Source organism: Vigna unguiculata, chromosome 8 (genome assembly GCF_037176805.1).
Source record: "Vigna unguiculata cultivar grain cowpea cultivar isolate G323 ecotype 2 chromosome 8, ASM3717680v1, whole genome shotgun sequence".
Taxonomy (NCBI): Eukaryota; Viridiplantae; Streptophyta; class Magnoliopsida; order Fabales; family Fabaceae; genus Vigna; species Vigna unguiculata.
Genome location: NC_140799.1, coordinates 8,771,936 through 8,824,828, shown reverse-complemented (window position 1 = coordinate 8,824,828; position 52,893 = coordinate 8,771,936). Strand labels below are relative to the sequence as shown.

General features: G+C 31.4%; 2 protein-coding genes and 1 pseudogene across 3 annotated transcripts; 1 reads left to right on the top strand and 2 right to left on the bottom strand.

Moving 5' to 3' along the window:
- The first annotated feature begins 31,681 nt into the window (after nucleotides 1-31,681).
- LOC114194702 (uncharacterized) lies at nucleotides 31,682-36,956 on the top strand. Of its 2 annotated transcripts, XM_028085072.2 has the most exons (7): nucleotides 31,683-31,881; nucleotides 33,976-34,907; nucleotides 35,007-35,113; nucleotides 35,201-35,251; nucleotides 35,325-35,411; nucleotides 35,758-35,922; nucleotides 36,625-36,956. In XM_028085072.2, the coding sequence occupies exons 2-7, from the start codon at nucleotides 33,998-34,000 to the stop codon at nucleotides 36,775-36,777; spliced, it is 1,473 nt and encodes a 490-aa protein (XP_027940873.2). In that variant the 5' UTR covers nucleotides 31,683-31,881; nucleotides 33,976-33,997; the 3' UTR covers nucleotides 36,778-36,956. The 2 variants fall into 2 exon arrangements, with proteins under 2 accessions (XP_027940872.2, XP_027940873.2); XM_028085071.2 differs by having other exon boundaries at nucleotides 31,682-31,881; nucleotides 33,976-35,113.
- A 3,180-nt stretch (nucleotides 36,957-40,136) lies between these two features.
- On the bottom strand, nucleotides 40,137-42,797 carry LOC114195511 (uncharacterized). The gene is made up of 2 exons (XM_028086009.2): nucleotides 42,622-42,797; nucleotides 40,137-42,433 (listed from the first exon to the last, which is right to left on the bottom strand). The coding sequence occupies exon 2, from the start codon at nucleotides 41,913-41,915 to the stop codon at nucleotides 40,659-40,661; it is 1,257 nt and encodes a 418-aa protein (XP_027941810.2). The 5' UTR covers nucleotides 41,916-42,433; nucleotides 42,622-42,797; the 3' UTR covers nucleotides 40,137-40,658.
- Nucleotides 42,798-51,261: 8,464 nt separating this feature from the next.
- On the bottom strand, nucleotides 51,262-51,975 carry LOC146884107 (uncharacterized; annotated as a pseudogene).
- Nucleotides 51,976-52,893: the final 918 nt, after the last annotated feature.

Sequence of the window (52,893 nt, the reverse complement as noted above, 5' to 3'; positions counted from 1 at the left end):
TTGACATTGTGCAGACTCATTCATTTATTGTTGTACTTCAGATTGTTATGTGATTTTATTATAATTATATATATATATATATATATATATATATATATATATATATATATATACTAATTAAACTTTTCTTACTTTCTTGTTTCCCAAACAAAACAAAGATAATATTGGAAACAATTATAGAAATTTTCTGATAAACTCTGGACCTATAATGATGTATATGTTGGAAAATTGGCAAACCAAAACCAAAATAGCACTTCCTGAGGCATGTATATTCACTGCCTTTAAGGACTTATCCGTAGTGTTTGTGCAAGTCCCCTAGGATACAAGAGGAACTTCTCGGAATGTCCCGAGGATCTCAGAACTAGCAAGAAAATACTCCTCTATTGTTGTAAAATTTGTTTATTGCAAAATATACAATTGCATTTTAGCCATTATAGCTAGAGTAGTTTCGATTTGGTATTTATAACAATATGATTGTTGTTGAGCTGTTACAAGATTTTCATCATGAGCCATGAGATTTTAACCCATCACCATCCCTCATTCACACCTATAAATAGGTGGTCCTGTGCTCTCCAAAAACACACCTTCTCAATTCTCTTGGCTATCTTCTCTCTCCTTTATCTTCTTATGTTGTCTTGGTTTACTTCCTCTATAAAGAGGGGTATTTTCTTGCTAGTTCTGAGATCCTCAGGACATTCTGGGAAGTTCCTATTGTATACTGGGAAACTTGCGCAACACACTGCAGATAAGTCTTAAGGGTAGTGAATATGCATGCCTCAAGAAATGTTATTTTGGTTTTGGTTCGTCAGTTTTCCAATAGTATAAATCATGTTTTATAAAAAAGATTTATGGCCACTAAATATTGAATAATATAACTCAAATATTTACCACAAAATTTTGCTTTAGACTCGGACTTTTCTTTTCTTCTCTTCTATTATTATAATAAAATTGATTATACATTATTTCCCATTAACATATATCTACATATAAATTCTAAGTGTTTAATATATTTTCATATAAAATATTCAACTATTTGTATATCTTGAAAATTTATAATCTTTATATTCATATGTTCATAATTTATTAGATTAGATACAACATACATGAAAAGTAATGTATTATTAAATTTTAGGTGTTAAAATATTAAAAACATTGTGGTATAAATTTTGAGATGTTACATTTTCTCCCCAAGATACATAAATTTCGTCCTCAAATTTTATTTTTTATTTACTAAAACAAATAAGGGTAAATGTCTCTTATTTTCTCTTCCAATTCCCATGTAATATCTCCATTAGTTTCATTCCAAATGACTTTTACTAAAGAGATATGTTTGTCTCTCAGGGATATGTTTGTCTCTTAGTTCTTTGACCTTCTTGTTTATAATCTGTATTGGTGTTGTATTATTCTTTAATTGTATTGTATTAGGTTTTATCACATGAGTTGGATCAGAAATATATTTTCTTAATTGAGACACATGAAAGACATTATGAAGGTTGGAAAGGAAAGGGGGTAAACAAATTTGATAAGCAACAAGACTTATTTTTCTAAGAATTTGGTAAGGACGAATGAACCGAGGAGTGAGTTTCTTTGATTTCATCACTCTACCAATTCCAGTTGTTGGTGTTATTTTTGAAGAATACATTATCAACTTCTCGAGTCAATATTTTATATTCAATTTGATCTTTATACTTGTTATTTTTGTCCAATTTTGTCCAAATTTTGTTTAAAATTGAAGAATTTTGTTCTTCCCAAAATTGATACCAAATTTAATTTTTATATAAAACTTATAATGATATTTTTATTAAAATTCACATATTTATTAAATATTTTTGGTTGAAAGTTACTATTATTTTAAAATTAGAATAAAAAATTTAAGGATGACAACTAACACTATATATTTAAAATTTTAAAATTAGTCATCATCTTTGAAATTTCTGTTCTAATTTAAAACTAGTTGTAACCCTAAACCAAAATAATTAATAAAAATGTGAATTTTATTAAAAACGTCATTATAACATTTATATAAAAATTAAATTTGGTCTCAATTTGAAAAGGATCAAAATTGTTTCCATTTTAAAAAAATTGGGACTAAATTAAATAAAAATAACTAATATAAAAACCAAATTAAATATAAAACATTAACTCTGACACGTGACACACGGTTGATTGACATGTGGGTAATTTTTAAAAAAATTAAAAAAATAAAAATAAAAATTAAATAAAAAAATTCAATAATTCAAAAAATATAATGAAATGTGACCATCATTGTTCATTACCGTTATTTGTTTAAATGACATTAAAAAAAAAAGACTAAATTGAAAAAAATTGACAAAAATTGAAAACTATTTGAAAAAAAATAATATTACAACTAAATGACATAACTGGACGAAAATATGGAGCAAATTAGTATTTTAAACTACAAATTAATGTTAAAAAATGGCATGTACATGGTACTTCATAATAATGAGGTAGATAATGTACCTTTATAGTGTTTGCATTCTAATAAAAGTTTCTTTTGAATTAGACCATGAATGTAAATTTTGACATTAATCACCATACATGCAGTTACCATATCCAATATTTACATGTAATTGATGATTTCAAACAAGTTTGAGTGAAGTCTCCCGCTCAGAATTCTTTGAGAAACTTTGTTGCATCCTCCATTTAACCCATACATAGCAGTTGATATGATACCAAAAAATGAAGAGAAAGACATTTCAATGTTGAAAAAGAATTTTAAAACTTATTAGCAAATGAACCATAAATAAGTTTGAATTTTTAGTAAGCACAAAAAACTTTAAAAGAAAAAAAAAAACATATTCGAGATTGAGTCCTAAAATGTAAGTTGTTGAAATGAATTTGAAACTTAAATATTAAATCCATAACAGACACTTGAATTAGAAAATATCTTATTTAATCATGTCTTATCTTTATCAAATTCAATTTAAGTAGATATAATTATAATTATCAACTATCTTGTTAAATTATCTACACGATCACCTATTCTCTTTAGAGAGTCATTATTTTTTTGCTTCTAGTGTTTGGCATTGTGTACGTTTACTCATGCTACGAGTGTTTATTCTTTACGTTTACTTATATCAACAGTTCTTGTATTAACTATCTAATCATTATAGTAGTTGTGTTAGTAGATATTAATGTGAACTTACCTAACTTTTGCTTTTTTTATTCAATAATGACTTGTACCCTTATAAAGGAGCATGCTCTTTTATCATGACCAAGCATCAGGTTTTATGCTTGTTGCACATTAGGGAAATATACTGGAGATACATTTTTGTTTGTTATGATCAAAATTTGGTTGTTTGGTTGTCAGAGGGTAACACCTAAAGGATTAAGACCTTCACCTTATAATACGTTAACATGTCTTTACCTTAACACTAGCAATCTCTTAAGGTGATTTCTTATAAATCTCATCGAATGTCGGTGACTTTTTATCCCTAATTACATGTTGGAAACCTCCATCAACTCTCACCACACAATACTTTCATTTATATTACTTAATGTATTTGTAGAACCTTGGGTAGCTCAAGAGTTTGAGAGACTTAAAAAACCCTTAAAAGATGAAGTCTTTTATTCAAAATTTATTTTTTAAATTTTTTAATGGAAAATTATTTATTAAATTGTCATAATTAATTTCATTTAACTTCATTCGGCTCAATTATTCTCTTATTTTGAATTTCTGGATAGTCTGATTTAAATTTTGTAGTTGACATATCTCTTATCTACCTATAAAACACTACCATAAAACATGGTTCTTGTTGTCAAGAAAGTAAACTCTTGAGTAGGCTTGTAGTATCTTCAAGTCTCAAATTTGTTTCTCCTTCTCATGTCTTAACTTTTTCACAAACCTTTAGAGTTTATTTAAGATTAATCATTAATAAAAATAATTTAAACAATATTGTTCTTCTCACCTTGATGGTAAGTTTTTTTTCCTAAACTTGAATTATCTTTTTACAAAAAATCAAACTTTGAATTATGCTCCAATTAATCTATCATCTACCAAAAGACTACACTCTAATCTAATTAATAGTTTTGTAGAAAAACTCTAGTTCCTCATCAAGATATATTGAAAAAAACTCTCGAAACCCGTAAATCTAAAAGTACCAAAAAATAAAATTGGGCAAAACAAACACATTTCTAATACTAATACAAATCCAACAAACATAATAAAAACAACAACACAAATAGAATGAAGAAACATACTAACCAGAAATGAGGATAAAAAGATTGGTACACACAGGAAACATGAGAATCAAGGAATGTAATATGTCAAAACTCTAAAAAAAGACTCTAAAATTGAAGAAAGTAAGGAAAGACAAGATAAATCACATAGAGATAAAAGAAGAAAATATAATTCAGCTTGATTATAAGAGAATAAACGTAAATAAAATTATAATTTACTAACAAAAGGTTGTAGCTCATTAAATATTATTTTTAATGCCAATAAAAATAACAAACATTAATAATAATTAAATTAAATTTTATTCTTAAACATAAACTTATAATTAATTTAATAGAGCTATATTAGTAATAAAATATTTTTTAGACCTTTTTTTCTTAAACATAATTTTATAATTAATTTAAGAGATATATTAATACTAAAATTCTTTTGGAGACCTTTTTCCTTAGATATAATTTTATAATTAATTTAATAAAAAAATATTAGTAGTAAAAAAACATTTTGAGACCTTTTTTCTAGAGGCCTAAAATGAGTGTTTTACTTGTTTTACCCTTGAGCCAACCCTGGTAGAGCCTTGAATATTATTGAATCCCCTGGGCGAAATCTTTGTCCCTAAGGGTGTGTTCCTCTAAAGAGATGGATTTGGAGAAAAGTGTGAGGATGAATTTGGGTGAATTTGAGTGGATGAATATGTGTGTTTCTTTGAGTGAATTTGGAGGAAAGATGAGTGGATTTGAAGATGAATTTTATGAAAGTTAGTGAGTGAGTTGAGTGATGTAATAAATTAAAGATAGAATATGAAATAAATTACCCTTGATAGTATATGAAGATAGAATATGAAGATTATTAAATTACCCTTGATAGTAAAAATAATATGAAATAATATTTAGATGAGTTAAAAATATTAAAGTTTTAAAATTGTTATTTAATAAATTTAATAAAAACATAAATTACATTATGTACCACACCAAGCTAACTTAACAACATAATGATAAAATGATCACCACATACCAAGGTAGTCGAGTAGCCGGCCAAAACCGGTAACCTAGACGTCTACAGGGACTGCCTGCCTAAGACGGCACACGAGCAACACAAATCGTCAAGGGAAGTAGTCGGTTGAGGCCGATAACTTCAATATACTTAATAAAATGGAAGTCCCCGTGTTCAAATACGTCTTGAGGGCCTGGGTTAGGGCCCAGGCCCACTTACAGCCCAAGCTAGAGCCCAAGCCAAGGCCCGGCCCATGGGATAATAAGACATAATTAATGCTCTATAAATACGCGTGGACCCCAGTAATTAAAGGTACGCATTCATTAATCACTGATTTGACCTTTTGAGAGTTTTGACTCACTTGAGCTTCGGAGTCCCTTCTGCAGATAACCCCTCTTGGGTCCAAACCGACATGTACCAACTGGGAAGAAGCCAACTGAGGAGATAGCGGACTACATGGGTAAGGTAAGGTGACGCTTGTGCCTAACTTATCTTGTTTGTTCTCTACAGGAACACATTAAATTATTATTATTATTATTACTATTATTATTACTATTATTTTTAATTATTAGGAATAATTAATAATAATAATATTATTATTATATATTGTTATTTATTGTATATAGTATTTATTATTATTAATTATTACATATAAATATATTATTATTATTTATTATTATTATTATTAAAAAAAATATGTTTTTAGCCCCTAAAATTTGAATTTAATTTGGAAATGACCCATGGTCAAAACATGGTCACTGTTTGATCTCTGCACATTCAAAATCATTATTAATATATAATAATATTAATATTAATAATAATTATAATATTATTATTTATTTTAATATTATTAATAATATATAATAATAAAAATTATTATTATTAATATATAATAATAATATTATTATTATTAGTAATATTATTATTATTATATATTAACAATGATTTTGAAAGTGCAGGGACCAAATAGTGATCAAGTTTCGATCAGGATCATTTCCAAAATAAGATTAAACTTCAAGGACTAAAAACATATTTTTTTCCAATTTTCGTAGTTTTTTATTTTATAGAAAAATTAAATAACGCATGGCACATCGCTTGTTATTTTTAACACTGTTCAGAAATAGGGATAAAAAATATTGATTTTGAAAGTGCAGAACCAAATAGTGACCAAGTTTCAAACATAGACTATTTTTAAATTAATTTCAAAGATAAAAATATATTTTCCCAATTATTATTATCACCTTAATGGTAGTGTCTATTCGGAGAAGTTATAAAAAATAACTTCAAAAGAACTTAGAGTTGAAAAAAAAAAGTAGAAACATTCTAATTCCATATATATTGGTTTTAGGTTACCTTTATTAGAAATCTTAAACGAGTTATATTTGTTTTTAAATTCATATGTGCGCTCAATATATAAAATAACTAATGGCAGCATTTGATATTAAGAAGAAAAAAAAGTATTTATCATAATAGAACATTGTTTATTATTTTGAAAAAAAAAATCATCTGTGTTTAATATTAATCATTACTTTATGTGTTAAATAATTATGGGAATTAAAATGATGGTTAAGAAAATATAAAAGTTTTATATAGAGGCCCAAAAACATGTCAATTCATCACCAACCACAACAAGACAAGTGAAGCAATTATTTTGGTCTGTAAAGGGAGTTTTAAGGTAGTAGCTAATTTAGTTAAGTGTATATTTATTTACTTTTTGAAAACGTATTTTTTTAACAGTTCAAAAGAATTTCTTTAAAGAAATAGGAAATTATTTTAAATAAGCTTCGACCAAAATCTATGTTGTGGAGAACACTATGCATAGTGGGAATTGACACTTTGTCCATTAATTATTATGTTCTTTAAGAATTTGTGTTGGAAGCACTTAGTTGCTCCACTAACCATAAAAACGCTCAACTTAAAAAGCCAAGGACAGATTAAGCAAGAAGATGAAGCTCAAGTTTTTAAACAAATATCATTTTTTAATGGTTGATCATTGACTCTAGAAAAATAATTATTCAAATTTAAAAAAAAAAAATACACGCATATTGCACGCACATTAAGATATTTATATAAAAGAAAGCCACCCCTGGTGGGTCTACAAAACATGTTTAAAGTAATTGAGGAATGATAATTAAGAAAAGTATAAATATTTAAGAATTATGGAGTGGGCCCAATTTGCATTATATATTTGATTTGATAGCTTAAACTTTTCCATTTGGTAATAATATGAAGAAGATTGCCATTAATGTAACCAAATTATTTCCAATTTGATCACAAATGGAAAGATTAGCTTTACGTCGTCGTCTGAATGAGGTCTTTCAAGTGCTTTAGTCACTTTTATATTAATTATGTTGTCTACCATCTCATCAAGTATAGATTTTTTTAATTGCATTAATTAAGATATTGGTATTTTTGAAATACAATTAACTATTAAATAATATATAAATTATGTTGATGGAAGTTAATTAACACTCTTAAATTAACTTGAATGACATTTGTAAGGTCCACTTTATTTTCTGCCTTTTTATTTTAAAGGTTATCCCAAACTATTGGACCTAAGGGCTGGCCTAAAGGGAAAACAGATCTAAGTCTGCCCTAATCCTTCCATTCCTCTCACTTTACAGAAAACACAGCCGTCAAACTCTCCCCTTCTCGCAACGGGAAGCTCTGTTAGGGTTTAGTCCCAACTCTTGGTCAAGCAAGCTCAAGCACGTTTCACTCCGCATAAGTTGTTCCTATCCATACACTTCGTTTGCCAGTTGAACTTGTGTTTTTCCACTAGGGATAACCGTAGTAATCTGTCCTTGCTCCACTGTCTTCATCTTTAGCTCACTGAACTGCCTTAGGAAATGTGGTGCGCCTCTGTTCGTGTCCAAAATCTCCCTTAGTAGCTCTTTCCAGGTAAGGGAAGCTAGGGTTTCACGTCATTTCTATTTTATGCGATTAATGTTTTATGAAATATGAGAAAAGATTAGGGAAAACGTTAGTTTTTGGTATATTTCTGAGTTAGGGATTCAAATATCCATGAAATTGTGATACTTAACATTATTTCTTGTATTTTGGGTGCGTTGCGCAGTCGCTGGGCGAGTGACTTGGGTCGCTAGGCGACGATGTATTTTTCTAATATGCGCAGTTTTAGTAAAATTGACTTTCCCGACTCATTAACCGTTGGATTGAGCTCAAATTTGGACATTTGGTTCATAACATGCTATTTTGTGGTTTGATCGGTTGGATCGTCAATTAGATGTCTGTAGCTTGAGAAATGTGTCATGCATTACTATAGTGATTTTGGTTTTGTGATAATAAATTTTCTTAGGAATTTTGGTGTAAGAATTATGGTTGTGTGTTGTGCTTGATTGTATGGAATTGCAAGTACTTAAATGTTGGAACTCATTTATTTGGGATGAATACTATTTTGTGATATATGTATGTCTTGGTATGCATTTATAAAGTATGAGATGAATGAATTTGCATGAGTGATATGATTCATGGATTGTGAATGATGAACTTGGATAAATCTTGGCATGCGATTTCAATGAAATGGTTTGTTATATATGTGGTCATGAATTCGATATGAGCAATAATGTTACATTGATGGCATGGTATTGGTATGAGGTGAAGTTCTATATCCCCGAATTGGGAAGAATGAGATGGTATGAAATCAACATGGAATATGAATGAGGATGGGTTACAAAGGATGGCGTGAGGTGTTAAATGCATAATCAATATTATTTGTTTGTTTGGAATGTGATTGGTATGTTGTTAGTACGTAAATCCACGAGTCTCTAGGTGAGACTTCCTGGTGGTGCTTCAGTGGTCGGGACGTAATTCCATGGCCCCTGTTAGTGGGAGTCTGTAAGACCCGCGAAATTTAATTAATTAAATAAATAAATAATTAATAAATGCGGGAGAGTAGTGTATTTATGACATTAATTTCTGTTATGTATGACGTAGAAAAGTGCTAGCTCATGTGGTTGAGAGTACTTTGATTATGTGAGAGGACTTGGGTTCGAGTCTTATGTATGCCAATTGTATGCATTTTTGTTATTATTGTTTTAGTAGTCTGTTGGACCACATTTGTGTATGAGATAATGCTTGAATTGGGTGTGTTAGCAAGAAATATAAGTTGGCTTGGTGGTTTAGCTTTGACTTGGTGTTGGGGAGGTCATGGGTTCAAATCTTGAGGGCACACCTTTAGTTCTCTTTTTGTAAAAATTGGTATGACGGGAATATGAAAAAGGGAAGAGAATCCTAGCAGAATGGGGCTTCTAGGAAGAAGGGTTTAGAGAAGCTGGTGAGCTTACTGGTGTTCCATGGGTTGTGGCCCGAACGAGGTTCCCTGATATACTTCACTATACATGGTGGTGGCCATGTGGTGGGAAGGTAACGAGTCTTCCATGAGGGGCAAGTGTTGCGGGAAATGCAAGGATATTATATATGATCGTGTACGCGCTTCACTATACATGGTGGTGGCCAGTGGGAAGGTAACGAGTCTTCCATGAGGGGCAAGTGTTGCGGGAAATGCAAGGATATTATATATGATCGTGTACGCGGTACACGTGAGTAGGTGGAGCTGGTGAGGCTTAGCTGCGGAGAGGGGATGATGATGGGATTTTTATTTATATGTTTTCTTGATTTTGGATTTTAAATAATATGTAAACGGTTGATGAGATTCTGGAACATTATTTCACTTTGTACGCTATGATACAATGTTTATTATATGATGTTAAAAGTTTTAAATTTTCCTGGATTTTGGGAAATGAGGTATAATTAATTATGGTGTAATTAATTCTTTATTTTATTTTATTAAATTCGTAATATCCTGACGGGATGTTACAGAGTCCATGGTGGTGCCTCATCTATATAATTTGGTAAGGGTTCAAGGTAAGGTTGCATCCTGACACTCTAAGGAGTCAGTTAGTCTCACTTAGAGCGGACTAACTCTTGTGGTGAGAGTAGCAGGAGGCCTGAAACTCATTAAGGGCTAACCTTGTGTGTGGGGGATTGAAACATTGTTACACTTGTAACACTTAGCTCGGGGGTGAGCAGCTCGGGGATGAATAGGGTAATCCACCACAAGTGCAAGCATCCGCTGAATCCGACCAGATTATATTTATCCGGATGAGTCGTGTCTGTAACATCCCAGGTTGATATTACTAGATAAAACTCATTTCCACAAAATATACTTTAAGAAATTCAGACATTATAATAAGTTCCCAAGCACGGGAAATTTAAAACTTGTCTCGCTATAATCCATTCATACTGTCTCATCTTTATTACAAGTTCATAATGGATAAAACATCATAATGTCTATTACAAAATGTAGGAAAGCATAGCATAATGAAAATCCCCCATCGGTAGCCCCGCTCTGTCGCTGAGCATCAGCATGATCACCTGAATTCACGTATGCTCCCACGTAACAAGTCACGTGATCATCGCCAAACACAAACACACAAACAAGAAAGGGTGAGCTGAAAAAAACACAGTATAATCATAAGATAAAATAAATCGTTCTTTACCCAATCTAACTTAATTCATTTTAGTGGGTACACTTGTTACCACAATATACTTCCAATCTCATAACCTATATGAGAGAAAATTCAACCACAACCTTGGTCCTTAGGGATTATCATGCTCCCACAAACCTACCCGCTCGTGGTCCAACTCTACAGACCTTCCCGCCCGTAGTCCAACTCTACGAACCTGCCCGCTCGTAATCCAACATGCGTGAACACCTACTATGAACCTCCCCGCTCATAGTAGCCTCAGGTGTGAGCTCGAAACATACGAACCTACCCGCCCGTATCCCCACACAAGAGTACAACCGATATGGACCTCCCCGCCCGCATCAATCACGCATCTCACAACTCCGTTACGAACCTCCCCGCTCGTAACCAATCCAGCATATCCCTGACCAAGCTACCAAGAAAGAGGAAAGGAAACGTCCATGCAAAACCATCTGCAAAGGACCCTTGCCACTGCACTCCCGCCTGACGCCTATCTAGGAACCGCTAAGCGAACACGCTCCAGGCCGCCTAGCGGTGTCTTTCTACCGTCGGGCGCCTGTCCTCACAATCCTCTTTGTTACGTGGCTTACCGCCTAGTAGAGCTTCTCCTACCGCCAGGCGCCACACCAGTAAAAACAGCCTTCTACTGGTTTAGGCACTTCCAAGGATTTTCCAAACACATCCAATCACTTAATCTTACATCCAGATCACCAATTACAAGCATTTACAACACTATAGACATCCAATCATCAAATTAACAAGCATCAACCAAAGTAAGTACTCATTCATGTACATTTGGAGGTTAAGCATACAAGGGTCAATCCCCTGCTTACACATACGATATTACAATCAGGATTCCAATAAGACCATTACCTCACCTCTTTTCAAGAACACTACTTACATACCATAAAATCCCCCATACAGTTTCTAAAGGGTACTCCACATCCATCCACATATATTCTACTTAAATTCTAATATGTCACTTTACGCAGTTAAGTAACGACACCACAATTAGGCACAATTCTCATACCAGAAATTTATACATACAACAAAAAGAACAATACAATTCTATTCAACTGAGATACTCATTCTCAAGCTTCCTCATAACCCCGCAGATATGGTTCAAGGATCAACGCAATCCATTTTATAATAATGCTTACTTCATGCAATCACCTTCATTTTTATACTACCCGTTATTCACAACACCCATAAAATTAGAGTTATTTCCCACTGAATACGCCAACCCACTGAGCACGCCAATCACCACTGGCCACTCAATACCGCCTGGCGGCACATTGGTTACCGCCGGGCGGCACATCAGAAACTTGGAAATTTCCAGATTTCCCGCATCTGTAGAGAACCCTATTACCCCTAAATTTTCAGTTCAATTTCTCATTGCAGATTTAACCACATGCATTATTTTAAGTAGCACACACAGACCATTTTATGCACATTGAGACTTCCGATAACACATTGCTACTTCCTCTACATTCCAATTAGCAATCAAACATACCCCATAGTATTCGTACATCCAATAAACACTGATCAGATTTCCACACACCCGTTAAGTCAAAATTCAATCACATCAATGAAAGCATCATCAGTATTACATAAATACAGCAGTTCAACCATATCACAGAACATCAAAAATAGGTCAAAATAGGCGGTTCCAATGCGCGCCGCCTGGCGGGTCCACCAGAAAATCATCAACGCTGGAGGTGTCGCCTGGCAGAGCATTCTCAGCCGCCAGGCGGTTTCTGGACAGATGCCCAGATTTTACGAACAGGCACGTGAAATGAAGGGAAAAACTCAACTATCATGACTTAGAATCATTCCAGACAAATAAACAATCATTAAACAAGCATGAACAGCTCCCCTTACCTCTGATCCTCTTTCTTAGGGAATTCCTATAGTTTTTCAGATTTTCCATCACCTGGCAAAAACAAAAATATAGATAGAGTCCATTTCCTTTAACCCAAGGTTCGAACCCATGGCCTCCCCATTACCAAGTTCATGCACAACCACCAAACTAATTCATGTTTCTTGTCAATTTACCCATTCGTATGAACTTAAATCATGCTTTCACATTCACAATATAGTAGCAAAATAAAACAAAATTAAATAAATCTACTAATGAAATGCTCGAGACTTGAACCCAAGTCCCTTGGACCTAATTAAGTGCTCTAAACCACTTAAGTTCACATTGTTTCTTGTCTAGAATTTATTAAAGAACTCTCCTAAGGTAGTCTCAACCCTTCATCTCTTATATTCTTTTAATTATTAATTTTTATGAATTTCCTGGATCTCACAGTGTCGAGTCGTAGTGTATTGTTTGGAAGGTCATAACATGCTGGCGTGATGTATGTATAATTGACTGTGAAAGAGTATATGATTGCATGATAATACTATTTTTTTTGCTCTAGCTTACCCTTGCTTGTTTGATTGCTTTGTATGTTGTTCTTCTACTTTTGCAATGATCATCAATTTATTGATGGGAGTAGATGTGAGAGGTATTCGAGGTCAACAAGGAATGGATGATTCCACTGCATAGTCTACCTGGGCTGGACTTCATGTTTTATTTGGGCTTTTCTTTAGGGTTATGGCCCATGTACGCTTTGCTCTTTAGTATTCTATTAACTTTCGTCAAGTCCTTGGATTCTTGGTTGTATCTAGCATCATGGTGTGCTTTAGTTTCTCCTAGCATTTTTGCACATTGTAAGGAGTAACGTTTATACTTTAGGACTTGTCTCTAAATTTCTATCTATGTGGCATTTCATTTAAATTAAAGTTATTATTTAAATGGGGTGTTACAACGTTGATGGAGCAGATCTTTTACTAATATCTTGGGGGTACCAAAATTTTAGTTGAGTTACTCTTTTGGTCCATTTTTTCGTAAAAAATGTCAAGTTAGTTTTCTAATTTTTTTAGTCTCGATTTGGTCAGATTTTTTTTAAAATTGATGCAATTTGGTCATTTTTGTTAAATTTTTTGAAGTGGAGCAAGAATTTTTCACCAAGATTGACATTAGGATTATGTCAGTTACATCAACAAAGCAAATCATTTTTATTCACAACTTCAATTTTGATTAAAAAATCTAGATCTGTTTCAGAAAATTTAACAAAAAAAAACTAAATTGCATCAGTTTTTCAAAACCTAGATCAATTTAGGACTAAAAAAAATTGAAGGACTAACTTCATATTTTTTGACGAAAATAGAAACTAAAAGACTAATTTCAAAATTTTTATATAAACTAATAAAAATATTGTATTTACTTTTTTATGTTAATAAAAAATAATAAAATTAGAATTATTGTTATCATTATAATTATAAAATAAATACAAATATTTTTTTTATAATATTACTATAATTAATTTTCATTTATAATGGTTAAGTTTCAAATAAAAAAAATGATTAAATTAAACAAGTGATCACTCAAAAGATAATGTTAATAAAATTATTATTTTTATTTTTAGAAATATTTAAAAGGTAAATTTGAAAATGTGAAAAACAAAAAAAAAAGAACTTTTTCTTTTTATATAAATATAAATGTATAAAAAAATTTAAAATATCAAATATATAAAATATATTAAAAATATTAATTTTTAAATATATATTTAAAATTATATATTAAATAAATTATATAAATATAAAAATTTTGGGGGCCATGACGCTCCTATGTCCCTTGAATGTTCCGCCAATGGAATTAATTAACTTCCATTTCCTAAGGTAGCTTATAATACTTGTAAAACCTACTCTGATACCAAACTATCCAACACTTTGGCAAAACTTCCAAGACCACGACCTACACTATCAACATTCCTACTTCCATGTTCCAAATGTCAAAGAAAATAGGAAAAAAGGAATTGAACCAATTTAGAGAATTAAAATCTTACCACAATCAAGATTCCAATTGGCTTTTATTGATCAACTCCTAGTTGTCTATTTAACACTGTGTTTATTTGTGAAGATTTCTTCAAAGGAATTAGTAAGGCATGATTTGAAAGTGACAAATGTGTTTACTTGTTGGTATTTGAAAATGAGAGAAATGAAGGAATTAAGGAATTCTTTGATTTTCTCATCTCTCCTTATATGGACTTATTTGAGGGTGATTAATGGTAAAATATCATTATACCCTCAACTTATTTTTACTTTTTATTCATGTGCATGTGCGTTTCTCATTTATTTTAAGATTTGGCTTACAACAATAATTAATACCTCAAATTTCTAAATTGTTTACCAAAATAAAATCAATATGTAAATATACTGGATTTTAATTATTTATTTTATTAAAATATTTTTTTTTTAATTTATTCATTTAAATATTTTTTATAAAATAAATATAACTTATCTAAATATAATTTTAGATTACTTTCAACATTAAAGGCAATTTGATAATCTTGTTTTTATTTCAATTAAACTTCATTTTTAATACATCACATCAATCAAATTACTCACAAACTTTTATAAACCTTACCTCTGAATCCACTTAGTTACACCCTCAAATCCCTTAAATAATAACACAAACTTCACTCTCTAATCCACTCAAATCCATCATCTCCCCCTCCCCAAATCAATCCTCACAAGTGAACACACCCTAAATGATGATAAAGATTAAACATGATTTGGAAGCTAATGAAATGGTTAAATATGTTTTTGGTTCTATAACTTTCAGTGAAAATTGAAAATAGTCCATCTTCGAAACTTTGGACTAATCTAGCCCCCAACTTTAGAATTTTTTGTATTTAGCTCTTTTAACGAACTTTTGTTAAGTTTATTTGACGCTTCAAATGTGTTTCATGATAGTATTTAACTTGTTTACACAGTTTAACACATTTTTGCTTCAATGTTAGTTGAAAAACACTTTTGAAACATCGAATAAACTTAACAAAATTTGGTTAAAAGGACTACTAAATTCATGCAATTTCTAAATTGTCAAAAGTTTTGAAGAGGGACTAATTTAAATTTTCACTCAAAGTTAAGGGATTAAAAACATATTTAACCATATCAAGAAGCACTTAACAAATAGCAATCATGAATCTCATTTTCACTTATTATTGTGCATTTTTATGTCATAAGAACTTTGAATCAAGGATTCTATTTAAAGTAGTAATTCAAGAAGAACACAAAAATTAATCATGATAACTAATAAATAAAGGATAACAACAAAATAGAGTGGCAAAAATAGAATAAGAACTAGTAAAAAAATGCAAATAAATAAAAAAGGAGGAAAAGACTTAAAAGATGGAATAAGCTTTGGTGTCTCACTTAAGGTTGAATAAGGTTCTTAATATGTAATAAGATAAACTCCATGCAAAATTATCACTTGACTAGTAAGAATTCAAGATAAGACTTGAAGCAGATGATCAATCTCATAAGTATCATATAAGCTCAATATTTCATATATTCGAAAGTTGAAAGAGATGACTATTTATAATTGTTGTTAAAAATTATTAACTCATATTACATTATCATCCGTGCATGTATTACCTTTCCCTTCTTTAAAAGAATTTGACTTTAAATTTTAGAAAGACCTATAAAAGAAGAACAATCTAAGTATTATGTCGTGATCAAAGTTGAATATCTTTCTTTACGGCGTATGATGAAGTAAAGAGATTAAGAATAAGAAACTTGAAAAAAAAATATGTGACTCTAAATCAAAGTAGTAACAAATAATATATCTCATCATAATCAATAAACAATATCACTTAAGACATTTCAAAATGTTATTTAAATGAAAAAAATCATTCATTGGTCTAGATTAACCAATAGTTTATTATCAAAGAACACAATTTAATTAGAAAAAGATTGTTTGAAATTGTATATTTTTTTCTTTAATTATAAAATCTTTGTCTGATAAATGGAAATAGATGAAGTTTAAAGTTATTTCTCTTGAAATATGTGTTGACAAAGTTCATCAAGTGCAACTTCAACTAGACAAACACACAGTTGAAAATTAAAGCAAGTTTTTGCAAAACTCATCTTCTTTGATTGCAAACAAATAACATGCAATATAAAAGATAAAGAATTATAAAGTTTTATGCATTATTTTTGTACTAGTTTATTTGACAAACTCATACTACATTACTAATTAACTAGATGAAGTTTCCATTAATATAAAATAATGTTGCAAGTTACAAGTATATTTGGACTCAACCATTTTCAACTATAGTACACCACCACTTCTGATTAAGCTACAAGTATATTTTGGACACAGATTCTTTTGGCTAAGCACAAGTATTCTTTAGATCATACCATTCTTGGCTAAAATACTTTGATTACAAAGATTTTGATCTCAAAGATCACAAGTTTCGTTCACTTACAGAGATAAACATCCTGAAATGGATAAGAGATTATAAGCACTTTTTTAGATAGCTATGAACACAAACATTGTTCTTCCTTACATGCAAAAGGCTTACAATTGTTTGAAAGCATTAAGACAAAATTTCATAAGCATTGTTAGCCTTTCTTCTTCAAAGAAAACTTCTTAAAATAGAGTTAAGAACAAAGGAGTCGTTGCAAATCCCTTTAGAGTCGTTATGTGGTTTACAAGCATTTCATCTTTGTTGCCTATTGTATGACCATGTTGAAACATGTAGCACATTAAATGCTTTCCTTATAGCATTAAATGCTTTGACTTCTTCACACAACTTGTCAAGCCTATAATAAGTAACTTCCTTCTTCTTTAGCATAAAGTTCAAAGTCTGACACAACTAGCTAACTCTGCAACATTGATATCCCACATTTTTAGAACTTTTTTTGTTAAATCAGCTTTAAGCACACTTTTCCAAGAGATCTTGATGTAAACCTTAGAATAGCATTTATAATTTGATGATGTTTCTTATACATTCTCAAGGTTTATGGTCTGTCAAACGACGTATATTTATCATCTATCAGACAACGTATATTCATTACATTGTCTATCCAATCAAAAAGCTTATAAGATGAAGTATACACATTTGTTTTTGTTCAAACTTATCAAATGAAGTATATATCCTTGAGTTTGTTTAACTACTCTACTTATATTTATGAGGCTAAATGAGACACTTGTGTTTGATGAGAACTTACGCTTATACAAAAAATATGTTTTACGCTTTATTGTCTAAACATAAAATGAAAATCTAACAAAAAGTTATGTTGAGTTATCTGCCAAAACTATTAATAGAATTATAAGCGAAAATCTAAGAGAGGAAATGAAATAGCTAAGGAACAAGCAACAAAATTCATGTTGAATAGTAGATTTTCTATAGTCATACAATCAATTCAACTCAACAATTCATACATTTTCATGGAGTAAATCATGCTTTGGTAACCAAATAGAATGGTAAACATGTATTGGATAAACTTATAGTATCAATAAGCATTTAAGAATAAATAATAAGAAGAATGAATCCCATCTTCAATTCTTAATGCACATTTTGGTATTATAAAACCTTAAAAACAATGATTATATTCAAAATAGGAATTCAAGACAAAAAGAATATAAGAACATAACAAATGAAATATGACAACTAATAAAGTAAGGACATCCAAATAGAATGGAATAGAATAATAGAAATAAAATAAAAACCAGTAAACAAGATAACAATTAGAAAAAGGAAAAAAAAAAACACTTATGAAATAGAAAAAACTTTGGTGATTGAATTAAACTTAAATTTTATTTCTTAAAAAACATTTTTTTATTTATTGAAATTAACACAATAGTTTTTATTCATGTCTTCATCAGAAAAATATAGCATGTTAGTTGAACAAGTGGCTATCAGCTTAAATACAAGAAAGAACATAAACAAATTCTAAAAAATAAAAATTTCTAAAAGATCTATTTAAAATCTTCCTTCTTTATCCATTTAAAATTATATTTCTAAAAATCCATATCATGCGTAATCATATTATTGATTGATACATTTTCAAACTTGAAAATACATATTAATTAGACTAAAACTCATAGTGGGGTACACAAACGTCATTGAATTTTAGAGAGTTCAATAAAACCCTAACTTAACACAATTGCTGCACAGGCTTTAAGCACTTTCAACCAAAAATTTCTTCTAGACGTTAGGGAAACTTTCTTAACAAAATTAATTAGTAAACAATTCATTTTTGTTCATTATTTCAAAGAAATTTGACACTACAGTCATCAAAAACGATGACATCTTTTCACACAAATCCTTAGTTGTGAAGACTAAAAAAAAGATCATTTCATCATTGCTTATCATGCACTTAATTTACGACTTTAATGGAAAATGTACACACATCACTAATCGTTCTTAGTAAAATAATTATGGATAAAACATTCCTTTTCAAACATTTAAACTCAGATTCAATCTCTTTAGAATTCCGTTTTTTTGTCGTCCTATTTTGGAACGCACAATTCTATTCTTTTAAGTAATTTAGGCAAAGACTTTATAAAAAAAAAAAGTAATAATTTCAATTATGAAAGATCAAAGCAATTTATTTTAAGAGTAAAAAGACAATTTTCTTACAATAACTAAAATCCAATTTCATATAAAAAAAGAAAACCAAAATTAAATTCTTTATAAATTAAATTAAAGGTTAACTGTATTTTTAATTCTTAAATCTGGACGTGAAATTAGAAGTCGTGTATCACTAACTTTTGATACATATTAATTTTCAAATACTAAAAATAATGGACATAATTATTTTAATTCAATTTCGAATATTAAATAATAAAACAACTCAAATATAAAAAATATTTAACACATTAAAATAACTATTTCATCCGATCAAGATTTTGGAAAAAAAAAATTCTAATTTTAACTCAAACATCATTTTCTAATATACTAATAGTTCATATTGTCAAAAAGCGAAACTAAAAATAATTTAAGTATACCTTTAAAATTGTAAAGAAATATTGAAGTTTAAAATAGAGAATATCTTAAATGTGTTTATTCATATGTAACACTACTATTACTATGCTAACGAACTTTACTGTAGAACAAGCCCATATATGATAAATTAACTTTATAAATTAATTTATGCTTTTTTTTCCTTCTAAAAATACTTATAAAAAATAATAAATGTTAGACAAATATAAAAAAAAAAAAAGTGTTTTTTGTGATAAGTACGTCTGCTAATTTTCGAAGGTGACAACATTATGTCCATCGTTTATCTCATCCGCAGACCATTCAACTTATATTTATGATAAGATAGGATTCAATCAATCTACTTAATAAATTTTGAATAATAAATTATATTCCACATAATTTTTTAAGACTTATTATATTACATTAAATAAAAAATAGAATTTATAACATAAAAATTATAGTCTCTCTCCTTTATCCTTTCCGCACCATTTTGTCTCTTTCTTTGGTTCTCTCTTTCTCCTCTCCGATATGTATAATTATTTATTATGTTTTTATCTACAAAATAGAAACGTCTTTTTATTTGTAGTTTTTCTAAAATTCTCTCACAACTTTTAATCTTATAAAAAAAATTATCTAGGCTAGTTTGTTCTAATCCTTTTAATATAGATTAAAATACTCCCTTCATCCATGTTTTTGTTGAAAAATCTCAAATAGGTCCTAAGATATTTTATTTTGTCTCAATTAGGTCTATATTTTTGAAAATGTGTAACAATTAGGTCCATTCCATTCGTATGGTGTTAACGGTGTTATAATATGTCACGTGTCAGCTTCTCATTTTTTTTTTTTGAGTTTTTTTTGAATTTTTTTGAATTTTTTTTTTATAATTTTTTTAAAATTTAAATTTTTTTTTTGAAAATTATTCATGCCACATGTCACATCAATATTGTGCCACGTGTCAAGTCAGTAAGGTGACATGTGTCAAGTCATTATTTGAATCTCAATTTGGTCCATATATTTGTTATTTTAATTATATTTCAGTCCATTTTTCTTTTAATTTTCAATTTCATCCTTTCCAAATTGAGATCAAATTTAACTTTTATATAAATTTTATAATGATATTTTTATTAAGCATTTTAATAATATTAAGTTTATTTTATATTTTGTTTTAAAATTTTAAAATATTTATTTTAACTTGTTAGAAAATTGTTTTAAATAATTTATATACAAATGTTAGAGTTGGTTTAAAAATAACAATTTTATAAATTTAAATATAAAATTTTAAAACAATTTTGTAAAAAGTTAAAATAAATATATTTAATTTTTTTTAAAAAAAAATAGACTGAAATGTAATAAAAATAACAAATATATGGACCAAATAGAGATTCAGACAATGATTTGACACGTGTCACCTTACTGACTTGACACGTGGCACAATACTGACGTGACACGTGGCATATATAATTTTCAAAATAAAAAAATAAAAAATTTAAAAAAATCAAAAAAATTCAAAAAAATGTGGAACTGACATGTGGCACATCCTTAACACTGTTAACTCTATACTAACGAAATGAGTCTAATTGTTACACATTTTCAAAAATATGAACCTAATTGAGACTAAAAAAATCTTAGGACCTATTTGTGATTTTTCAACAAAAACATGGACCAAGGGAGTATTTTAACCTTTTAATATATCATTTCTTTCTAGGTTTTGTAAAATTTTGTTCATATAAATTAGTCCTTTTTAATAAGACTAAAATTTTAATTTTTTAATACCATATGATTTTCACCACCAAATGCAAGTTATGAATCACCCCAATGATTCCAACATAATAGCCAACCTTTTCTGAGATATTATGTTTAATTGGTGTTAGGAATGATACGTTGGTTTAATGGGGAAGGGAGAGAATGACTTATCCGATAAAAAAAAATCTTATGTGAAAAGTCAATATATTGATGTTGCCAAATATTTTTTAAGTTTTATATGTTCTTTGTAAAACTTTTATTTTGTAAAATTTATTATCTTAACAACGAGTATTCATAGTTTTTCTTATAATCTTTTAAATAACTTTTCGTTATAGTCAAGAAAGTAACTCTGAAGACTAAAAAAGTCAAAAGTAACTGTTTGTTTTTTATGTAACATCTCATTTTACTTGTATAAAACTAATAAAATAAAATATTTCATAATAATATTCAAAGACATATTAAAAAAATAATAAGTATATTAATATAGTCCTTTAAGAGTTCAGACTATAAAAATATACCATTTATACAAACCAACTAAAACCAACCAAACGTTATACACAGGTTAACCACTTACTACAACTCCCAAAAACCTTCCACTAACCTAATCGATGGTTATTCATACTCCAGAGGTGTCTATAAACCTGCAACCTTATTTGCTCCCACTGAATAGGTGATCATCGCAAAAGAAAGACAAACAACACAAGACACAAAGTGCAAGGGTAAGCTAGTTTATAAAAGAAATAATCATATAACGATTAAACTTATTACATCATAAAATAACATATTTCAAACATTCATAAAAAAAAATACTAAACATATAGCTTCAGACTCTCTAAACTCAATTATCTGGATCTATGCATTGCCTTAAAGATAAGAAGTTGTGCACCTGTCATAAAAGTTGATTGCGACAAAGGCCCTAGCTCTACTTGACCTAACCAACATGAATCAATTTTCTCTATACAGGGTAAGTTACTTATGGCATCGCCAGATTAGTGGTCTCACCCTAATCCCGCCATAAGAATCTCCTAGGCCATGAATTCTATATGAGTTTGTAAACTTAGTAAAGTATAGGATAACTTCTGAACAACACATATCTCTAGCCAATGCATAACATTCAACTAACAAGGATTTTCACTTCTTCCTTAGAGGCACAACCCTTATACAACAAGCAATTCAAATAAACTTTTCTCGTTCCATTGCATCAAAATTCATTTTCATTCTCCTAAAACCATCACACTTCCTTAGGACACAATTCACAACCATATACATCCTTACTCATATTTTCATATTCACATATTTTACAAAACATACCAAGTCAAGTCTCAAAATACCAACATTATCCATGCATAGTTTCATACATATTTTTTAAATTAACTCAATCAATCACATGTTTAAAGTAAGGAATTAAAATTCTACAACATTCTCACTTAAGCTAAATTTCTCTTGCTTGAGCTAAAAGGCTCTCACTTAAGCTAAAAATTCTCTCTTGAGTGACAGGAGCTCTCGCTCAAGCTAGACAACTCGAACAGAGAGCATAATGACATTTTGCTATTCTTGCTTAAGCTAGATTTCTGTCGCTTGTGCGAGACTGATCTCACTTAAGCTAGAATAGTAGATTTTCACTTATTCCAGCATGCGAAAACCAAAAATCCCAAACCAAAAACAACACAACCACTCCAATTCAGTACACTCATCAATCCAACACATCAAGATGCAATCAAATACCATGATAAACAATTTATTTTGAAATCTAAAAGAAGAACCTAACTTCCTTTACCTCAAACGTAGACCAAAACTAAGATAATGAAGAATCCCTACGATGATTTTTAAGCTCTAAAACCCAATTCAACTCGAAGGAAGAAATCGTTCGGGTGAATTCAAAGAGAACTCCGCCACAAACTCAAATCTGCCCTCTGATTCAAGAAAGGATGAAGATTAAGATGAGAAGGACAATGTTTTTGAGTTTGAAAGAAAAAGAGGGACATACGTTCTTTTTTAAACTAAGGCAGCTGAGATGAGTTTTAAAAGAAAATAAGTTTTACATCCGACAATAAAAACACACTAAACACATAAAAATGATTAAACTTTTAAAAACAAAACATAAAATCATAAAAATATAAAAAGTTATGATAGACTTTTTAGACTTTTCACACCATGACACTTTTTAAATAACAAAGTTAATAGATTAATATTAAATAAAATATAATAAAATATTTGTTCATTTATTCTAATATATTAAGTTCTTTAAATATGTAAATTTAAATAAGATTTAAATATTTATAAATATATTTTATTATCATAAAAATTGAATAATTAAAACAAAAGTATTAAATTAATTGGATTAGTCCTTTTTAATAAGACTAAAATTTTAGTTTTTTAATACCATATGATTTTCACCAGATGCAAGTTATGAATCACCCTTATGATTCCAACATAATAGCCAACCTTTTATGAGATATTATGTTTAATTGGTGTTAGGAATGGTAAGGCGGTTTAATGGTCAAATAGAAGGGAAGGGAGAGAATAACTTATTCGATAAAAAAATCCTATGTGAAAAGTCAATATATTAATGTTGCCAAATATTTTTTAAGTTTTATATGTTCTTTGTAAAACTTTTTTATTTTGTAAAATTTATTATCTTAACAACGAGTGTTCATAGTTTTTCTTAAAATCTTTTAAATAACTTTTCATTATAGTCAAGAAAGTAATTGTGAAGACTAAAAAAGTCAAAAGTAATTGTTTGTTTTCGATGTAACATCTCATTTTACTAGTATAAAACTAATAAAATAAAATATTTCATAATAATATTCAAAGACAAATTAAAACAATAATAATATATTAATATAGTCCTTTAAGAATTCAGACTATAAAAATATACCATTTATACAAACCAACCAAACTTCTTGGTTAAATTTGATGATATCCAAAAGACAGTGTTTAGTTCCAAGTACGGGCATTATGAGTTTGTGGTGATCACCCTTTTGTGTGACAAATACCCCTTGATAATGTTAATTTTTACCAGTATCTTAGTCATATTTCATTAACAAAACAAACTCTTCTTTAGCTTTTAAGCTTTGTAATCTTCAATTTTATCTTGCTTTTGTAAATAATTGCATTTAAGATTACATTGATCTAATTATACCACTAATCCCCATTTTTGTGTCTAATTTAGGGACATGAAGCTTTTGCCTTAAACCAAATAAGTTGGCAACCCAAAGAAGCAAGAAAAAAAAGGAGATCATCAAGTTCAGCTAGAATTGAGTGCCACCTCCTTGCTACTGGGCGCCAACATTACAAAGATTATGATTTGAACCCTGCATCCACTGTTGAGCGCCTAAAAATTAGTTTTGAGCACCTTTGATTGCAAAATATATCAATAAGTGGTTCAAAGGCTGCGTTGAAAGACACTCGGTTCGCAAAGCATAACGCTCAATAGTGGAGGACGTGTGTTGAGCAATACTTGTGTTGATGTGGCAACTGTGCCCTATTTCTTCTTGGTTTCATGAAGGGAAGCGATATTTAGATGTTTGGAGCACAAAAAACACTTCTTGGAAAGCTTGGAGGTTTGTTGGGGCTTATGGGAGCAATCTTTTCTTCCTTGTTGTATCTCCATCTTCTTCCTCTTCTCAACTTATTAAACCAAAACTCAGATTTTCTCGTCCACCAATATACAACCTATTACAACATCATATCTTCGAGGAAAAATATTTTCTCATAGACCTTACCCAACTCTTGTAAAGGTAAGCAGGCCAAGTTGACTTTGAACCTACATTCCTATACCACTATAAACACTTAACACAACTCACCCAAATTAACTTAACCATTTTCTCATTTATAAAAACCTTTATACCATGCCACCCCGGTCTCATAACCTATATGAGACGAGCACACACTCAACCATGGTCTTAGGGATTCTAATACTTTCACGAATATGTCCGCTAGTGGTTTGACTCTATGAACCTCTCCGCTCGTAGTCCAACACTAAAAACCTCTCTACTCGTAGTTCAACACACGTGAACACACCTGTTATGAACCTTCCCGCTCATAACAACCTCAAGTGTGAGCACAGAACATACGAACCTCCCCGCTCGTATCACCACATAAGAGTACATCCAATACGAACCTCCCCGTCTATATTAATCACGCATTTCCAACTCCATTACAAACCTCCTCACTTATAATCCATGAAAGCACATCCCAAACCAAAAACCATCACGACGCAACACACAAAACCCAACACAAATGCACACTACCATTGCACTATCGCCTGGTGCAGCCTAAATGTCGTCGGGCGAAGTCACAATGCAGACCGCCTGCTGGTATTAACCCACTGTCGACGCCACACGTTGTAGGATACCCCTGTTGGTAGCTATCGCTTGGCAGTCCAATCCGCACCGCTAGGCACTACACCAATATGCGGTTTTACTGGTTTAATCACTACATAATCCATGTTTTTACCACACCAATTATCATAGGCACATGTTCAAAATTACCAAATATCTTCTATTTACAATTCAATATACCTCAAAATACATCACCAATTCATATGCCCCAATCATGTATAAGCACTCATGCATTCACAATTATCACAACAAAATATCAACACACTACAACCATGAAAAATTGACAATCATGCGTAATGTATATCTCCAACTACAGACATCAAAACTAAGACGTAGAGACCATCTTTAGTTCTTCCTTGAAGAAAGATCTCCTGAGTTCCCTATCGTTTGACATTGCAAAAATTAGGGTAGAATTTGAAGAATACGTTGTTATCTTTCGCAAACTAAGATACGCTTAACAAATTCTTGGTAATGGTTGGCACATGTAAAAAATTGCATAAGAGAAAATGTGGTGAATTAATAGAGGAAGACAAGAAAGTTGAACTAGAGTTATGTATTGGCAAACCTGCTCCATTGCTAAGAGTAATTTGTTCATTACCAGTATAAGAAGATTTTGAGGAAAATTTGGAAGGATCATTAGTGATATGATAGGAAGCTTCGTTGTCCGGATACTATACCGGATCAATCAAGGTGCTAGTAGATAAAAGTTGATTTGTTTGGGCTATCGAAAAATATGACGTTTGAGAGTTATGTGCCTAAGGAGGAGGTTGATAATCTTCTTTGAATATGTGTCAGCATTTAGGAGCATTGTGTCCTGGTTTATGACAGATCTAACATTGTATCTTGGTGAAAGAATTATCTGCTTGTGAAGACCATTGTGTTCGTGTAGGGTTACGAGAGTTGAAAGATTTACCACCATGAGTAGATTGATTTGTTCTTGAAGAACGGTCCAAACGATGGTTGGATCTTCCACGAGCGTTGTTCTGTTCCAAGAATTAACGACAACATTGGCTTAAGGCAAGGAATTGTGAAAACAATGTTTCTCCATGCATTCTTCTTAAGCTAACAATAGAGCCTCAATCTCATCAATTGTATACAGATCAAGGCGAGAGAGTATAGATGTGACAAACGAATCGTACTCATCGGGCAACCATCCAATATGGCCTTGATGTGATCTTCCTCAGTAATGGGTGTACATATGGCAGCAAATCTGTTACACGCTTGACGTTAAGAACGTAGGCATCAACTGACCGACCACGCTTCAGAATTTTAAGTTGAAGCTTGAGCTTTTTAATCTTTGCACAAGATTGAGTGGCATAGTAAATCTTGAGCTTCTTCCATATTTGGGCTGAAGTTGTGAGACCCACCATCTTGGTTAGAAGCATGGGTTTCATAGATGAAAGAAGCCAAGCCACAATTAAACTATCTTGTCGACGATATTTGAGGAATCTTGGATTGATAACATTGGAGACTTGATCTTCTTGAGTGAGATATTATGGAGGTGATGCAGAGCCATAAAGAAACTCTAAAAGTTTGAGGCCGATGATTGTTGCTTGAACTTGTTGTTCCCAAGTTAGGAAATTCTCTTCACCTAGTTTAAAATGGATGGGGGTAGAGAATACATGAGGTGTGGCGGAAGAATAAGCAGGAGTGGTGGCAAGAGTGGTGGTGGAGGATGATGAGGAACTTTCAGAAGCCATGGTCTAGTTTAGGCTCTGGATACCATGTTAGGATCATGTGAAGAGAGGAAACGAAAGAAAGCTTTTGTATATTATGAATGTGTTTATAACCATTACAAGGGAAGCTTATATAAGCAAAGACATATGCATATAGAAACATGCAGAATGTAAAACTAACTTATAACTAATCTGGCAGATTTAATAACTGATATATTATCTAACACACACACACACACACACACATATATATATATATATATATATATATATATATATATATATGTATATATATATATATATATATATATATATATATTCAAAACATAATTTTTTATTTTATTGTTTAAGTAGAAAGAATTCATCAAAGAACGATATTTTCGTTGTCTCAAATCGACATTAAGGTATTATCAATTTTTTAAACATAATTGTCATGGAACTACACAAACTTAATAATGAGTGGTTAAATTCTTGGTTGAGTTTTTGGTGATGTTCTTCTACTGTGCTTTTAAACTACATTGATTTTGAGAGTGTTAGATGTTTGGTGGTGTTTTTCTACTTTATTTTTAAATTACATTGGTTTTGAGCCTTTGTTAATTTTTCTTTGGTATCCTTCTGCTATACTTTAAATTACATTGGTAGACAAAATACTATACTCAAAATTTATATATTTAATTACTAACACCAATTCAATAAAAAATAAACACAAAATTTAATGTAGGTATAATTATAAAGATGTTACAGAGATTAGAAGGATTGCTCATAGTTTTTTAATATTCTTAAACTCATCAATAATTGAATCAAAATTAAAATTTTTAGCTATTTTTATTTTCAATGTAAATAACCATATTATTTGCAAAATATTCATCTTTCATTTTATTAATGTGCATAGATTGATTCAAAAGCTTTCATTTCATTGTTATGCGATGAACAACCATATTGTCATGTTTCCATCTACCCTTCATCTACTCAGTAGTTTCTCTTTTATCACTTTTAAAATATGAATTTACTATTTTATTTTTCATCAATATTTAAAAAGAAGGTTAAGACTAAAAAATAATTTATCATAATCTAATAAAGAATCGAGATAAATAATTACAAAAAAAAGCCTATAATTATCTCACTATTAAAAATCGACTATGATAAACCACATAATACATTACTTTTTCTTCTATATTCATAAAAATGAATATAATGATTAAAAAATAGTATTAAATATTAAACAAATATTTCACTATCAAGTGAAACAAAAGAGAGTTGTCTTTTTTTCTTTAAGAATGAAAGGATATATTAAAATGAGGACAAAAATGATGAGTGTGTCTAACCTTTTTTCTTTCAGTAACAAGATAGAACATATAAGTCAGAGAAATGAGTACAAAATGAAAAAAACTCAAAAGACAAATAGAGAGTAAATAAAAAATATCTTAATAATTGTTTTTCTTTATTATATTATATTATATTTTTTATTGTTTATTCACATTAAATATTTTACTTAATAAAAAAATAAAAATATACCTAATTTGATTTTCATTAATTACTACTACCTAATTTGAAAAGATATATGTAATTTAAAGAATTTAAAAATACCTATCATTTAAAAAAAATATTAAATTACATATAATTTAAAAAAAAATCAAAAAGTTTGTGGGGCCATGACCCCCTTGTCTCTTATATCCTTCGCTGTCAACGAGTGGTTCCTTGGAGTATTAGCGGGAGATGTCATCAATCAACGGCAAACCTTTGAAGGGACATAGGGGGCCATGCCCCCCCAAAAATTTTATATCTACATAATTTAATTAATATATAAATTTAAATATATATTTAAAAATTAATATTTTTAATATATTTGATATTTTTAATTTTTTTATATATCTATGTTTAGTATATTTCTATTCTTTTTTTTTTCACATTTTCAATTTTACTTTTTTAATATTTTAAAAAATAAAACTAATTATTTTATTAACATTATCTTTTAAGTGATCACTTATTTAATTTAACCATTTTTTATTGGACTGTTTTTATTTGAAACTTAACCATTATAAATGAAAATTAATTATAGTATAATTATAAAAATTATTTGTATTTATTTTATAATTATAATGATAACAATAATTATAATTTTATTACTTTTTATTATCTTAAAAAAAGTAAATACAATATTTTTACTGGTTTATATAAATATTTTGAAATTACTCTTTTGATTTTTATTTTCGTTAAAAAATGTGAAGTTAGTCCTCCAACTTTTCTTAGTCCCAATTTGATCTCGGTTTTTGAAAACATGATGCAATTTGGTCCTTTTACGTTAAATTTTCTGAATCAGATAAAGGTTTTTTAATCAAAATTGCAGTTGTGAATAAGGATGGTTTTATTTGTTGGTGTAACTAACATAATCTTAGTGTCAGTCATGATGAAAAATCCTCGCTCCGCTTCAAGAAATTTAACAAAAATAACCAAATTGTATCAATTTTTAAAAAATTGGACTAAATTGAGACTAAAAAAAACTAGACGACCAACTTGACATTTTTTAACAAAAAATGAACCAAAAGAGTAATTCAACCAAAATTTTGGCACCCCAAAAATATTGGTGGAAGATCCACCACTGTCGTTGATACTTACATTTTTGTAAACATATACAATTTGAAATTTCTCATGTTTTTCATGAGGAAAATCATTGTTAGCTAATTTAGCTTTAATTCATAAAGAACAATACAAGTGGTTTAATGTTTTATCTCTATGTATTTATTTAGATTTTTTTCATAATATGTATAATTTACCTATGTTTCGTGCGGTGCAACTTTTATCCTGGGTTTGATGTGGTTTCCCCATATTTTGTATCGCTTCAATTCTTCTTTTTAATAAATTTTCATGTGATCGACAAATAATTGATAAATTTTGAAGTATCATCACAATTGAGAATTCAAAATTGACAAGTTGATAATGATATCTAAGATGACCTTATTTAGAGAGAAAACCTAACACATTATTCAATTTAATTTGTTAACAATAAAGTGTTTCTACATGTTGGTGTTTAATTCTTGTGAGATTTTGTTATATTTTTTTGAGCGCAATTCATCGCATAGTTTTTCTTAACACTCTTCATCATAATTGACTTTTGCTTAATTTTTTAGCTATAGAATTGGCATGAATTTTTTAGAAAAAAAAATTCTTTTGAAATTGATTGTTGCAAATTTTATTTCCTTTCAAATTCCTTAATTTTTTTGCCAAATTACTTATGGTTTTTTTTTTCTTTTGTTTTCACGCACCACAAACACGACTTAAAGTTGAACCTCACGTTAGTTATTCATTTTATTGCAATCCAAAATCACGTTTCTTCGTGGATGAGCTTCTTTCAAGATAAATTTATCTTTTCGTGAGTGAATAAATCTGTTTATGTTAAGTTTAATTTAAAAATATTTAAAATTGTAAAAATCAATGATAGTAATATTCGCATAATAATAAAAAGAGGTAATAATACATGATGAAGGGCATTATAATTGTCATTTACGGAGTCTATATTACCAAAATTAGCAGCATTCTCAAATTCATATGTTCGTTAAAAATTAATTTTAATGTAAAGTTTTTATTTGACAATAGTTGTATTCTGTTAACTGATGAAAACCATTGATGTGATTTTTAAGGTAATTATTATGAAAATAACAAACGTATTATGTTGCAGTTTATTATTAAATAAAAAACATTCTTATTTTAGAATTTCAGCGCATAAACTATCTTCTTTTTTATTTTATTTTAAAATTAGTTATTATAAAAATAAATACATAAATAATTGATGATTAGATAATCGTATGAGTATTTTAATAATTACTTGAAATATATTAGTATAGACAGAAATTCTATATTATCAACTAATTATTAGTCATTTTATATCTCAAGTAATATAAAAAATAACAATCTTATCTCATTCATATATCTATATACATTGCAAAAAAATAATTACTTGATTATGTGAAACATTTAGCAGAGATAACTTTATCTTCTGTATAATTCAATCTGTTAGGATGAGTTAAAAATAAATTATCAACAAATTTTCAATATTTATAAAACAGAAACGTAGACATAAAATTGTGATAAAATTCAATATAGAAATAAATAAAACTCATTCCTATTGGTGCAACTAACTTTCCTGTTTTCTCAGTTTGTTTTAAATATTGAGTTAACAAAATTATTATATATTTTCACACCTAATGTAATTCTAAACTTATCAATCAATAAAAGAACTAACCGGGTTTTAAGGTAGTTGTTAGTAAAAATCCAAAACCATTTATTATTTATTCTTAAATATTTAATTTAAAAAAATAATATATATATATATATATATATTATATATATATATATATATATATATAAATATAAATATAAATATTTGTTGCTGCCTTTTTTTGTTAGCTTTGGAAAAGATAGTGATTAAAGAAATGTTGTCTGCCTCAGCATTGGATCATTCACACACGTTTTGCACTTTTCCCTCTCTCTTTCTTTCTCTCTCTAAATGCTTTCTTTCTCTCTCAGACTCTGAAACTCTTTTCTCTATTTTATTTTAAGGCCAGAGAGGAAGAACATCACCACCAACAGCAGCAGCAGAAAAAGGTGAAAATTTTCTATTGAATTCACTTGAAAATTCTCCTTTTTTTTTCAACCCCATCTTTCCTTTTCCTTAATCCTTTCTTCTTTTTGGACGAAGAAATTCGGGTAATCATAATGGACCGGAATTGAAACTGTATGTACTATTTGATTTTGTTTTTGTGGGGTGATCATCGAGATGCTCAGAAATTGAGAACATGGGTTCATTGGAATTTTGATTCAATCTAAAAAAAAAAAAACTTCTGTTTTTTCATTGTTGTTGTTGAACAAATTAATTGGAAATTTTATTGAAAAGGGTTTGCTTGTTTTATTTTATTCTTTTGATTTTTTTTTCTTTTGGTTCACTGTTGGTTTGTTGTGTTAGAGCTAATTTTGAGCGCTGAAATATCGGGAATATGGGTATTTTGTTTTTTATTAATTTATTTTAATTTATTTCTTGGTGATTATTATGCGGTGTGGTGAAACTGTGTTCTTTATGAATGAAGCGACACCCTCTTTTTGGGGATGAAATTATGGGTGATTTAGTTACAATTAAAAACCAAAACAACTAATATTTTGTTGTTGTTGAGGACTTTCATCTCAAGACTGAGTTTGTTAGTTGATTCTTCTGTGATCAATTGTTAAATGAAGTTACTTTGCAGTTTACTTCACGTTGTTTTCTGTTGATCATCTTCTAATATGTATTGTTTCCTCTTTTTCTTTTCCCTGTTTTGAATTGTTCATTTTAGCTGAATATTATTTTTAATGATTCAGATTTTGGGGTTCATTGAGAGTACTAGTACCCTAATTGAATAGCTTTAACGTGTGTTAATATGGGTATGGTTTGATTCTCTAATCAAGCTTTGTCTAGAATTTGGATTCTCGAGTTTGTATTGTTGTCTCTATGTTGCGCCTGTTTTTAGTGTTGTGTCTGTGTTGTGCCTTCGTAATACAGACATTGATTTTGATGTTTTAAAATATATTAAAAATTGTTTAATATACCAACTTTAGTGTATTTTGAAGGCTCTACAGAGGAATAACACCAAAATACTTGCAAAGTTTGTCTTTTATGTCTTTTATGTCTTTTATGTTCCCAGTTCTACTCTTTAGTAGAACCAAAACTAATCATATTTTTAACCTTATTTGCTGTTGTTAAATATTATGTTTAATCTGTTTCGTTCTTCGGTGTTTATTTGACAGTACCAATTTGAGATTGAACAGTATCCTATTCTCTCAGGATCTCCCTGTCTTTTGTATTCTATATAAAACAAAGTATTGGTATTTTTTCCTTGGTGATTAGAAAACCTGTATTGATACATAAGCACACTATCATGGTTGAAGATAGTAGTACAAAGCCATTGCAGTAACTCTTCCAGTAGTCAAATTAGACATACTGTTGTAAGTTTGTGGTTGAAGCTCTAAAACATGTTTTCATGGTTTGTAACAGTCTGCTTGGAATATCCAATAATTTAATTTAGCTTCTTGCTAGAAGTATTGACTGTATGGCAAATTCTTGTTGCTGATTTTCTTAAATGTTGATCATTTGAGTGTAGAGCGTTTTAATTATCAGGCGGATTACGTTCATGTATTCTGTTGTACTTGCTTTTCTCATTTTTTAACACCCCAAATCTAATTTGACTGCTTTATATTCTTTTTATAAGAATTATTCAATAAATGTGATTTGTTGTGGCTCAAATTCCCAAAGGAAGTGTCTGATTGAGCATGCAAAATCTTACTTAATTGGCTTATCTTTGTCAAGCAATATATTTTATAAAGGAATGCCAGTAAGGTGAAACAGGCATGGATTTTGGATAGACTTATAACTAAATAGAATAATGCAACAATTGGCCCTTTGCTTGAAATTGTTTGTCAAAGGATTCTTACATGCTATCTGTGATGGGTTTATTTCAATTTACCAGAAGGAACTGTTCCTTATCCATTCTATGAACATTTAACAATGACATTTCTTTTATTATGGTCGCTGATTTAATGCCTATTGTTCAAGTTTTTCTTTCAAACTATGTTATTATTGCTTTGTCCATGGTCATGATATTATTTAGTCTGTTGGCCCTGTTGGTGTTCAATTATCTGATAACTACTATGTCACGTCAATTGTTGCAGATTTGGCGGTAATAAGAAATTGATGGATGAGTATTCTGGTAGAAGAGGTGTGGATGGGGTGGCAGTCCCTAGAAAGGGGATGAACCATGTATTTAGAGATACTGCTAATACTAGAGAACGAACAGGTCAAGTTTGCAGCAAATTGGGTTGCAGTAGTAGAGCCAATATTCCCAAAGTTGCTCAAGCCAGATCTTCTGAAAAGGGTAAATCTGTGAGGCCTGTATTCCAGTCTTCTTCAAGTAGCAAGGATGAAATTGGAAGTTCCTCTAGATCTACTAGTAACCCAGCAAAACGAACTACGGAACCTCAGAAAGTATTTCCCTCTCAGTTTGAGGCAGATTCACCTGAGAGTAGTAGTGTACAGGATGAACCAGAATCTTCAGAGCTCATCCCTCCATCAGAGGAAATTCAGAGAGGGGCTAAATCCAGGGGGCCAAGTTCAGAGTCTAGTAATGCAAGACTGATGGAAGTAGGAAGCTCCAGTACAGTATCAAATACTAGATCTCAAAGGAATTTAAATCAAAGACCTGGATTGCGTGGACAAGAAATCAAAAGCACTGGTCCAGTGATACATGCTGTTTCAAGCCGGTATGGATTGAGGAACATCAGATGCAACACTATATCTGATGTTATCCCATCTAGTTGTTCATCATCAGATTCAAGTCATAATAGAAGGAAGGATACAACAAAAAAGAGAGACGGTGAAGGGGAAAGTAGTTCCACTGTCAGAGGGAAGAATGTCATTGGATCTTCATCGGAAGGACGGAGTTCTGGCTCCAGAAATGGCATATCTATATCTGATTCAAGAAGAACAAGAAATACATTTTCTCACCGGAATACCAGTTTGGCACCAGTAAGAACTCAAAGATCACTTAGTGGTCATGTCAGGGCAAGGATTTCTAGCCAAGGAAATGAAAACCCTTTGGCAACCAGTGAGTTCCCTCATTTTGGTGATGTTAATCCTCACGGCATTTCATGTCAGATTTCTATGGAGACTCCTTTAACTTGCTCAAGCTCTTGTGATTCACCAGGCAATAGCAGTGAGGATTTACCTCTGTCTCCTCCTGCAGAAGATGACATAACTGATTCTCTAAATGGGGACAGCTTTTGGCATTACAATATGTCCAGTATTGAAGGGGTAATTTTTTGGTTTGAACATGTGAGCACATATTCTAGTATTCCATGATGACATCAAAACTAAAGTACTATATTTTATTGTATGTAGGTATTGTTGGCCCTTGAGAGGATTGAACAAGGTGGAGAGCTAACCCGCGAGGTAATTCTTGACTAAAAGTTAACTCAACTTAGCTTCCCAGTTATCTAACAACTTTCATCTTCTGTCCTTGCAGCAAATTACCGACATCTACGAGAATGGATTAAACTTTTATGATCACCATAGAGACATGCGGTTGGATATTGATAACATGTCCTATGAGGTATTTTAATGTCATGTTTCTTATTTCCTTTTGTTGCATCAAACTTAGAATGATGGTTTGTGCTTTGTTGGCTGTACGGTACAACAGTTTTGGATAAAAATTTCTCAAGAATAATGCGTGTTCCTAAAAGTAATATTGGTGCTTAAAACCTTGGTCTAATTGATTATTATAGGTAGAATGTTAAGGTGGAAGGTTGGAAATGTAACTTTGTTGAGGGAGGTGGCTTTTAGAAGAGAGTGTTATCCTTAGGGATGTAGCACCCTTGGGATTAAAAATCTCGAAGTTTTATTTTTTTTAGTTTATCCATTGTCAATTCTTATCTCCAAAAGTTTCTGATTGATGACAGGAACTCTTAGCTCTGGAAGAGAGGATGGGAACTGTTAGCACAGCTCTATCGGAGGAAGCACTTGCAGAATCTCTTAAAAGAAGTATATATCAGTCTCCGCCTACATATGACACAGATGAGAATTGCAATCAGGACAAGGATGACATCAAATGCTGCATTTGCCAGGTATTTTTATAATATGTATCTCGATGCTCACATGGAAAACAACTCATCATCATGGTCTTAATGCATCTGTGTTACTGGGATTCAACTTGACAAATTTGAATTGATATCCAGATATATGGTTTCTAGCAGAACCAAACAGTCTGTTGATGAAGGGCTAGTCATGTTCTGTATCAAACTTAATTATACTAAAAAATTTGAAGTAACTATGGTCATGTCTCCTCTAACATTTCCATAAATGGAAAGACTAGCCACTAATGCTTTCAGACTCATAAACCTTAAAATTATCACATGTGTCATTCCTGCATACCAAATCCGTTATTTGAATGTCAAATAACCTAACTGTGTATACTTATCTACATCTCTTACCTTTTATATTTTTTAAAATAAAATCATATTAGGTATCACTATGAACTTTGACATCTCAGTTATGCTGACATATACATTTTATATTTTTCACATACATAGTTTTCAATCAAAAAACAAAGGGGACAATCAAAAGTTATCCACTTTGGAGATACCAATAACATTTTCCTTTACATCTAGCTTCTACACTAAAGCCTTAGACCTTCCTGTCTAGGAGAGGATAAGCATTAAGAATTTTGTTTCCATTTCTCAAAAGAGGAACATGTAGATGTTTGGTGCAATGTATGGAAATTAAACTCTTTCATTTTATTGATTTGGATACATTTACTTAATATGCAGGAGGAATATGTTATTGGAGATGAAGTTGGGGACCTGCCATGCAATCATAGGTTTCATGTGGATTGTATACAGGAGTGGATGGGGCTGAAGAACTGGTGCCCTATTTGTAAATTATCTGCTGCACTGTCTAATAATTCATCTTCATCTCATTGATTGCATTGTTCCTTTTACTTTTCATTTTGTACAAAATACAGTTTCAGATTTCCTCTCTTTTTCCTATTCATCATATTTACATAGCCAATGTCTTCATCCGTACACTAATAAGCTAAGCCACTGGGTTGATGGACTTTGAAACTTCTTTATATGTTGCGGATGAAAATTCTCTCTTCTAATCTTCATCTTTATTTAAGGTTACCTAAACATGTTTTTAATCTTTCCAGAGAGTGGATTTTTCTCCCTTTTTTGTTCTTATAAAACTTGAAATTATTGTTTTTTTAGCATAATTTGTATGTGTTTTATTCGGCAAAATTGATTTGATAGTTCAGTTCGAAGTAAAAGTATATTATGCTAGGAAATCTTTATTTCAAAGTAGTTACGAGATTAAAAGGTGTTGTAAAAGTGTAATTAAAGAACAAAAATATGAACAGAAAATACACAAACAAGATCGAGATATTCCCATTATATATTATTATAAATGTGCATATGAAATTTTTTGTTGTATTTATGCACCAAAATCTAAAAATAGAATGACTCTCTTATGTTCTTTTGATTTCATTTTTCATAGAATAAAGAATATCGTTATTCTAGTCTTGAAATAGAACAATCATAAAATAAATTTCATGTATTAAGTTGTCCTAACATCTATTTATGAAACATCACTTTGTACATATTAACCAATGGATTAGATATTCACTAAAACGTTTATAGTTTGATTAATGGACTAGTGTGTTTTTAATTTAAAATGATGGATACAATTAATTAAGTTCAAGTGGAAGTGTCAAAATGTTTTGTCAAGTCCAACCTTATTTCAAGGTAAATTATCAAGTTCAATCTTCCATCGAACCAGTATATTTTGGCCTAAAATAAAAATTTATAATAATTTTAAATAGAAAAGCTAAAGAATAAAGTGTACATCTATTTGAATTAAAGAATAAAAATTAAAGCACATTAATGGAATTAATTTTAATTTTAGAGATAATAAATCGATATAGAAACATTATATATTTTGAATAAAATAACATTATCTACACCATTTTAAGAAAATATAATTATTATACTAAAACCATCGATCTCCCAAAAAAAAAGCCTAGAATAACCTAAAACGTGCCCTAAGTCTATTTGACTATGAAATTATTCAATTCGAATTATGTTAAAACTTTTACTGTTTAAACTTTGTTCTAATGGTTTTTCAAGCTTTTCGTGCAATGTATTTTGACACTTCAAAGCTGAATTAGTAAATGAAAACAAGAAAAAAGTTGAGAGAAAATCTATTTGGTAATATCTGTTATGAACTGACAATTAATTCATCAACGTTGAGATGTAAAATTTCTAGCGACTAATGTAGCGTTTCAGTAATTTTAATTAACAAAGAATACAAGTTACTCTCAATTAACAAACGTTCACGCTTTAAAGAAACGGAAGGACAAGAATTCCAATTCAGAAGTTGAACAAAAAGGTCCAAATGAATTCCATACACAGATAAAGTGCAGTGTTCTTTTCCACTTTTCAAGGACTTTGCACATTTCAATCAATTCAGGAGATCATTGGATTTTCAATACATTCCCAAGTTCCAAATTTGGTCTACGACAAAAATCCACTTTCAATCAGTCTGGCACATATTGTATGCAAAATTTCCCATGTATTTGCTTTGTATGAATGCAATGCCATCTGCCACAGCCACCATGAATATGTCTTCAAAGCTTCCCCTGCTACTTATAAGAACCTCCAAAACTTTGATGTTCATGCAGAAGAATGTCACGGTGATTGAAAGCACATAAGGTATTTACATGACTTTAGAAAGTTACAACAAGCAATATCAGATGAGTCGGTATCCACATGTATATATAAAATAGACATAAAAATAAACTGATGTTGATACTTTAAAAACCTTTGTAAACTCAGTAATCATCAGTATTTTGAAGACACAAAGGAACAGTACAAAAAATTCCAACAAAATTCCAAATTCGTATAAATGTTCAACATTTGATTCATATGTCTCACTGAAATTTGTCTACAGCCATTGTACATTGCAGTTATCACCATGCTAAACAAGTACATACAACAGTTTCATATTTCCTTTGGATTTTTCTTATTATTATACAAGAAATTTTATGTATATAATAAGAATTGTAAAAGCCAAGTAAAATCTTAACCCAGACAAGCAATTTGCTGCCCATTTATCAGATGGGTTTCAATGCCAACAGAACATCAGTTAAAAGTTGACTAGGAAGGATCACTACCTGATATAAGATCCAAAAAAGTTGAGGGGATTTGGTTCACTTTATAATTTCATTTATTCCATTGTTACAAAAGAAAGTCAACTCTGATCATTCTACTTTCTTTTTTCAAAATTTTGCTGGTATATGGTGAAAATACTACCATGAAAACAAAGTGGCATGAAAATAAACCAAATATGTGTCAAGAACTTTTTCAGTAATCAATCACAGATAAACATATCTAATTGATTCAGTGCTGAATCCACTTCAATATTCATATCAAAACACGTTAAACCCAGTGGCTCTTGCATCCTTCGTCTCAAACATGTTGACCGTTTTATTTTCCACCAACCTGTAAATCTGAACACATTACAACTTAATTATCTCTGCGTTTTTCAGTTGCTTGCCGCAATCACTGTAGAAAACCAAGGGCAAAAGGAAAATCATGGTTTAGAAATAAAAACAACGTAAAGTAGCCATTTTTTCTGATTTGCATCATTAACATAAGAAAATGGTAGAGATTCAAAATATTAACAGAAAATCCAGTCCATCCATGAGCAGCCTACACAACAAGCTATTTGCAGGTAACCTGTATCGATCTGTCTGACTTTTAACAAGTAACTTGCTAACTAAGCAATCACCATGATCTCTGGAACATGGTCTAAATATCTTCAGTTATATGATAGTTAGCACATAGTAACGTGAGTACAGAATTTTCCAGTAAACCCAGAGAATTGAATATATATATATATATATATATATATATATATATATATATAGGCATCCAAGGTTCCCACAAGTTGTTGTTCTATTAAATTGGAATGCCCTTTAGGCTTTTAATTTTGAAACTAGTGAAACAATTCCAGATAACATATACCATAAGCCATAAAACTACTCAAATCTCAAACAGATAAAATATCTCAATATAATGCATATACCTCTGAAGATATTAAATGGATGTCAAAATTTGAAAGTCAGACATATGATTAAAAATTCATTTATTTTGACCAAAACTAATTAGAACTCAACTACAGGGTATATGAGCTATAGATCCACTTGATGAATAAAATTTAAAACAAAAATTACTGCAGGTAATGGTGAAATTTGGAGTCATGGTGTTCAAGCGTAAAACTGAAATGATCAAAGGAAATTTTAATTGACTTGTTATTAATATTGAATTTCAATCAATCCTCATATTCTAAAAATACATACAGAGCAACCGTTTGGTTCTTATACATGCTCTTAGTTCCTTGATCCCAGCTACGCAAAAGTGTTCCCGCAAAACATTCTGAGTCTTCTTTGTCATTGGCTGCAAAGCAAGCAAAAGCCTTGAGATCTCTACCAATAACAAACACAGCCAACACCAATGCTATTCATACAACACGGCAACCAATCCTGGGCTTCATTTGATATTACCCTAGGTTGCAGACAAATGAATCTCTGAACCATCCTAGCCTGCACAATAGCAGAGATAGGATGATTTGAAGATCAAAATCAGTATTTGATCCAGAAGGGCTACATTTCTCCATTTGGGGGGGTCATCTAGTTCACCCGGGCAATAGGAACAGAGCTAGTGTGCCAATGATCACCAGCTGTGACTGAGCCATCAGAACTAGAAGAAGCAGGGCCAACCTTTGCTTAAAACAACGTCGAAAGATGTCATTCCTCAAATGATCGCATAGAAATTTTCTCCAGTTGTACGGGCCAATCCTCTCCAAGTAGCTGTGGATTTAGCTCCATAGCAACTTTAAAATCATGTATAGATACCGAGTGTGGTGGTCCATGTCCAGCCTCAGGTTCTGCCAGCCCACTGGCATTCTGCACATGTAAATGATTATTTGGCCAGACACCATTAATGACCCTCCCCTGAATCTGCTGTTTCGAGACAGGGAGCTTCCTATGTTCATTTCCAGACCTAGCTCCCACTAAATTAACACAAGATCTGATCAACCTTTTCAAGTACACATCTAACATATTATTCAATGTATTTGCACATTCCATAGAAACACCTCCAAGACCCTGTACTGTGGCAATCTGTTCCATGCGCCTTCTCAATGTATCTGTATTAGATAACCTACCACTGTCGCAACACCTAACAAAATTACTAGTGCCATTCACTGGCATCGCTTTGCGGGCCCCACCAACACTTGTGGTGCAGTAGCGAATCCCAAGTGGTGCTACCAAAGGACTTCTAGAAAAATTGATGCGGTTTGATTGCTCCACTTCTTCCCCCTTTTCAATAACTGATGCATCGGTTGGTCCATTCCCATATATTCTTGGTTTCTTAGCAGGTCTCTGAAGAGCATCACCCATACCATTCTCAAGTAGCTCATCAACTACCTGAAGATGTTGTGTAGGTCTTTGATAATCACATGGAGTAAGAACATCATTCTCCATATCAACCTTACTACTGCTGTCTTCTGTAGGTGTGGATTGATGAGCAACAGAATCAACTTTTCCATTTGGTCCAAGAGGGCTCAGTCTATCTTTAAGCTTACGATCACGGCCGCCAGACCTTAACTTGCGTGGCGAAACCGGCACAACCCCATTGGACCAAATGGAAACATTCTGATTTTGGATGTTAACAAAACTATTTTCATGTCCATCCTCTCGACCAGATGCATGATGGACAAGTGTTCCAGTTTTTGGAGGACCTGTCAGTTGCTGGACTGGCGGTGGGGTCTTGGCTTGGCAAGCATTTTTCAAAATTGACTTTATGAAATGATTGTGTAACGGAAGATTCTCCCTGCCAAGTACCCGATAACATGACCTATCAAATTCAGTCTTGCTCAGCTTCTGACTCAGAAACCTGTTCAAGTAATAAAAGTACTGCTTTGACTTCTCCGCCCCAATCCTCTTCACAATCTGCGCTTTTAATTCGACCAAATTGATTCTTGAACTGAGTGGGGGTTGCATTTCTCAATCAATAGAATCATACACTACCCAACAAATCAAAATACAACCCACCCACACATGAACAGCCTCAATAATCACAACAGCTACTTCTTCTTCCAAACAACCCAAACCCTCCCCTCCCCCATATCATTCAACCCCAAATCAGCAATCACAGCCTCTGCCAATCACAACAACCATACTCAGCACAGACCATCCGAACAACATTAAGCCCCCAACAGAAATAAACAAATCTCAACCCAAACACCGTTACCCTTAGCCCAAATTTCATTCACCACAAAATTCACACAATGCACACACAGTCAAATCTCAACTCCCCCGTCACCCAGAACCCTAGAGATCAAACTGGGACAAAACACTCCAAAACCAAATTCAATTCAACAAATTGAATTACAAATCAAAACCCTACGTTTGAACCACCACAAAGAGAGCCTTACCACACCACTTGCACCAATCTAAAAAACCCTCATTGCTTCCCCAAATTCCCAACACTGCACGAACTTTGAGTCCCGCGGAGATCACTGAATTAACAAAATTAGAGAAAGACAAACAAAAAACAGTAATATTAATAAAGTAATACGTAACAAAAAAATGGGTCAAAATTTTAAAATTACAAGGGAAAAACAAAAAAAGAAGTGGAAAAAGTTAAGGGTTTGAGGTTTATTGAAGAAAAACACAATAGGGTTTTATGCATTGATTAAGCTCTGACCTCAACATAGTTGGCGAATTTGCATAGAAATCTCGAACCTTAGTTGCTACTTTTGAATCTTTGAAACTTGATTATGGCCATGGCTCTTTTATTTTTTCTTTTTTTTTTTTTTTTTACGATTTATATATTGAACTTTGCTCCGAGTGTGTTAGCTCGGTCGCTGGTAACAGTGGTTCTCTTCTTCTTTTGTTTTATTTATTTATATTTGTTTGTTTATTTATTTATTTTTCACTTCTCTTCTCTCTCTATTTCTATGTCTCACTCTTCTTTCTATTTGTTTTATTTAGGTTTGATTATTTTGGGATTCCAATGATAATAAATTTTCTTGTGATTTTAGGAAATTTGTCTTTTTTGTAATGTTTTGAGATTGAATATTTTATTTTGATGGGAGATATATTTTATTTTTCTTGGTGATTTATAGGATTTACTTTTTGGTGATTTGGAGAGAGAATAAAATAGGTATCACATATTACTGTAGAATCAGAATTTGAGTTAAAATATAAGATTTGATTTGTGATTAATTGAGGTCATTTAATTATAATACTATTTTCATTTTTTAAAAGATTGTGATAAATTTTGTAAGAATTAAAATATTTAATGATATAAAATATATGATTATATAACAAAAAATATAATTAATTGCAAGCAGACTACACTTTTTTTTTTTTAATTTTCCAAAATATATTTTGAGTGCGTAAATTATATATGCACATTTAACAGTTAACAGAATAAGTCTCTTCAATTTTCTCTACAATAGTATTATGTCTTCACAATCATATTTTGCCCACATTTGTATAATTTTATATTTCTTATTGAAAGTTTGTATTTATAATATATAATTACGAGAAAATTTTGTGTAAATTTGAGAGACAATATTACTGTTATTATTTTACTATATTTACAATTGCGCCTAATTCTCTGTAAGTTTTATCAATCTAATTTTTCTTTTTTGCAGATAAACAAGGACTGAAATTGTTATTATTTTCATCTCAAACAAGATTTGATTAGATAATTGAATTTTAGTTTGAATCTGATTCAAAATAATTGGAACGAAACCGAATTAACTTAATTTCATAGTGCAATACGTTCATTTTACTATTATATATAATTAAACCTTATAAAAAAGATTATAAAACTTAAATAAAGTTATATTTTACAAACAGATATTTTAAAATTAAAAATTCACTAGAAATAAATTACCATAAAATATTTTCATTAATACAAAATAGTTCAACAAACCTATAAATTTTAGAAAATATTAAAACAAAGCAGGTTAGACGGTAAAAAAGACCATCCCGAAATCATCATAACAAGTACATAAAATCTATTATCAAATTAAATTATCTAAAAACCTAGAAAACCTATTAAACTATATTTTTAACAGAGAAAATTCATATAAAATTTGTACTAATAAAATGTATATGAATTCTTTAAAGCATTTAGTTGTTTTCAGGCTTATTAAATACCATTATTTGTCCCTATGTATCTTGTGACAATTTTGAAAATTTGAAATTGTTAAAATCTGATTTGCTAGGTAAAAAAAAATTAAACAATTTTTATCTAATGTCTATTGAAAATAATTTTTAAAATATATGATTATGAAATAATTATCGATTATTTTGTAGAAGTAAAATAAGGTAAGAACAATATTATTTTAATGGTTAAAAGTATATTATTTTTAAAGATTACACGATAAGCTAATAATGAGTTAGGAATCTAAATAACTGATAGAAACATTCGTTCTAAAAATAATGAGTTTTAGTTTTGCGCTTTAAAAAAATCATAATGTGTATTGTTTTGCATGTGACAAAGTGAATTTATACACGACAATATAATGTAAGTTATACATATTGTTTGTTAGAAAAATATTTTACATGATTTTCATAAAGTACTAGAATTAAATACTTTATAATTTTGTTAAAGATAAAACAATTTTTTATAATAGTTTAAGGAAGAAATTATATATTCATTAAAATTGTAAAGTAGAGGTAGTATCATTTAGAGTTATCAAATGGGTTACTCGACTTGGTCCAACCCGATCTACTACGGGTTTGTTATTTAGTGAGTTAACTCAATTCGGTTCATTTATTAGCAAGTTAACGGGTTGGTGGGTTAAATGGGTTGACTCACTAACTCACTTAATTAAAAAAAATACAATTTTTTTTCTTCCATCCAAAAAAACTAAATTATAATTGTAATTAAAATCTAAACAAACTTCAATACAATCCAAAATAATGTCCAACTTCAAATACAAACCAAAATCACAAAATATTAGGTTTGCATTAGCCAACCCAATATATTGACAAAAAAAAAATCAGACTAACCAAACCGAAATACAAAAAAATTGTGTGACCATTTATCTACGGGTGGGTTGGTGAGACTCACCATGGGTTCAATCCAAGGTGAGTCAGGTCAAAAATTAACTTGTATTGAAATTTGTAAAAAAATTTCAACCCAACTCGACTCAAATCCGTGGTGGGTTAGGTTGGCCATGGATTCTGACCCACTTTGACAACTCTTGTATCATTGTTATAAGTGAGTTTAACTCGAGTCTTATTATTGTTGAATATTTAAGTTAATTCCCTCAAATGATCTATTAGTATGTGTAAACTCATACAAAATTACTATATCACTTTCTAAAGAAACTCTTAAAATAGTGAAAGTGCATTTTTTTTTGTAATATCTCATCTTTTGACATCCCATTTAAATAGAATAAATATATTAAACAAAACATCACGTAAATATAATAAAAAAATAGAGCATAAGACAAAGAGTATAAAAGGATTCACTATTACAATCATCCACAAATATACAAGCAAAGAAAACTAAGGCACACCACGATGTCATGAACAGAACTTAAGAGCACCAATTTAAATTAGTAATTTGCTCACAGAGCAAATAAGTACAAAGGCAACAATGCCCCAAAAGATGCTCGCTCCCTAGAGCATGATCCAACCCATGCATACTATATTGCAGTATTCCCATCATTCTAATGACCACTAGGGATTTCCATATCTGCTCACACCAAATAATTGGTGATCATTGCAAAAAGGAGAAAGTCATACATAAAACACAATATAGAAAAAAAAAGGGTAAGCTAGAGATAAAAGGTATTTTAATCATGATATAGCAAGCAAATAATTAGAATAGATTATGAACAGGCAAAACAGTAGGCACTCAATCATGTGATGAAAAAAATAGGACTCTAACTCAATTATCTGGAAAAATATAATGAGATCGGATTCATTGGATGCTTACACCTGTGGTGGCCTTTACTGCTCCACAAAACCATTGCCAATGGGTTTCTCCCTACCACGCACAAGGTTAGATCATGATCATCTAAGGCCATTATCCTGCTAAACACTAGGACCTCTTGCTACTCTCACCACTTGAATCAGTCCGCTCTATGTGAGACTAACTGATTCTTTAGAGTTTCAGGATGCAACCTTACTTTAATCCTTATCTAATTATATTCTAATTATATACACTACAACACCACCATGAGGTCTCCCCAAGAGGCTCATGGAATTACGTCTAACTCATGCCACATCCATGTTCTCACACCAAATCTACATGTTATCTCAAACATCCCAATCTCATGCCAATGCACCACCAACCAACCAATTCATGTTTAATTTCATACCGAATATAGTAAAATCTCAGTCTCATTTAATCTCATACAACATGCATGGCATCATACTTAATGCTTATAAGGTAAATCACTCTATCATGTAGGCAAACAACCAAATTAGAGAAGAAAACAGAACTAGAACATGTCACTGCACCAGTCTCGCTCACGCTAGAAGTCCTCGCTCAAGCGACAGGGTGGTCTCGCTTAAGCTAGACGTTCTCACCTGAGCGAGAGCTCGAACAATGGGCACTATAGGTTTCTACGAGTTATCGCTTAACTGAGACCTTCTCGCTTGAGCGAGATTACTCGTCGCTCAAAATGAAAGTCTGTCGCCTGAGTGACAATTCAAGAAGAAACCAGGGGCAACTTTTTACTATTCTCGCTTAGGCGAGGGTCACTCGCTTGGGCAAAAACAACAGGTTCCTCTCCCTGCTCACGTATGCAACACTAGATATCAAACCATAAACACAAGCAAATATTTTCACATGATCAACAATATAATCCAAGCATAAGGAACATGAATCAGACCAAACACAAGCAATGTATTTTATAAACAAGCAAAAATGTTAGCTTCCCTTACCTGGACAGATGCTAGCCAACCAACACAGACACCCCAAAGAAGAACACAACAACTCCGAGACACTAAAGAGTTGTAAAGTACGAACATAAGGACGAGAATAAATTTCCAGGGACAAACCCAAGACAAAACCAAGGCAACTGAGCTAGAAGAGGAGAAAATGAAAGGTTAAACTTAACTTACAGGAAACGATTTGAGCTCAGCTAGCTCGGAGAAGGTAGAAGCTTATGCCCTAGCAGAGCTTTATGAAATGAGAGAAAAGTGGTGAGATGTTTCAATTTTGGGAGGCAAATGAGAGTAAGTGATTGAAAATGGGGGTTATTGGGGGTACTAAGTGGGCTGACCTTGGGCCCAACTAAGAAGGCCAAAGCCCTAAACATTTAAGACAGAAAGAAAATGGGTCTTACACATTTAATAGTATAAAACATATATAATATACAAAAGAAATATTCATATATAATTAAATCATGCCAAAACCCATAAAACATATATGTGTCTATAATCACAAAAGCAGTTGACACTAAACTCAACCATTTTGATACATGCACTTGACATTAGACTTAGTAGTGGTATGCACCTATGGTGGTTCCCAAACTCTATAGAGTTTGACCTCAAGGGGTTATCATCCAATCACACACAAGGTAAATCTCCTTCGCGCCTAGGACCAAACAAGTCTAGTGACTAGAATCTCTTGTGCCTCTTACCATATAACCTATTCTACTCTACTTGAGTGTGAATAATTATTAAAGTTCATGATACTTCCATATTGAATTCATATGTCAATGCATACACTACAATTATCACCACACATAATTTCTCCTTGAAATTCCTTCAACACCATCATACATGCTCACAACAATATATTCAATTCAATTTATAATACTGAAACCATAAATTATTCTTCATATTAGTCACCTAATGTCCAAAAACAGCCAAACAAGTAAAATATGCAAAATAGGGCATCTAACTCCAACTCTAGTGCTCGGCGCCATTTGCCTCATAAAAACTAGTGCTTAGCACCCTAAGCCAAAATGCTCCCAAACCTATAGTTGAGTTGACACTCAGCGTTGCCTAAACACCGCTCAACATGTGACATCCTTAAAACTAAACTATTTTACTCATTTTTATTATATTATAGTTCAATATTTTTATTTTATTTATTTATTTTCTTTTGTTTAAAGAAAACATTGATGTATTAGAAATTACACATTTTTTTTAATATCACACCATACAACTTATAATTAACTTATTTTACAATGAGTATACATCTTATAGTTTACATCATTTAGTTCATGTTATATTTTCTACACTAGAAGGAGAAAGGATATTATTTAGTTATAGTTCCTTCCTCGTATACTAGCCTTCAAGCATTTGGATGAAAGAGGTTATGGATAAGATTCACTTGGACTATTGGGGGTAGATAAAAAGTGACTTCAATTTGCCTTTCGAGGATAATGGGTGCATTTGGAGCAATCAGGAAGATGATGGTAGAATTTCATGTTCCTTGAAATGATATTGAGTTATTTGCCACATTTGTTTGCCATGCATTTCTTAGGAAGACTGCTATACGATATCGGTGAGGAAGGGATCATACATATTAGAAACAACCATTTATGATGAGATTATACACTACAAAAAAATAGCTATTACCGACGGTCAAGATCCGTCGATATCAACACAAATCCGTCAGTAATCTGAATTTTCTGACGGATTTCTGACGAACCAAAATTCGTCGATAAAAGGGGCGTAGCTAATATTTACCGACGAATAACGCCCTTCGATAATTACCGACGGTCATATCCGTTAGTAATTATCGAAGGCCTTTATCCGTGTGTAATAACCGACGGTATTATCCATCTGTAATTACCGACAGATAATGTCGTCTGTAATTATCGACGGGCAGTATTCGTCAAAAACTTCATGAGTTTGGCGGATCATTTTTCGACAGATTTGGCCATGGAATAATCCGTCGGTAATATGATTTGCATTTTGAAGTGCATTTTGTTTTCGCACAGCACACAAATTTATCACACCTGCAATTTCACAAATACAACCAGACCTGCCAATCTTATAATTATATCCCTAGCCAATCCAAACAGGTATCTTATATAGACATCACACGCATATATTCTAAGAGTTTGCATATGAAAGTGAAATAAAGGTAAACATCTATCAATCACAATTTCATGGGTTATGTTGAACTAATGTAAAAGCAGAAATAAGTAACAAACTCAATATAGAAAAAATTCCTAATAATCTACATAATCATCTGAATGATTTTCTTCTGCAGGGTCTTCTTGTTGCTCAGTCTGTGGCTGGACTGCGGTGGACTGGAGTGGGCTGGACTAGAGTGGGTTGGACTGGAGTGGACTGCACCGTAGTGGGCTGGACTGTAATGGGTTGTTGTTGGGGCAGTGTTGGGTCGGACTGTTGTTGAAGACGGTTGTGGGCATCAGTAGGTAGAAAGGCCATGACTAGATTTTGGAAGTTTTGAAACTGACTTCTCAAATTTTCATAAGCCTGGTCATGTTCTTCTAGTCGTTGCGTGAGTCGGTTCACGACCTCCTCAGCATTGCTGGAAGATGGTTGTTGTTTGTGGATACCTCTTCCAGCAGTGAAACCTTTGCCAAGTTCTCTAGTGCCATAAAGTCTTCCTTTATTTTTTTCGCCGACAACATCAACCCAACACTATGTCCTAATGACGTCTTCCTTATCAGCATCATCATCATGCTCTGACGTATTAGCACAAGATCCTTGCTCAGATCTGACCTGTGAAAGTCTAGTTGAAAATTCTTGCTGTTAAAAAAAACAATGACAAATTAGTTAAATAAGGTACAACATTTAAGTTTAAAGGAAATAATAAATAGTAAAAGGATTTCCTTACATGTGTTCTTCGAGACCTTTCATCAACAAACTGGCCAGATCCTTTGCGAATATGAGTTTGGTAAAATACCTCATCAATATATGCCTCTCGCCCCAACTCTTTTGCCTTTAACAAAATAAAGAGTTATATATATACATCAGTTTTAAAAGAAGTAAATTATATCATAATATGAAAATAAAAAGAATTAAGGTTTATACCATATGAAGGGCATGCTCATGAGTGGTAATGGAACCACCTGTGTGTAGGGTCCCACCCTTTTTTGAAGCTCTATTCCTCTGAGTTGTAATACATTTATTGCGATAAGAAGGAGAATTCCAATGTTCTAGCAATTGATTCCAGATCTGGTCCCCAATCCAATAAGGTCGCTCTCCTGCAATCCAGGCATCTCTAAACATCTCAGATAGCCTATGAGATGCTCTGCTGTGGAAATTTTTTTAATTTGACCTTCATGCTCAGGTCTCCACTGAACTGACCTCTGTAATAATAAATCAAGTACATATGATCTTGACAACACAATATGCATGATGTTTAAAGTCTAATACCAGTTAACATCTATTTTCATTTGAAATACATACATAAATACGGAATGAAAATAAGTTTCATGACGTTTTACCTTAAATCGTTGCTAGAAAGGTTCTTTCTCTTCTGGAGGTATGACTCCCCATGATGGCCAAGGCGAAAGGAACTATTGCTTAATAGATCTAGTGATGGCCTGAGAAGCAACTCTAGAAGGAACAAACCTAAATATAAATGCATAAAAGTCATAAAAAAGAAGGCAAGACAAATAACAAGTAATGGCATACAAATTAGTATTTAAGATAATAAGATATTACCCTCGATTAAAAGGCTCAATCATCGATCGCTCATGGAGAGGAGGGTCAACATCATCATCAATAGCTGAATTAGGAGCATCTGCTGCAAGAGCAACATCAGGAGAGGGATTAGAGGATGAGGAAGGTCTACAAGAAGTGTGAACCATGACAGGGGATGGTCCTTGATGGGAAGGTTGTGGTGTGGATGTAGTTGGTGCGAGAACCACAATAGGGTGTGGTGTGGAGGTAGGTGGTGTTGGAACCACAATAGGGAGTGGTGTGGGTACCACGGTAGGATGTGGTGTAGGAACCACATAAGGGGATGGTGACAGAATGGATGTAGATGGTGTGGTAACCCCAGCAGGGTGTGATGTGGGTACCGTAGCAAGTGATGGTGCCTGAATGGGCGCACTCTGTGGTATTTGGCCAAGAACCCTTATGATGTACCATGGTGGCTGTCTTTTTGGCTTTGTCTTCTTCTTCCCTTTATCAGAACCAAATGGACGTCTAGGTGACATTGCAACAATCAAACTATATAAAACCACAAAATTGAACATCAAATATGAACAAGATAGTTATTTTACAGTTTAAAATGACAAGTGTTATTTCACATTACCACCACAAAATTATACTTTTATAAGTGATATATTTAAAGTTTTCCAAAACATAATTAATGAATCTTTTACATAAATTTAACAATTATAACAACCACAACATCTCACAACAACTAAATAATTCAATCATCGTCGTCATCCTCCTCCTCCTCATTTTTGTCATGATCATCATACTCGTCATCGTTATCATCATCATCATCTTCTTCTTCTTCTTCTTCTTCTTCTTCTTCTTCATCTTGGTCGTCTTCGTCTTCTTCTTCTCCATCTTCTTCTTGTATTTCTCCTTCCAATTCTTCAGGAGCACCATCAAAGTCATGCAATGTAGATACACTTTCAACTTCAATTATTTCATGGGCATGTGACATTTCATCAACTTGATAGGGAATATCCTCTTCCAAATCATTTGACTCAATGCAACCCCTAGGCTTAGCTTGTATCGCAACACACCAACCACTTTTGTCGATGCTCCGAAATGTTGGAAATGGGACATAGTAAACTTGTCTAACATTATTTGCTAGAATGAATGGATCAAAAGGTCGGTATCTTTTACTCATATCAAGTTCAAATATATTATACCTAGGATTCACCCTTGTACCATCTCTAGAAGGATCAAACCATTCACAATAAAAAACAACTACTTTCTTTGGAGAAGTACAACTGTTGTACTCTAGCTCAAATATTTTATGAATTATTCCATAAAAATCATCATAACCACCCTCTGTAATGCCCTAGACGTACACACCACAGTTAATTGTCTTCTTTCCTTTGGACCATTCATTAGTGTGAAACTTGTACCCATTAACAAAGTACGTGTGCCATTCTTTTACGCATCTCATGGGCCAATTTGCCAAATCCCTTAAATCTTGATTTTTGGGACTTAATGGCGCATTATAAACCTATAAATATGCAACAAGAAATTGTTACATGATTTTCGATAACAACAATTTGTTTAAGAAACAATAGCATACATACTTGATGTTTGAACCAGTAAGGAAACTCTGAGTATATTCGAGCAGAAGAAGTTTCTTCATGTACTTAGTTAGCCATAACGAATGAGCTATTAGATAAGAATACAATTAGTAAGTATATAAATTTCTTGATTAAGGTGCAGAGATTGAGATTAGAACATACTCAGGGTACAATTTAACTTCAGCGCAATTGATTAACACGTGGACATGAGCAGAGTTGAATTCAACATCAGTTAACCAATAAGTCAACTCCTTGCCTGCGTGACGACCAACTTGTCGAAACACTGATAATGTTGAGTCACATGTTTCATTTTGCCAGTGTGTTTCATTCATAACATTGTTAGGCAACAAGATGAAGTTCTTGAAATAATAAGAACAAAAATATGTTGTTTCACGATGCAAGTAGGCTGCACAAATTGATCCTTCCACTCAGGCTTTGTTTTTTACAAAACGTTTTGATTCCCCAATAAATCTATAAAAAGAAATGAATATATTGTGATTTGAAACGAGAATAAAAGTCTAAAACATACAAAGATATAGTAATCATGGTTTATCACCTTTCAAATGGATACATCCACCTATATTGCACTGGTCCACCAAGCCATGCTTCATATGGCAAATGAACAGGGAGATACTCCATTGAATCAAAGAACCCAGGAGGGAATATTCTTTCCAATTTGCAAAGAATAATTGGAATATTTTCCTCTAACATTTTCAGTGAATGCTCCTTTAGTGTCGTTGAGCACAAGTCTTTGAAAAAAATGACTAATTTCTATTAGAGGATTT

Excerpts from the sequence above, each read along its gene's own strand:
- LOC114194702 (XM_028085071.2), top strand. The coding sequence starts at position 33,998 with ATGGATGAGTATTCTGGTAGAAGAGGTGTGGATGGGGTGGCAGTCCCT. Across the intron at positions 35,252-35,324 it reads GTGGAGAGCTAACCCGCGAG|CAAATTACCGACATCTACGA; the intron begins GTAATTCTTGAC and ends CTGTCCTTGCAG. Across the intron at positions 35,412-35,757 it reads TTGATAACATGTCCTATGAG|GAACTCTTAGCTCTGGAAGA; the intron begins GTATTTTAATGT and ends GATTGATGACAG.
- LOC114195511 (XM_028086009.2), bottom strand. The coding sequence starts at position 41,915 with ATGCAACCCCCACTCAGTTCAAGAATCAATTTGGTCGAATTAAAAGCG.